Here is a 57360-nt window from a genome sequence, read left to right as displayed (position 1 = left end):
AATATTAAATTGAATTTAACGGATCGACTGCTATATATTTAACAAAATTTCTCTAAACTACTGCGCTATATAAACCCTAACCGGGATCGCATGGGGGGGATGGAATATGGTTTAATCGATTTATATATAATCCTAATCTCTCGGGTCTGTTTACTTCTTTACGAACCTGATAATCTACTTTATAATTTGCCGATTTATTTATCTATTTTATGATCTACTGGTTGCTTTATTGCCTAAAATATTGATACTAATCTATTATATGGTCTATTTTTCGCTCTATCTACCCACCTGCTAATGGCCTGCTGTATGGCCTGCTGTATGGCCTGCTGTATAATTTTGCCTGTTTACCTGCTAACCGGTCTGCTGATCTGCTAATCCACCTGTTTAACTGGCCTGCCTATCTACTTGTTACCTGCCTATTTGTCTATCTGCTAACTGCTCTATTTTATGGTCTGTTCCCCGGTCTGCATGTCTATCTACCTGTTACTGGCCTGTCTGTCTATCTGTCTGTCTATCTGTCTGTCTACCTGTCTGTCTATCTGTCTGTCTATCTGTCTGTCTACCTGTCTGTCTATTTGTCTATCTGTCTGTTTACGTGTCTACCTGTCTACCTGTTTACCTGTCTACCTGTCTACCTGTTTACCTGTCTACCTGTCTACCTGTCTACCTGTCTACCTGTCTATCTGTCTATTCATTTACTCCCTAATTTTCTCTCTACTAACTAATCTGTTCTATGGTCTGTTTCCCGTTTTACCTGTTTATCTGCTAACGCACCTGTTTTGTGGCATTATGCGGGACCTGTTTCTTCTATGGTCTGCTCCCGGGCCTACCTACCTATCTACCTGTCTACCCTTCTACTTTCGAACTGGTTTGCCTGCCTATCTGCCTGCCTATCTGCTTGCCGATCTGCCTGCTAACTGCCCTGTCTGCTTATCTACTAACTAATCGGTTTGCTGCTTTGTCTCCGGTCTACTGGTTTATCTGCTAACGGGCCTGTTTGTGGCTCGTTCGGGACTTCTTTATGGCCTGTTTATAATTCTGCCGGTTTACCTGCTAACGGGTTGGCTCCTGGGCCCGTCTACTATCTACCTGCTAATCGGTTAACTTTATAGCTGTCTACCTACTGGCCCGTTTACCGGCCTACTGATTTACTTACTATCGGTTTTATAATTCGCCTATCTATCTGTTAACTGATCTATTCCTGGGTTTACTTACTTGTTTGCCGGTTAACTGGCCTGTCTGTTTATCTGCCTATTTATTGACCCCCCTATTTGCCTTTTACTGATCTGTTTGATGATCTGTTTAATGATCTATTTCCCGCTCTATCTGTTTATCTGCTAATGCACCTGCTTTCTGGCGTTATTCGGGGCCTGTTTACTTTATGGCTGGCTTTCTTTATCGTTTGCCTCCTTGCTTCGTGGCCTGTCTTGTGCGCCTTGTTGTGGCCTGTTGGATGGCCTGCTTGGTAATTGACTTAATAATATATATATTGACCTGTGTACTGACCTGTTTTCTGATCCGCCTGCCTGCCTATCTGCTCATTCATCTGTTTTATGGCTTTGTCTACCTGTCTGCCTACCTGCTGATGGGCCTATGAACGGCTCTGCTTTGTGGCCTTGTTCGGGACCTATTTCTTCTATGGCCTGCTCCTGGGCCTACCTACCCACCTACCTATCTACTGATCTACTTTCGAACTGGCTTGCCTGCCTATCTGCCTGTCGATCTGCCTGTTAACTGGCCTGTCTGCCTATCTACTAACTAATCTGTTCGGTCTACCTGTTTATCTGCTAACGGGCCTGTTTTTTGGCTTCGTTCGGGGCCTAATTCTTTATGGCCTGTTTATGATTCTGCCTGCTTACCTGCTAACGGGCTTGCCCTGTGTGCCTCGTTTTGGCCTGTCAAATGGCTTATTTGATGGCCTGCTTGGGGGTTTACTTGGTAATCTACATATTCACCTGTATGCTCACGTGTGTGTTCACTGCGTATTGACCTGTTTCCTGATCTGCCTGCCTGCCTATCTACTAACTAATCTGTTGTGTGGTCTGTCTCCCGGTCTGCTGGCCTACCTGATGGTCTGCTTCGTAATCCGCCAATCTACCTGCGAACTGGCTTACTCCGGGGCCGGTCTACCTATCTATTCGCCAATCGGTCTGCTGGCCTGCCTACCTGCCTACCTGCCTACTTGCCTATCTATTGGCGCTCGACTGCTATCAAATTAATAAAATGACCTTACGTTACCGCGCCATATAAACCCTAAACGGGATCGCATTGGGGGAAATGGATTATCTATCAATGGATATACATATATACATACTGATATAATCATAACAATGTTATAATAATGATAATACTATAATCTCAACCGACCCTTTTACCGGTCCTGGATTCTCCGGTATATCTCCCGCACCCGGTAATATGTATTAAAAACGAGTTATAACGGGATTACCCTATCTCGCTGAAGCATATTGTTATCTGATTCGGATTACTATAATTGACTTACTGGCCTGCTTATTTGCCTATCTGCTTATTGATCGATTTTATGACCTTGTTTACCTATCTGTTTACCTGCTGACGGGCCTACGAACGTATCTGTTTTGTGTCCTTGTTCGGGGCCTGTTTCTTCTATGGCGGCCTGTATTATCATTCTGCTTACCTACCTGCTAACTGATCTGCTCCCGGGCCTACCTACCTACCTACCTATTTACTGATCTACTTTCGAACTGGCCTGTCTGCCGATCTGCCTGTTGATTTACTTCCCTATTTGTCTCTCTACTAACTAACCGGTTTGATGGTCTGTCTCCCGGTCTACTTGTTTATGGTCTACTTATGATTCTGCTTGCCTACCTGCTAACGCGCCTGCTCCTGGGCCTGTCTACCTATCTACTTGCTAATCGGTTAATTTTATGGCTATTTACTTACCGGCCCGTTTACCGGCCTACTGATTTACTTGTTGTCCTGCTTTATAATGCGCCTGTCTATCTGCTAACTGGTCTATTCCTGAATCTACATATCTATCTGCCGGTAAACTGGCCTGTCTGTTTATCTGCCTGTTGATTTACCTTTCCATTTGTCTCTCTACTAATTAATCTGTGGGATGGTCTGTTTCCCGGTCTATCTGTGTACTGATCTGTTTACGGACCAGTTTTATGGCCCTTACCTACCTTATCCCTAATGTAACGGGCTATGTAACCCTAATGTGGCCTTATTCGGGATCTGTTTCCTCTGTGGCCTATTTTATGATTCTGCTTATCTACCTGCTAACTAGCCTGTTCCCGGGCCTACCTACCTACCTCCCTACTTACCCACTTACCTATCTACTTATCTACTTTCGAACTGGCTTGCCTGCCTATCTGCCTCTCTATCTGCCTATCTGCTAACTGCTCTGTTTTATGGTCTGTTCCCCGGTCTGCCTGCCTATCTACCTGTTACTGGCCTGTCTGCTAATCTGCCTGTTATTTGCCAGCTTATTTGCCTATCTACTAACTAATCGGTTCGGTCTACCTATTTATCTGCTAACGGGCCTGTTTTATGGCTTTCTTTATAGCTCGTCTCCCTGCCTTGTGGGCCTTGTTATGGCCTGTTAAATGGCATATTTGATGGCCTGCTTGGGGGTTTACTTGGTAATCTACATATTGACCTGCGTGTTGACCTGCGTGCTGACCGGTGTACTAATCTGTTTCCTAACCTATCTGCCTGTCTATCTGCTAACTGAGCTGTTCTATGGTCTGTCCCTGCCAATCAGTTAATTTTATGGCCGTGAACCTACCTGCCCGCCTACCCGCCTAGCTGATGGCTTGCTTCGCGATCCGCCTATCTATATGCGAACTGGCCTACTCCCGGGCCGGTTTACCTATCTATCTGCCAACCGGTCTGCCCGCCTGCCAACCTATCTATCTATCTACTTGCTGCGAACCTATCTGCTAACTGACCTGCTTCATGACCCCGTTCGGGATCTACTTCGTTTATGGCTTGCTTTATGGTCTTGCTTTCCTGCCTACCTACCTGCCTACCTGCCTACCTATTGGATTATGAATATGAAGCCCGATTTCATCGCTCGACTGCTATCAATTGAATAAAATAACCTTAAGCTACCGCACCATATAAACCTTAAACGGGATCGGATTGGGGGGAATGGATTATCGATCAATGGATATATTTATATATATCCTGAAAAAATATCGATATCTTATTCGGATTGGATACTGGATTGATTTGCCTGTTTAGCTGCCTGTCTACTAACTGATCTATTTTATGGTCGGTTTTCTGGTCTGCTTACTTACCTGTTGACGGGCCTACGAACGGATCTGTTTTGTGGCCTTGTTCGGAGCCGGTTTCTTCTACGGTCTGCTTCATTATTCCGTCTATCTACCTGCTGACGGGCCTACCAACCGGTCTCCTTTGTGGCCTTGTTCGGGGTCTGTTTCTTCTATGGCCTGTTTTATTATTCCGCCTATCTGCCTGCCTATCTACTTATCTACTTTCGAATTGGCTTGCCTGCCTATCTGCCTGTCGATCTACCTATTTACTGGCCTGTCTGCCTATTAACTGGCCTGTCTGCCTATCTACTAACTAATCTGTTTGATGGCCTGTCTTCCGGCCTACTTGTTTATCTGCTAACGGGCCTGTTTTGTGGCCTCGTTGGGACCTACTTCTTTATGGCCTGTTTATGATTCTGCCTGCCTACCTGCTAACGGGTTTGCTTCTGGGCCTGTTTACCTATCTACCTGCTAGTCAGTTAACTTTATGGCTGTCTACTTACCGGCCCGTTATCGGCCTACCGATTTACTTACTATCTGTTTTATAATTCGCCTGTCTATTCAAGTAAACTGTAACCCTAATGTAAATATGCAACTCTGATATAAATCTGTAATTCTCATATAAATTTGCAACCTTTATAATCTCTAATCCGGATTAAACTAATGATAAACGTTTATATAAACCCTGACCGTCTGGAATCTGATCTTGGGATGATCGATCCTAAATACTATACTCTACAATCTTAATCTTGCAAAATTGGAATTATCTTTTCTGCATCAATGAAATATATAAATATGCCGGAATTACGTTGCTAAACCCGAATCTGATCTAACTATTCCGGCTGGCAACCGTATTATCTCTTGGTAAATCGCTTGGGATGTCAACCAGTATACCTCAAAATATTATTTAATGATATATAATGCTATACATCCCGCAAAACGTTAATTATGTAAATAACCCTATTATACTATATTATGCCCGACCAAGTTACGTAAATTCGATTATTTGCCTAAAAAATCAAATATAACCTTAATGTAAATAATTAAAACTAACTTTATTTATTTAATTATACATTTTACTAACTCTATCTATTCTACTAATTCTATTTTTTTTACTAACCCTATTTATTTTATAAATCTGACTTATCCTACTAACCTACTAATCCTACCTATTGTCACGGACTGTGACCTGCCTCCGAGGACCTTCCTCGCGATACCCTATAACCTAACTCCCCGATAGGGACTAGCGTCAGAGCTGTCACACATATTGCAGCCAGCTCCTAAATAGCTTCATAGCTTAGCTTAGTTTCCTCGTCAAATACATACCCTACATTCTCACGATTCCCTATCGTTAGTGTAGCCATTCGTTATATCAAACTAAGCTCGTCTTTTATTTCATCCTTTTTACTTCTAGCGATAACGTTGTATTGAGAAATTGCTGGCACACGTTAGCGTGTATACTCACTTAATTCTTCTAACGGAATCGCTCCACCTACCGAATCACGATAACAAGAACGACGATCACGGATCGCGGATTACAAATTATGGTACTAGCTACCCCCCAGAAGAAGACCAAAGCCACTGCAGCCCAGAGAGGACCCAGTAACAAAGATTACGGAAAAAGACAGAATGTCCCTGGCCGCTTCTCTGATAATAGCGAGTTTGAACGCGAATCTGACAATCTTGACCTCCCGAAAACGGAAATGGAAGAGGTAGTATCAGAATCTGCAAAATCTGCCAAAGATAAAGTAGCTCGTTAGGCTCGCAAGGCTTGCCGCCTTGAAGAGTAACGTCAGACCGAAGAAGATCTCGAGCTCAACGACCTAGCTAATTCGATAGGTATAGATGATAACTTGGATATCTTACAGCTCGCCGCAGGGGCTGGGCCCGAAGGCGAACTTACTGAGCAATATCGCAAAATGTTTTACAGCAAGTTTTACAATCATCTGGAAACAGCAGTTAACGAAACCTAAATACTCATTCAAGAGCTTGTCCCGTTTAAAGTTCGAGCCGCGGGAATTATACGGGAGAAGAAACAGGCTGAAAAGGTTACTACTGAAATAATCTGGACAGCTAATACCAAGGATATCGAGATTGAGTAACTTATGAAGGAAAAACAGAGCTACATGAGCCGGATTGTCGAACTTGACGCAAAGGTTGCTGCCATAGAAAGGGCTTAGGCCAGAGATTGCAACCAGCCAGCCGCAGGCACTAGGGACCAGCGTAACGAGACTTCCCTCTCCGGTACTGGCAGTATTAGTTGCCGTTCGGCAAAGATGCCCGATTTCCCTCTCTTTGATGACGGCAAAAAGGTCCGCTTCGATAATTGACAAATCCGAATCTACGATAAACTAAACGCGAACGCTGATTACTTTAAAACTACTAAAACGGAAATGACCTACGTGAAAAGTCGCCTGGAAGGACGAGCAGCGGAACATATTATTGTACGTTCCCGTCGGAACTCGCTGAACCCTTACAAGAACGTTAAAGATATTATGGATTATTTCCGCTCTATCTACGAAAACTTATACCGCAAGACTAACGTTTAGAGCAAGCTACGTCAGTTAACTATAAAAGTCAGCGACAGATTTACAGAGTTCATTTCAACTTTTACCCTTATTGTCTCTGAGGCAGAGCTTGCAAAAGAAGAATAGAAAGAGAATCTTTACTAACGTTTACTATCCCGTTTGCAGACTCAGTTAGATGACCTAAGCAGCGATCCTAATGTCGATTATAAAAATTTCTGCCTGATTATTACGCGCCTTGATAATCGCCAGAATTAACGCTTTTCTCTCAAGGCTAATTAGCGTACTACGGTCTTAGCCCCTTCAGGTAGATCGACCGGCAAACCAACGACTATAGATGCGTCTCCAGCGGCTGCAGCATTAACTTAACTCTCTGCAAAATCGACTAGCCCGGGCTATCTTGCTCTAAGTGTAGAGAAGAAAAAGCTCTCGGACGAAGGCCGTTACTTCTACTGCAAGAAGGTAGGATACGTTTTTCGCGTATACCCTAAGAAAGCAGTAACAAATGCTATTAGTAAAATTGAAAATCTAGCCAGGGAGCAAGAGAAGGAAAACACTTAACCGGCGGAAAACTAAACGCCCTGGAACATGTTTCCATCCCAGGGTTAGATGGATCGATCAGTGCAATCGACATGAGAGAGATAACCGGAAGGCATAGCTTTAAAGTATCAGTTATGATCTCATTCAATGGACTCTCTACTAAACAGTATGCACTGGCCGATTCTGGAGCAACCAGATACTTGTATATCGATACTGCAACAGCGCTAGACTTGGTTAAACGATTAAACATTCCGATCAAAACACTATCACAAGCGATCCCAACTGTTAGATACAATGGTAAGGCAGACAGGCCACTGCAACATTACATCCAGCCATACCTGTAGATAAATGGACAACGATTCCTGAGTGAGCCGATGTTAATCACTCCACTCGGGAACCACGAAATGATTATCGGCAAAACATGGTTGGCTAAACGAGACGTCTGATTAGATTGTACTGAAAACAAGTTGCGATAGCCAGAAGAGCGATCAATTAAAGAGACAATCCAGGCCCGTAGCCATATATTTCTCCCCCGGCAGATCCTTAAGCGACCACCCCCTGACCTATCCCATCAAGCGGACATGGAGCGTCGGGAACGAGCATTTAATGCTCCAATCCCGCGAGAAACGCAAACCCGTCGTAACAATTTAGTTAAGATGAATAGAGCGCTACACGGCCAGCAATTATCTCGATCGAATGATATTCAGCCTATATCTGTTTCGGTTTAACGAAAGGCAGCGTGCCATCTAGCAATCATAAAGATCGCGGTAATCGGAGCTGCAGGATTCAACCGGCACACCCGCAAAGGGAAAAACGAGATCTGCGTAGTAACCCTTCAGCAGATTAAAGAGGTCATCGATAATTGCCTCGCGATACTTGACCCCCAAGAAGCTGTTAACTTACGGGGGAAGATCCCCAAGGAGTACCATGATTACCTCGACGTTTTCTCCAAAAAGGCTTCTGATCAGCTCCTACCGCTGCGTGAAAAGAACTACCGGCTGACTCTGGACCCGGAAACGTTACCGGGCGAGACTATTGGCAATGGACCTCTCTATAAGATGTCTATCGAAGAGCTGGAAGCAGCTAGACAGTACATTATAGAGAATCTTGACAAAGGGTTTATCGTCCCTAGTGGAGTACCGTTCGCGTCTCCAATCCTGATGGCCAAGAAACCGGATGGGGGCCTACGGTTCTGCGTGGACTACCGTCGATTGAATAGTATTACGCAGAAGGACCGTTACCCGCTCCCGTTAATCGGTAAGTTCATAGAACGCTTGACCGATACTAGAATCTTTATCAAGATTGACATCCGACAGGGGTTCTACCGTATCCGCATGAAACCGGGACAGGAAGACCTTACTACGTTCAAGACGCGATACGGGAATTACAAATATCAGGTTATGCCCTTCGGACTGACGAACGGCCCAGCCACGTTCCAGAGATATATGAATAGTTTGTTTATGAATATGCTCGACCGCTATATAACAGTTTTCATAGATAACATCCTGATTTTCAGCAAAAACGAAGCCGAACACCGGAAACATATAAAAGCAGTATTAGAACGCCTTCGTGCAGCAGGCCTCCAAGCCGCGATTCACAAGTGCGAATTTCACCAAGCAGAAATACGATTCCTGGGCTTTATTGTATCTGGAAAGGGAATAAGGGTAGACCCTGCTAAGGTTACAGTAGTAAACAAGTAGCGCCCTCCTTCTACGGTAAAAGGGGTCCAGTCTTTTCTGGGTTTCTGTAACTTTTACAGGATATTTGTCCGAAACTATAGTTAGATAGCCCGACCATTGAACGCATTAACCAAACGATCTGTTCCCTTTATTTGGGATGACGCCTGCCAGGAATCTTTCGAAGAGTTACGGGTACGATTGATATCGGTACCGCTTCTATAGCATTACGATCCAGGCCTGCCTAGTCAGCTAGAAACAGATGCTTCAGACGAGACTATTGCAGGTGTTCTCTCTTAGGAGTTCAAGGGATTTTGGCACCCGGTTGCCTACTACTCTAAGTCTATGTCAGGTCCCGAGCGCAATTACGATATTCATGATAAAGAAATGCTGGCAATCATTTACGCTCTAGAAGAATGGCGTCCGGAGCTAGAGGGACTGCAACGAACTGACCGGTTTAGTATATAGACGGATTACCGGGCGCTAGAATACTTTATGACCAAGAGAAAGCTCAGCCGACGGCAAGCGCGCTAGTCCGAATATCTGTCTCGTTTTTATTTCCTAATTCGATTCTGCCCCGGAAAGGGTAATGTAATTGCAGATATCCTTTTACGGAAGGACTACTGCGGAGGGACTGCTGATAGCTACAATATCCAACAGATGATACCGGATGAGGCCCTGGAGGAAGCCATCCGTGACGAACGTGCGCTAACCACGCAGCTCTGCGTTCTCGAGAACCTAAAGGGGATCAAGATCGTTGACCAAGTGCTAGCCGCTAACCGATCTGCCCCCTCACTAGAGAGCCAGCGTGCCCAGGCACAGGAGCCAAGTGATAACTAGTCGTTGCAGGATGGATTACTCCTGCACCGAGGACGTCTGGTAGTTCCGGAAAAAGATCTAGAGCTGCGCACCCGATTTCTAGAGGAAATATACAGCCAGCGCTCGACCGCTCACCCAGAACGCATGAAGACCCGTCGCCTTTTTCAGCAAAGATTTTACTGGCCGGGATGGGGTCGAGATATAGACCGCTACATCCGAAACTGTCAGTATCAAGCAGATAAGGTCCCTAGGGACAAGACCCCCGGCCTGCTTCAATCGTTATCGGTTTCCGTTCGGCCATGGCAGCACATCTCTATAGATTTTAAAGAGTTCCCAAAGGACAAGAGCGGATTCGATATGGCCTTCGTGGTAGTATGCCGATTAAACAAGCAACCAGTGTCAGTTCCCTGTCATAAAAAGATCAGAGCACGGGGTATAGTACGCCTTTTTATTGAATATATTTACCGACACTATGGGGTACCGGATTCTGTTGTCTCTGACCGGGGACCGCAGTTTATCTCTGAATTTTGGCACGAATTCTACCGAATCCTGGGTATAGAACTGCGGTTCAGCACAGCTAGACATCCGCAGACAGATGGTCAGACTGAGGCAATTAACTAGCATATTGGGATGCGTTTACGACCATTCGTAAATCACTATCAGGATAATTGGGGGGAGCTACTGCTAATGTTGGATTATACTACTGCTATTCTGGTCCAAGAGTCAATACAGATGACGCCCTTCGAGGTAGTGCTAAGGTACCAGCCCCGGACCTCGTTTGATTGAGATCGACCTGTTGATGAAGCTCCGGTCCCGGCCCGAATTCGCTTGGAACGGAAAGACGCACTCAAACATGTTCAGATACTGCACGAGGGATGGGACCTTGCCCGCCAGCAGATGGTAATAACTCAGAAGAAACAAGCTGTTCAAGCTAATAAATTCCGCTGGGAGCCAGATTTCGGAGTTAATAATAAGGTCTGGCTATCTATGGAGGGATTGAGCACAAGTCGACCAAGCAGGAAACTGGATCACCAGAGGCGTGGACCTTATAAGATTACGGTACAGAAAGGATACGCATTTAAGCTGGATCTGCCTCCGGAAATGAGGATCCATAATAATTTCGCACCGGATCGTTTCAGATTAGCTGCAGATGACCCATTGCCCGGCCAGCGACCCCCAGTGACGGAACCGGTAGAGATACACAGTAAAAATAAATGGGAAGTTAACGAGATCGTGGCAAGCCGACTCTACTACAAAAAGCTGCAGTATCAGGCCAAATGGAACAACGCAGATGATAACCCGACCTGGTATCCGGCGAGCAACTTTATCGGCTGTCCACATTTGGTACAGGAATATCATCAGCAGTATCCGGACAAGCCGGGACCCCCGAGACGTCTAGGCGCCTGGTTAGAGGCATACAATGGGGAAAAAGAATTCGAGATTACGCGAGAGGATGAACTGCTGGTTTGACAACAGCGATCGAGGGCGATCGCGAGCCTAGAAAGGGGAGTAATGTCACGGACTGTAACCTGCCTCCGAGGACCTTCCTCGCGATACCCTATAACCTAATTCCCCGATAGGGACTAGCGTCAGAGCTGTCACACATATCGCAGCCAGCTCCTGAATAGCTTCATAGCTTAGCTTAGTTTCCTCGTCAAATACATACCCTACATTCTCACGATTCCCTATCGTCAGTGTAGCCGTTCGTTACACCTATTTAATGATCTACCAAATCTACTAATCCTATTTTTTCTACTTTCTCTACCCGTTTTACTATCTTTATTAATTTTACAAATCCTAACTATCGTACAATCCTTTCTATCCGACAATCCTTTCTATCCGACAATCCTACAAATCCTACAAATCCTACAAATCCTACAAATCCTACGTATCCTACAATCATATCTACCCGACAATCCTACAAATCCTATAAATCCTACAAATCCTACAAATCCTATGTATCCTATGTATCCTATGTATCCTAAATCCTATATGTCCTACAATCCTACAACCCTATCTATCTGACAATCCTACAAATCCTACATATCTTACGTATCCTACATTCCTATCTATCCTACCTCCTACAAATCCTACAAATCCTACAAATCCTACAAATCCTACAAATCCTACAAATACTGCTTACCTATCGGCCTGTCGGCCTGCTTACCTATCTACCGGCCTACCTGTCCGCCTGCCTACCTACTAACTGATCTGTTCTATGTCTGCTTTCCGGTCTGCCTGCCTATCTGCTAATCGGTTAGCTTTATAGCTGTCTACCTACCTGCTTGATATTCCGCCTGCCTACCTAACTGATCTGTTCTATGGGCTGTTCCCAGTCTCCCAGTCTATCTGCTAACTGGCCTCCCTGTCTGCCTGCCTATCTACCTCCCTATCCGCCTGTCCACCTATCTGCTAACTGATCTGTTCTGTGGTCTGTTCCCGGTCTACCTGCCAACCGGCCTGCTTCGGGCCTGCGTACCTATCTACCGGCCTGCCTATCTGCTGACCGGTTGCCTGCCTATCTTCTGACCGGTTACCTTTATGGCCGTCTACCTACCGGCCCGTTTACCGTCCTACCTATTGACTTGGTGGTCTGTTCCACGGTCTACCTGTCTATCTACCTGTCTATCTATCTGCCTATTTGCCGATCTACTGACCAATCTGTTTTGATCTGTCTCCCGCTCTACCTACTTATCGGCTAACGGGCCTGCTTGGTAACATTATTCGGGACCTGCTCCGTGTATGGCTTTATTTATAGTTTCTCCCTGTTTCGTGGCCTCGTTCGGGCCTGCTTCTACGGCCTGCTGCAATCGTTGCTGCCATAAGCCCTGGATTCCCTGTGGCTGGGGCCAAATACTATGCTCGCTATCATGGGATCAAAATCAATATCCATATGGCATTATCAAATGTATTCACTAACTGATAAACTGCCGGATCCCGGGTGTACAGTGGATGCCCTCCAATTCCTTGCAAATCTGCCACAACCAACAAAATGTATGGAACAACTGACTGTGTTGCCCCCGGGCTCCGTCGGTGGCCTGCCCGAAAAACCGCACTACTTGCCCGATATTTTCGCTGTCTATCTCGTGTTGTTGCAGCCGCCGTTGCCATAACGGCTGGATCTGATCGTGCCACGGTCCGAACAACATCATTACCGTTATGGGAACCAATATATCTTTATACACGCAATCTCCCCGCCGGGGTACGCTCTGGTCCCACTGGCGGCAAATGGTCTGCGGTATCCCACAGCGGAAACACGCCGAATACGGGACATATCGGATTCGCTGGCTGCGGACGGCCTGCATCCACGCCTGGGCCCGTGTGGCCTCCGGATTGCGGCAAAAATACAGCTCGTGTTCGTACCGATCGTGCCCTCCTAGCGTACATATGTAATACCGCCGCTGCCACGGGAGTACCTCCCGCTCGATGATCTCCTCATCCAGCCACTGCTCCTGGATGGCCCGGATGGCCGGGGCCTGGATCCCCCGCAGTGCGGCCGTCTCCTGGCCTATATCGGCAATATGCAGCCGGTAACGCCGCATTACCTAGTTTTCTTCGGCCTCGACCTCCCACGGGGACCGTGTCCGCTGGCCACGGACTTCGGCGGACGGTATAACAGCGGATGCAAATGCTAAAAATCGGTACCAATCCGTACTGGACAAGCGAAATATCTGCTGCCGGTAAGCTGTAGGACCGGCTTGCTCCATAATCTCTCGCGCATATACGGTACCGGTTAAGTGGGACGAGTGTGCTGCCTGCAGATTCGCGATATGGTCCATCTATTGCTCTAGATCCATTCCGTCTTCCGCGTCCGGGTTAAGTGCCTGTACCGCGACCTCCTGCTCCTCCTGGCAGTTATGTACAAACGCGCTGGATAGCCGCATAAACCGCCGGCTGATCCCGATAGCGAGCTCCCGGTATGCCTGGATATTGATCGGGTGACGTAGTGCCATTTTCGTTTCGCGTTTAAATGTCTTACGCAGTCGCTCGGATAACCATTAATGCCGCGTCCCGGGATCGGGTCCCCAGATGAACGCATTCTCCCGGCTGGGAGGAGCCCGGTTGGCTGTAGACGGTAACTCGTGCTATATCTGTTATGCCTCGAGTTGTTGGACGAATGGCAGCGCTAACCACAAATACCATACCACGAGCTCTCCGACCTCCCGCGGTAAATACCGGTAGATCACTTTGATGTCATTGCTGGCATAAAATCTCTTGTGGTATACACTGACTACTGCTACTAGCCCGTCCTCGATAAATATATTGCGCTACCGGTTAATCGTAATATGTACATGTTAAATGCTTAACAGTTCGGGAGCCCGAGCCGGCTGCCCGGTAACTACCTGTACTAGGACAGCTAGCTTCTCCTTGAACTGTACTACCTGCTGGAAGTATTGCGCCACGGTCGGGGGGTGCAGCTGTTGCCGCCGCTGCCGGACGGTAAATCGGGCCTGTATGGCCGGTTCGGCCCGCAGCCGGTCCCGGACCCACTGCGGCCCCTGTACCGGCCATTGCGTTCGCCTGTCCTTCAAAAAGCTCTATCCAACCGTCCGCTGGGTGGGATCGTCGTACATAGCATGCTATGGGATGGCCGGCAGCTCGTGGGTCTGGCTGACGCCGAGAACATCACATAATCTCTGCCGGGTTACCCCGATCAACCCATGCACGAAGCCGCGGAAATCGCCCATGGTAAACTGGATGTGCTAGTATCCGATCTCCTCGTTGCTGTGCCAGGTAATATGTCCCGCGGCGGTAGTATTGTAGTAGATTTTCAGCCCGTATGTCCGCCAGTCTAGCAGCGTCTGCATGGGCCCGGCTGTGCCTCGTACCATAAATGCCTGTACTATCGATGCTAACTGCTCCTGGAACGACTTGCCCGTGCGGCAGGTCCGGGGGGTAGCAACTAGCGGCTGTAGCTCCTGGCTGCCGGCTCGCACGGACAATGTAGGGGGGGATAACGGAGAAAGGAATCCGGGGAGATATCGGGGCCGGTCTGCCTCGGCCTCGCTGGAATATCTGCTATCGGGCTCGATATCTTCCAGCGTATTATCGGCACTGGCTAATGCCTACTGGGTACAGTCTGCCTTTTGCAGCCATATCTGGATAATAGTTTCCGGGTCCGGATCCAGCTACAGTGCCTTTTGTACTACCATAAACCGAGCTACCTTGATTACGCGAAACAAGATCGGCGGGTAACTCTCGGCATTTCGCCAGCGATCGTAATTCCAGCCCTAAACGGCTATAGCGCAGACCAGCACGCTCTCATACTCGTATCCCTGCTGCTTCTGGTTTAGCAGCTTAATGCAAAATTCCAAGTATCGCTGCTCCAGTGGGTTTATCTGTTACGCGGCTATTTCATCTGCTTCATCAGCCTCGATACCTTCATTGCTGTTGTCGTGCGATAGCTGTACGGCTAGTACCCACAGCTGGTGCCACCGTTTGCGCTGCCGGGGGGTCATCCTGTACGGCGGGCTGGTCCACTCGTGGGGAGCCTGTGTGCGGGCAATAAACGCGAGGATCCGCTGCTACGGCTGGACATGTTTAGCAATACTTTCTGCGTTCATGTATGCCTGCAGCGGCCGATACGGCAGGGTAGCTCTAGCGTCTGATTGTACCGCGGTAAACCGGATGGCGGAACCACTGTACCGGACCGTTCGCTGGCATTTACGGACTAGCTGTTCTATTGTAGTCTACAGCCGGCGGACTCCCTATTCGACCGAATTCTCGGGCTCAGTCGGATCTTTCTCGGGCGAAACAATTACCCGAGTTAAATCGTGGGAAGCGATAGCTTCCAGGTATTCAGACCAGCCGGTCATACGCAGCCACGGGTTCGCGTCGGTAATCTCGCACGCCTGAATAGTTTCCTGTATCTGCGCTGCCTGCGCCTCGGTTTACGCAGTTTCGACCTCTTGCAACGCCTGATCAATCGTGTCGGGGATACTGAATGGAACATTCTCCTCGCTAATAATAGGAATGTTCTGAGATTCCTGCCGGGTAGGAAATATGCGCTGATACGAAACCGAAATGTATGATCAAGCTAACTGACAATTGGCTTTTTCCTGCTGTAGACGACAAACGCGATCGCAGCCAGAATACTGGGACCATTGATGTACCTTACGCCAGTGTTCCCGCATGGTCTTCAGATTCCGGGTCACATATCGGCACTCGGGGTCCCGCTAGCATAATAAACTATTGGTATGGATCAGTAATCCAAAAATAGGCTGCTCCAGTTGTTTAGGCCAGTCGATTTCGGTAGGCTCGTGTACCAGATTGGGCCACTGTCGGACGGCTTCGCTGATCTGGACGGTTTCCTGATAGGAAACCAGCAGGTGGGCTCCGTTTTTCAAATAACGTTGGACTTCTCGTGGCCATACCGCGTGCTGGCATGTTCTGCAAATGATAATGGGCAAGGTCGCTAGCTGGCTGAAAATCTGATCTTCCATGATAGCTGAATAACTGGCCTGATAGCAAGAATTGATGATAAACCTGGTGAGCTAGTAATGTAACCCCAATGATGGAGCCAATTATAGCTGGGTAAACGGGTATCGGGTGCGGATAGGATAGGAGATACCAGATAATTGATATTGTAACGAACGGTTACGCTAGCGATAAGAAATCGCGAAAATGTAGGATATGCATTTAACGAAGAAACTAAGCTAGGTTGTGAAGCTATTCAGGAGCTGGTCACAATATGTGTGGGCCAGCTCTGAAGCTAGTCCCGATCGGGTAGTTAGGTCATAGGGTATCGCGAAGGAAGGTCTTCGGAGGCAGGTCACAGTCCGTGACAGATAACTGTTTAGTCAGAGAGCTTACATCTTTGAAAACGGGAGAACTCTGCGATACCTTTAGCTATACCCAATCGGGATTCATTACATTTTAATCTAAACCTGAAAATCAAGACTTATTTCCAATATTCTTTCAGCGTTAAAGTAAAAAATACGATCCTAGAGGGTAGTTAAAGTCGTCAATAGTTATACCTGTAATGTCTTATCTGATATCATTCCGTTATCTTCTTCGCCTTATTGACCGGAAGGAGATCCCTTTTGCCCGTATATATTAACTGTCTTTTCAAGGGCCTGTCTCGCTATATTTTTAAGGATGGCGCGTTAATCTTCCTCTTCCTGAGTGTTCTAGAAGATATAGTCGTAGATTACTGGGCTTGTTTGACCGATCTTGCGGATGCGGCCAAAGGCTTACGTGTAATTCGTACTGCGCCAGTCTACCTCCATAAGGATTAGGCTTGCGGCACGAGTAAAAGTCAGCCTACAGGAAAAAGTATTAATTGTAGCTACGAAAATATCGGGACTGCAGGCAGGCTCGTTTTTGTAGGTAAAAGTAGCTCCTGTCGGTAGCTCCTAAAACTTATTTATCTAGAACGACCGGTCTGTAGCGTTCCTCAGGCCGAGATATAGATGGTAAACGGAATAGTATTTGCAGATTGCCTAATAGCGTTAAAGCAATTGCTGATACAGAAATAGAGAGTTCGGGACAACTGACGAGATATACGATTACTGCTACAGTTGGGTATTGCAACAGAATTACAATCTTGCGCGGTTGGCCGATATCGGATTCGATATCTAGGCTGTCAATAATCCGCTGAATCGCGACCCAGCGGGACGAACCACGGAGTACCGTATCAATCTAGAAAGCCAACTAACTGTTTTCCGGGTGTGGTAAAATGTCTTCTGCCTCTATGCGTTTTACCGTAATAGGAATGTCCGTAATGGCCTTTCCTTGCTATTTAACATAGTAGAGTAAACCGGGAAAAGCCGCGCAGATACAGATGGCTTGCGTTATATTGTTTAGCTTTACCTTTAAGGTACCGCGGTTCACCGTGTGCATGGCATTATAGATATTGCCGAGACGGGTATTACGTAGCTGCTTAATATTCTCGCAGTCAGTAATATCCAGAGGACAGTTGATAGGATATACAATCTGTTCAGAAAAATCCAGGTAGGTGCGGCCGAACCAGACAGATTCCTGCGTCCGTTTTAGAAAGTTAATCGCACGGAAGAAGATGCCGAGGCAATCCAGTATAACGTTAATCTGGGTTACATTTTCCTTGGCGAAAACGGTATTAAACTGCTTTTCAAGCTGCTGGAATAACTGATAGTTATTTTTGCGCGTACAGGGATTAGCCCGCCACTGTTGGGTTTCAGTAAGACACATAAATGCTGCCAGATTTGCCGGAGACGACGTGCAGGGTGTCGCGGACAGAAACCAGTATACAAGAATCTAATATTCTACTAATGCCGTTAGTTTAAGAACGATAGAGATAATCTTATTATACGTAATATAACACTTGTCGCGAAACGTCCGGCTGACTGTAATACGATAGCTGATCTTCTATACCGGAACCTTCCTTGTAAGATCCGGAGAAAGTTTCCGAGTCCAACTCACGAAATTGGCGAAACGGCTGTCATAACTCTGGGAGATCGTCAGCAAGATAAACCGGCTGCAATAATTGCATTTGAGGTTCTCTTTGATCTGGCGCCAAGTCTCCCGATCCTTTGGGCTCATGGTCCCGAGGCGGTAGTGACTTACGATCGTCTTATAGAGGAAATCTTTCCATTTTGTTAGGTCCTTTAGAAAGAACTGATCGGTCCCGTTATTATACGACTACTGTTTTTACGTTAAGAGATTTCGGTAGGAATTCCGGTATTCTAAAACGAAAACTATATTGCGGATATAAGTGTCTCTTGTATCAACAATTAACTTCCACTCATTGTACCAGGTTGCAATGAGGCTGGCGTCGACAAAGATGTAGTTCGCGCCCTTGCGGATCTGAGAGAGAACATAGTTTTTCGCAGACAGTTAATAGAGATACCGAATAAGGAGATCGTAATCATGTCCGCAGGCTTGATAGTCTGGCTGGAAGGATGGCTAATTGCGGGCTCGTTACAGTATAATTTTAATCTATCTTGCCGTCAGAATTACCAGATAGGTCACAAGAGTCTGCCCGGAAGAAGTGATTAGTGGGCAAATATAGAGTTTCGCAGAAAAGAAGGGACTAACCTTGCTAAACCCGATATCGTCCGCAAGAAAATTCCTGTTCTGCAGGCTATTTCCTTCTTAATGCAGTATTTATACCGCACCGTACATTTGATAGGGGTAAAGGCGTCGCCAGAAACAGATTCCCGGAATAGAGATTCTGGCTGCTGCATCCTTTTTTACTTCTGGCAGAATTCTATACGTATAACACGCGATATTCTATATCTCCAAGTCGAAGTTATCGCAACGTAACGTGTCATTAAACATTAAGATCTTGGTCCTCCATTAGTTCGTGCTATTTCCTGAATTCCTAAGAGTTTAACCTACTTTTTCTCGCCGTCTAGGTCGTCAATAATGTTTGCGATATCTTTATCGCTCTCGTGATCGGGCTCGCTGCCCCTGTCACTGGCGGTTATAATTACATTATAAGATTCTAGAGAGAGACAATGCGTAATTAGAAAACAGGTAGAAAACGAAAAGATAGTATAAATACTAACAAAAAAGAAACAATACTGTCTGTTCGTGCAAGATTTGCAGTTGGAAGCGTCGGTTCTACGCGATTTAAGGACAGTACGGGCCTAACCTTGGGAACTGTTGTAATCTCTAGGACGGGAGTCTGCGGATGCAGGTTAAAGGCAGGTTCGTCAGGCACTTCTTTAGTTGACTCTTTAACAGTGGCGCGCGGAGGCTGCTCATCAAACAGCAGTTCGGGTTCGGCAACAGAGAATTCCTTACTTGTATCTTGATAAGTACCCTCGTTAGTATCTTTGTCGATCACTTGGTTAGAACCTTGGTCGGAACCTCTAACAGAAAGACTAGAGGCCCAAAACGTCAGAAACCGGCTGTCATTTAACTACCGGCGAGTGGTGTCCCTGTGTTTCCGCGATTTACCGGTAAATATACTAGCCTGCCTATCAGAGCAAGGAGGTAGGGAAAGAGAATCTTTTCCGCAGTACCCGGTATTCGAATTAGAACGGGGTAGGGAATCGTCTGATCTAGAGGCAGAGGGGTCTATCCGTAGCAAAGAGTTTTCGAGAGGGTCTAGGGAGGTCTTGGGCCGGATCTCGAAGACCTGGACGGCCCCCGTAGCCTTCAGAAACACAAACTGCAGGCGATAGAGAGAAGAGACTGGTCTTATCGGGCTCTCATTCGGGTCCAGTAGCCAAATCTCCTCATATTCCGGGCGGAAATGACATTCGTCCTGAAGGAACTGCAACTATCGCTCGTATGCGACGTGGATAGGCCGAATCGACTGACTGAATGCGAGCTGAATGTTATCGCGGAATAAAAGAATAGGTACCGTCTCCCCGATAATGATAGGGTTCCCTTTACGGCAGACGTAAATGTCGATAGACGGGATGTACGATCCGGTAGAAGTATAAAGTAGGACAGCGGAAAAGGGTACAGTACGGGCCAAAGAGGATTAGCGAGGTGTTTCAGCTAATCCGCCCATAGAGATATCGCTATCGGAATGCACGCAACGATTATAGTCGGTAAGATCGGATATTAGACTCTAGCCGTTAGGGCTAATGGCGCGCCTTTCTTAGTTGCGGCAGGTGCGGTAGCGCCGGGAACGCTTGCACCTGTCAGATATTGGAGATCAAGATCTTTTGTTACTGCTTGATAACTTGTTACCGTTAGACTCTGACTCGTGGCGACATTGCTTCCGTCCAGAGCGGTAGCGTTTTGGGTAATAGACTGAGAATCCAGCCGCTGCTACCAAAGAATCCTGTTTCTTCAGCTAAATGTTCCGTCCCTTAATAAAGACCTGATATAGAAGCCCGATGGCTCTGTCCGCGTCGGCAGCGAAGCTGGTACGAATAAATAACGGGAACTCCTCGATACGGTCCCTCAGGTATCTTTCGATCGACGATTTAGCGCGATATTTCCTAGGGTTGCGTATCGGGACAAACTCTTTGCTAAAACGCTCTAGCATGTTGTAAACTTGCTCCTGCTCTCGAGAGTCGGTCATCCTCAGCGCTTCTAGGTGCCATCTCTTACCTTTCGAGGTATTCGGCTGGCGATCTGCCGGGAAAGCTAATAACGGGGGCATAATTTAGATGATAAAACGCGAGATAATAGATTGAAACAATCAATGAAAGGCTTAGGAATGGTAGGATAGATAGAGGGTAAAAACAGAAAAGGGACGAGAAAGAGGTTAGGAAGAATAAAAAAGAAAAAGTCTGACTGGAAAGAGTAAAATAGTTGGTCCGTTTGTTATAAATTTCAGTTTCTGCGGTAGAAGAGTGAATGATCCCGCTAGCGCGCGTTTGCCTTAGTTTCAAACAATGTTTCTCACTTTTTTCCCAGGACGGTTTCCGATTGCCAGGGGAAAGTGAGAAGGGAGAGCTCTTTGAGATTCTATAATAGGATAGATTCAATTATTAAAAGACGATTGAATCAGATAACGCGCCAGAGCTCCTATTGCCAAAAAGTCAGACAAAGAAACGCTACACGCCCTAATGATAGTCTCGTCCGGTTAAGAGGCAATATAACTATCGATAACGAGCGTATTTACTGCAGAGATATTCTATTTCGGTTCTAGCCACTCTAGCAGGTTAGGTTATAGCTATTCGTCTTTCATGGGTTAAGGGTCAGTCTCTCCCGTCTCCCTATCTTGGTCGGTTTTGTCTATTGTCGCGGTAAGAGGTGCGTCAGAGAGCGCATCTAAAGGCTTGTTTACAAGGCCAGTAACCTATTTAGTCGCGTCTGGAGCTTTCTCGCGAGCCTGGGCGTCACTGTGATCTCCGGAAGTCAGGGGACTTCCTGATGCGGAAGAACGTTCTGGTTGGTTAGTATAGGATCTAGGGACCCTCCGGTAGGCATCCAGGAACCTTCCTGGATGCTCTGCGGGCATTCCTGCCTGAGGCGAAACCCCGGGCAGTATATGAAGGCTCTAGATCCTCCCTTCTAGATAGCCTTTCTTCCCGCGGGATAGGGAAAGCGGAGGTTACGGGGCTCAACAGTAGGATTTCAGTTAGATAATCAGTATCAGAGGTAATGTTAGGAGGGCTGATTCGCTCGCGCGGCAATAGATAGGTAGGCTCTTTCTATCCTATCGTAACTAACTATACTATAGGTCCTATAGATTCTATCGGACGAATATACCTAGACTCCTGTAATAAGGTCAAGGGTGCCGGCCTTAAGGCGGAGTGCAGCTTGTAGGAAGAAACTGGCCATGCTAGTAACTAGGCCAAAAGATAACCATTATGCTAACAGACTTTGTCTTGGATTTTAAAGGGGATCCTTAGGGTACGATAGATACTAAAGGATCTATAGGATCTATAGGATCTATAGTAACTTACACAACAGACTGGTATTTTTTTGCGGGAATAAAGTACCGATCTTAGCATAAATGAGTAAAGTACTATAGCCACTAAAGGATATATAAGATCTATAAGGTTTATAATATTTTAAACGTACGGTTTGCCTTTTTCGGCAAAAGCATAATTGCGATCGTAGAATAGATGCTGAAGGTACTGTAGTTATCGAAGGATATATAGGATCTGAAGGATATTTAGGGTCTAGAGTATCTTTCCTTGAGATATACTTATCTGTAACAGAAATATATGGGTCTTCCTAGAAGCGATTATTCAATCAAGGAATATAATCGTTTTCAACGGAATGAAAATCTTAATTCTTTCTAATTACACGATAAAGAAGCCGATCTTTATACAATTCCAGGAGCTTCAGGATCGTCATAAATCATACGGCTTATATTAATCGGTTACATGATCGGTCTGGTCAGGCAAAGCAATAATATTAGCGATTTAGTTATCTTCCGCAGCTACATTATCGATTCTAAGCGTCACGTGATATAGCCTGCGAGATCATTCCCTAGGGTTCGAAATACAATCAGATCCGGATCTAGAAATATTGCAGTCTTTTCCGATTCTCTTTCTTATCTCTCTCTACCTCAGCTGGAGTCCGAAATAATTGTAAAACCGAAAAGTTATAGCTAGGCAGTTGGCATAACCGAAAGGCATAATTCTTAATAATCCCGTTATCTAGATAAGGTTTATTTAATTGCTGATGATTTTGAGAAATTAGTTTATATAGCCGCTTTTCGATCCGCTGAATATATTTTTCGGCCCAGATTTTCTGGGGCTTAATGCCTTCTTCATTAAACGTTTGCTTGTCGATATCTGCCGGCCCCTCGGGCTCGGTATCAGAGAAATAATCCGGAAATGTAATATGATGGTGACGGCGCTAGAAACACTAGCGACAGTACTGAAAAATTTCCCATTTGTATAGTGCTAATTCAAACATCCAGTTATACGCTGATACCGACTAGTTTTCTACCGGACCTGTAATTGAGCTGAATGTATTCTCAATCTGCTCCTAAATCTTAAATACTATACGAGATAACGGGCGGTCCGACCGAGGTAATATCTGAACAACAGAATTCTATTAAGTCCGTAAATCGGTTAATTACTGATACAGCTCACTATCGGAAAGATAAAAAAGCCGTTACTTCGGTTAAATGGTATAGTCGAGATAGGACAGGCAGGGTTGAGAGAGACCCCAGTAGCTTACGGGATGATACTTGATATAGGAAGCCGGAAAAGGCCGATCGAAAAAACGTAGCTCTTGATAGTATAGATCGAGGCCTCGGTATACGCTGGACTATCACATAACCTAATCATTCTCTTTGGATTTTCGCATGAAGCTGTTGTTTTGGGGATAAAGCAGTATCCAATGGCTTTAAATAAAGGAATCTTTTAGACCCTGTTTTTACTGACGAGCGGCATCCTTTCCCTGGATTAAAGTAATTATTTCGAAGCTTTTCTGATATAAGAGGCGGTAGGATTTGTAATCCTAACTTTTCTGCTCAAATCGTCTGTTACGCCACTTCTAGAGCCAAGTAAAGAGAACGTTGATATGCTTTACAGCCATCCGATTTCCGGAAACAATGTGTGACAGCCAGAATCGGGTCTGCAGCGCCTTTGCAAAACTAAACTAACAGAGTGAGATCTTTCCGGCCAGGGCAGCGATCGCAAATTCTGGTTTCAACAGAACCTTAATCTGCGCAAAGATATCTTTCCGGAAGGCGCGTAAACAGAGCTGCCGAAGATATTTCTGCAGATAATCTTAACAGGTCGGAATGCCACTAAAATCGGTTATCTACTGGTAAATCTGGCTGATCTGGATGAAGTCCACTCGGATATCCCGCACTTGGGAGTAGCGGGCGTGATACGCAGCCTGCAGCGAAAGGTTATTAAATTGAATATATTGCGTGGCAAGCTGTCGGAATACTATCATTTCCCAATCAATCTTATCCAGAAACCAGCCGTACCCGGATTGCTGCATATTCCGCTGGAATCCCAGCCTCTCGTACCGCCGAAGGCCGTCTGGCTGGGTCGGATCCGGGCGAAACCAGATATCGCGCTAGCAGCCCGAGACCCGCTCGAGCAGACCCCCCGAGTAAGAAAATGGGAGACAGCGGAAAAACATTAACATTATCCGGGTATATTTTTAGGTTACAAAATGCCGGTCATTCAGGCTGTAGACCATCTCAAATCCAACGCAGAATTTGTTGATATTCTATCGGAACCATCGAAGGAGTGTAAAGGTAAAAAAAACATAATAATATTCGATACTATCTGTTCCGCCCGGAAATGGGGTTATCAACTGTTCCCGGTCCTAAAATTCACGTACAATTTGGTAGAACAGCGCGTGAGATACGCGGTATTCTTCCCACAGGCCAAAGACCTTTTGGATCGATCCCTGCAGGGCAGCATGGTACCGTTGTTTCGTCGTGAGATATGCGCGATTGAGCGCGATCGGATTGTAACTGAAACCCTCGCCAACCGTCTGCTAGGTTTTCCGAAGCTGCGGATTAAGCCCTAAAGTCTCCATTCCGGTATTCGTAAAAGGATATGTATTCCCGGCGGCAAAGATTTCCTTCACGCTCGCGTAAAATTGACTGTATAAGAGACTTGCCTGCCTCTGCGGCGACGATCGCCGGGTCTCTAACGTCAGGCTGCCGGTATCTTGAAGCATACTAATTGGATAAAAATGCTATAGGGCACGAGGCGCATCTGCTGGCTGCTTGCTATAGATTTACTGGCTGTAGGCATCCAGGCAGTATCGCCGCTAGAGTAAGGTCTGCGACTGGCCCTGCAGCGGCTCGCGTACTGCCGTCAAGCAGGTTTCCTTTCCTAAATCGTAGAAAAACGGTTCGGCCAGGTAGCTCTCGTTGATAGTATTTTATCAGTGTTATTAAAAGCCCTCGATCAGCTCGCCTAATGTATTCGCTTTAGTCAATGTTTTAAGATTCTTTCCCTCGATTAGAATCCTGATATCCTGAAACTGATGGCATCCGGGGCGTTTCGTTACCTCCAGAATCCGTTCCCAGATAGTAAGGAGCGTTTCTAGAAGTAAAAAGTAGACAAGCAACTGCTCACGAGCGACTGAATCCACTCGCTGTAACCGCATTTCTACGCCCCGGGCGGTCGCGTTCAGCCGGCTATAGTCAAAGCTAGAGAGATAGTGTTAAATAAGATTGCCGGAATAATAGCAATTGATGATCGGGAGAAGAATCTCGTTTATCCACTGCCTAAAATCCTGGTTTAACAGACGGCTGGATTGCTGACCTTCCCGGTAGAGTCAGAAAAAGAGCAGATACAGAGATATATCTTCGAATCCAATCAGGCAACTAAAGGTATAATGCGGGACTTGATAGACAGGCCGGCATATACTATGGGCCTGCCCAGTTGAATCGAAAAACTGGACCGAAATCGGATCTAAATGAAGGCTTAACTGAAGGTCAGAAACTGCTATCTGCGTAAGATGCTATCGGATCCCCCGACGGGTCACGGTCAAACTACTTGTAAATCTTCTTACACTATCGATATCAACGGTAATACCCAATGAAGGGTTTGGGCGATAGTCAGCGGCCACACAGAGATATATTGAAAATCGATCGGGATCTCGAGAATCCGTTCTGCAGTAGATCTGTTGTTTCCGTGCCTTAGGAACTTGCTGGGCAAGATTGGACTCGCGGACCGCGATTGTCGTCGAGTTTAGTACATCCGGAAAGTTTCTGTCAATATTAATCTGGTCTACGTAGTTCCCAAGCCCAGTATGAACCGAATGCGTCTCTTGGTACGCCGTATGTGCCTGCTTATGGCATTTATAACAACAGCCGTGATACTGATATAGCTGATCGGCAAGTGCGCGTGCCAGCGTACAAATATTCTCGCGAGGCTCGGAAATCGGTAGGATAGGAGCTGGAATCTCTAAATTCGACTGATTATCATAGGGTCGCTCACTGCGCGTCGGTAGGGATGGTCGGACTAAAGGCTTAGACTCGGGCTCGGGACTAGCGACAGGCTCAAAACTGTTAAGCTCTAGAGGCTCGTCAATCGGTATATAGCTATTTTCAAGCTCGAGAGGAGCTGGACCGGGACTCAACGGCGGGAGCAACTCTTCCAATTTATAGGTTACCGACGGCGCCCCTATGCCAGTAACATGAGCGATAGAGGGATTAGAGATTGTAAATGGCCTAGCAGAGCAGAATTCGGTAGAAAACGCGTTATGTCCAGTAGCCCGCGCGGTCTCTCGCCGGCTTTGTTACCGTTCAAGCTTTGCAGTCTCTTGTTCCTCTGATGAGGCGTATTTTAGTGGACGATCACGTTTTCGGGTAGTAAATATAATCGTATCTAGATACAAATTTGGCCGATGTTAAGAGAGATACTGACAGCATGGCTGACGATAAAATTGGTAGAATGCTTGATCGATTCTATGTAGCGAGGCTGCAGACTAGCTAACTATCTACAATCGCTGTGTGGGTCATGTGGTACACTAAACTACATTCGGAAGGTCAAATATGCGAGGTACCGCCAACAGATACTGACTGATAAAACTGAATAGGCGAAAGGAACTGGTGCCCTAGAAACTGATGGACAAGGGGGAGGAACCTTGCTAGCTGGAAAGTTCCGTAATTGTCAGGGTCCCTATATAGTACGTTAACTGAATAACCTATTGGTCATTCAATGTGCCTTTTTGGCGTATAGTGCAGTGGTAAAGTCGACGGACCGGTACCTTACAGTTATGACGGTCTACAAAGTGTGACGAACTGACCAAGAACCACTATATAGAGCGATGCGCGTACCTTGTCGTCGACTTGGTATTCTGGTCTTTTTAGTAGTTCAGTCGGTAACCGTCCCACAGACCTACTAAACGGTCTTGGCGGGTAGAAACGTACCTACCCAATGTCAAGCCCGTGACACAAAGGAGCCTAGTAAAAGACTAGTTTGTTTATGACTCGTAGTCAAGGAATTTTCCCATGGAGAGGAAAGGCTATCTAGGAGCGAGGATCTAGGGCCTCTATGTACTAACTGAGGCTCTGCCTCAGGCAGGAATGCATTCAGGAAGGGTTTTCCGTACTGGAAAGTTCGTATCAGAAGTCCGTATCGGGAAGTCCTTGGCTCAGGAGATAATAACAGTAATAGAGGTTGTCAATCCGTTATATTAATTTATGTGACGAACTGACCAAGAACCACTATATGGAGCGATACGCGCACCCAATCGTTAACTTAGTATTCTGGTCTTTTTAGTAGCTCAGTTGGTAAAACGTCCAACAGACCTACTAAAACGGTTTTGGTGGGTAGAAGCGCACCTACCTACTACTAAGCCCGTAACAATTTATATATAGCTCTCTGATAGTATTATATCGGATATACTCGGGTAGATAACGCCGTGCGGCCTTTGGATCCGGGAGCCAAGTTTTATAGGACAGAGAGGAGATCTTTCTATCTATGCGTGCCGTACCGTACAAATAAGGAATATCTTAAGGAGTAGAAGGAGGTCAGATAGTATTACAGTACAGATCTAGGGTACCTGAAGCACTCCCTCGGCATGGCCCGGAACACTATATTATCCGTTCCGGGATCCGCATATCTCCCGCCTGCCTGAAGATCCTGTTGTATGTGACGAACTGACCAAGGCCTACTATATAGAGCGATGCGCATACCAAGTCTTCGACTTGGTATTCTGGTCTTTTTAGTAGCTCAGTTGGTAACTGTCCTACTAAACGGTTTTGGCGGGTAGAAGCGTATCTACTCACTGCCAAGCCCGTAACATTGTAGCTCTCCGAGCTACGTCTTGTCTATAAGCCTGTAGATAGCTTGACCCTGTAGCAATTCAGAGATATTGTAAACTATTAGCTTGCCTGCTCGCTTGCCTGCCATCAGCTCTACTACCCCGCCAGCCCGCACCTTAACAGATAGCCCGTCAGATATCAACAGATAGGGAAAAAGGTGATATAACAGCAGAATAAACTGAAAGGGTTAGCGGTGAGGCAAAAAATCCAAAAGGAGTAAGCGGTATGCAATGTGGTCGCCTCGGGCCACAGCAATCGGTTGCGGCTGCAGTCAGGTAGAACTCGGTAAACCTGCAGCCATTTCCTGCCAAGAATCACGTCATTCTGGCCGAGGTCTACGATTAAGAAAGGCAACTTCTGCGTTCTTTGATCGATAATCAGGGTCAGTATAATTGCATGAGTGATATCACCTCCTTTACGGCCATTGTAGCCCTTAATTGGCACGCTGTTTGGCAGGGGGATGGTATGTAAGTCGAATCGTTTAGCGAGTAAAATAGCGAGATCGTAATTTAGAAAACTGAGTCCGTTGGCTCCAGTATCGATCAATGCGTGCGTAGCAACTGAATATCCATTAATAGCTAATTGAATTGGAACTAGAAAACTATCGTCTTTGCGCCCGAGTAGGTCTTCCGCTGAGATATTCATTTCACACAGAGATTGATACATTAAACCTAGGTAGGAGTCTTGACCTAGGCTTCCTCGTTTTTTGACTCAGCAGAGGGCTGCTCGGGAGCCTTTTTTAAAGCCTTCAGCTCTCGTTTGGGTACCTGAGAGGAGTGAGAACCTTTCTGGAAACAGTCGGTAGCGAGGTGACCGAACTGCCTGCAGATAAAGTACTTTCTTTCTCTCATTAACTGGTCTTTCTCTTCGCCTTTAATATAGTGAGCAGGACGCGGGCTGGCTCCCTTATTCGAGGTCAAAGACTTAGAACTGTCTCGGGCTGCATTCTTGTTATTTCTGCACTTCTTTAGGTCAGCCCAGAGGTCAGCCACCTTGGCACATTCGTGGGTAAAGTCCTCAAAGGTTCGGTTATCATCATTGAAAACGTAAACTACCATCCGCTGTATTTCATCAGGAAGGGCAAAGAAGAAGCTTTCCTTCCAAGTGTCACGATCGATCTGTCTTTCAACCGCGAGATTTTGGAACTCTGAGGCAAAGGTATAGTAGTCCTTAAAAGCAGCCATCTTAATGGAATTAAACTTTCGGCGGGCATTACGGGCCTTATTTGGATCCACGAAGATGCTTTTCAGGTGGCTCAGGATCTCACCGAAATCACGGTAGTTCTGGGTCAAGAGACGAGGAGATATATGCTGACGCGCATCCCTTTCGCAGCGGCTAGTTACATAGGCGATACGAAGCTCAGTAGTAGGATAGTGGTCAGCGTTAGCAGTCATTTTCTGGTAGATTGCTAACTGCCAATTCTCAAAGGTCGGGTCTTCGCCGTTACTCAGCATCGGCGGATCAGGGATTTTGGTAGATCGGTGACTACCAAAGGTGCCAGTTCGGTCCCTAGAGAGGGCCCATTTCATAGCAAAAGTGTCTCGTTCAGCAGTTAGGGCTTCATTCTCTTTCTTGAGTGTCCGGATGGCCTTCTGGGCACGGTTCGTTTCCTTGATTTCAAGCTCGTGAAAGGCAGTCATAACTTTATAGACCACATTTGGGTCTTTCTTAATCTCTTTTATGAACCTTTCTTTTGTTATAGGGGCTCGATCGATATCAATATCGTCCATTATCTGCTCTGAATCATGGAACAGTTCTTCTTCATCAGGCAATCCTTCTTCGGGTTCTTCTATTGGTTGAATTTCAGAGAGCTGATCTTCTTGAAGGTCCTGGGGGTCTTTCTCGGGCTCGCCCTGACGCGCAAATGCATGAAGGGGAGTTGTCGGATTCATTCTGGTCTTGGTGCAACCGGGTTGTCGTGTAGTTGCCTCACGGGTAAAGGTTTCAAACGGATTACAAAGCTTTATACCTACTGATTGCTCAGTGATATGCCTTTAGTGTGTCTGCTTGAAGTAAAAGAAAAAAGATGATAGGAAAATTATGTGACGGTCTACAAAGGAGCTTGATATAAGACAAGTTTGTTTATGACTCGTAGTCAAGGAATTTTCCCATGGGGAAGAAAGGCTATCTAGAAGGGAGGATGTAGGGGCTCTATATACTGCCCGAGGCTCTGCCTCAGGCAGGAAGGCCTGCAGAGCATCCAGGAAGGTTCCTGGATGCCTACCGGAGGGTCCATAGATCCTATACCAACTACCCGGAATGTTCCTCTGGAACGTTCCTCCACACCGGGAAGTTCCCTAACTTCAGGAGGTCACACCTGGCGACCTTTTTGCTATTGGAACAATGCTTGCGCCGCAAAACAAGCTCCAGTTCTTTTCAGGGAAAGATTGGGACGACGAGTGGCGTGATCGATATCGCCAGAGCTTCGTAAATTATTTCGAGCCTTATAAGCAGTATCTATTACAAAACCAGACATTATCAGAGGCTTATATATCCATGACGCAGACTTTAGAGTTTGATCTTGAGCGGATGCTCAAAGAGTCTAAATCTCAGCAAGCAAACCTAGCCGAGCGGGACGAGCTTACGAGATATCTTGACTCTAATCAGTATTATCCTAGCCATTTATATGCCTTATTAATGAATATTTAGGTACTATTAGCGGAGTAACCATTCGGGCATTCTGAAAAGACCATTAACGTGAATTTCCTGCACTCGCAAGCCTCGCACGCGATATTCTCATAATTCCTGCTACAGGTGCAGGCGTTGAACGTCTCTTTAACTCTGCTCGAGATATCTGTTACTACCGTCGAGGCTCACTGAGGTCCGAAACGATCCAGGAGCTCATAATGTATAGGTTTACAACACAATTCGAGGTTAAAGATGAAAATCTTGCTCTCAAGAAGGATTACCTTACAAGCGGAGAAATCGAGACAGAGAAGAAAGAGAAAAATCCTCAGTTACTACAGGATATTGATCCTATTAGTGACGACGAAGAGGAGGACACAGAGACTACGCAAGAACAGGATATTACTCAGGGCCCTTCTCATGAAGCTTCATTATCCGACGATGAAGCTACAAATCCCCTCCCAGAGACTCAACAGCGGATTTCAGGTAGAAATCGGAAGCGAAGACGGGATGATGATCAGTTTATTGAGTATTAGCTATAGAATTAATCCTGTTTTAGCTCATTTAATACCCGAGAAATCTTGAGTCTTGACTAGTTAGTAGTTATATATAAAATACTTAAAATTACAGCTCGAATATGCACAAAATATGCAAGTCACGGGTTTCCACCTGTTTGCATTGTTTAACTACCCGCGGGTACCCAAAAACTACCCACGGGTATTACCCAGCTACACGCGGGTAGGCGAACCCTACCCATTACCCGCCAAGAAACGGGTAATGGGTACCCCGTTTGGGTAGACCCGCGGGTCGTGGCGAGGTCTAGGTCTAAAGTTGACTTTATTGCGAATGCAATATCTGAACTGTGAACCATGGCATAAAGTTTTGATGCTAAAACACTGCGGGTGACACGTTTGCATTTAATAGAACTCCAATGAACAATGTTGGCATTCGGGGCGGTAGTGTTACTGGCATTTCTTTTGTCGGCTAGTACGATAACATAGCCAATTTGGGAAAAGAGATCCTTATTGTTGGCGAATAATGCGTCTGTAAAAACTAGCAGTTAAAGAGATTCCAGGTCCAGTTTGACATATTTAAGGCCTCTGGCGGCATTCTCTAGCTGCCAGTTAAGTCGTTTGTTGAGGAATTCAGCATCTTCCTTGCTTGGGTTGATCACTTGGGCAGCGAATAATAAGTCGAATAAAGCCTCTAGCTGGCAGACAGAAACAATATAGGTATCTCTTGCGCGTTCTGCAATATATCGATCCTTTAGGGTGCCTGGTGCCTGAGCGGTTGTCTTGTCAATAGATAATAGTTTGATACATTGAGTCTTCTGGGTAAGAGTAATCCTATCAGGTTCTAGCTTAACTATGCTGCCATTGAACTTTAAAGGTTTTTCAATAGTTAACTTCTCGTGGTCTTTAGCCAGAAATTGAGCCTTCTGTAACTTAATCTCTTCAGATTTAGCGAACGTGGCATCTGCGAGAATGAGGGTATCGTCAGTCTAAAGTCCAACGATGCCGAAACCAGTAGATTCTCCTGAATTAGAGCTATCTATAGTGTAGAGTAAGCATGGGTCGAATGTTAATTGGCTCATCCGGAGATATTTCAAGTGATAAAAATAGTAGGTTCTGAATCAATAGTTTTCTGCTTCAGGGATTTTATAGAGAGGTTTGATAACTTTCATAACAGTATTACTGGTAAGTCCAAGTTAATCAATAAGTTCCTTCGGCGGGCGCGTATAGAGTTCTCGGTTGAATTTAGTTGTTAATGGCACGTACACTTGCGAAATGTCGCGGAGATATAGCTGAGAATCTGCTATACTTGAAACAATGCAAAGAATAAGGCGCTAGCTGATTCGCTGGATCGTCAGAGATTGCGTAAGAATTAGATCTTTTCCCTGGTCATTATAGGCTTGTATAACCAGTCGCGATTTCTCGAATGCTCTCTCTGTTCCTTTATTCTTGATCTCGTTAACAAAGCGTAAGTTGAAGAGTCTGGTCTCTAGTAGAATGTCTTCAGATTTAAGGAACTCAAATACCCCTTTTTTAAGCAGGCTATTGACCTCCTTTTGCCTTGAAACATGATATAGTTGGATACCGGGATCGCTCCCAGTTTGCAAGAAGACATTTGTGGGCAAAGGATGCTTGCGTAGGCGGCCTGGACCTCGTTTTTGTGATTGTACAGGTTGTAGAGGTATAGGGGCGGGTTTGCAGTCTGTGTTAGGCAATCGAGTTCGTCCGGAGCGCCTAAGGATAGGTCCTGGGTATACTTCTGAAGGTTCTGCAGGATCTGAGCGTAATTCTTTATCAATACTGTATTCTGTTTGATCAATTTGATCTGATTCTAGAGCTTTTGAGTAATATGGTTTGACCACTGTCAATCGGAATTCTGTTGGGCCACTAGGTAACTTGACTGTACAGGTTTCCCCTTCAATTGTTAAAAGAGTAAATGGGCCAATTTAGCTGCCTGTTTTTCTTCCGTTCCCTTCTCGCCAAACAAGGACGGGCAAGCTTGGTAGCAAGTCATGTACAGCCGTAGTACATAGACCGTTTCTCATATTTAATGTATCAGCCAGTTAGCGCTCTGCTTTGAGCTTCTTAATCTCTGCTATAGCTTTTCTGATAGCTGCAGCCCGCTGTAAAGTTAATAGCGAAGATACATCTGAATTAATTATGCGAGGATATGCGCCGAATACCAGTAGGGTAGGAACCAAACCTCCAGGTCCCGCGGAATCGTTAATAGCTTTAAAAGCCATTTGGAGGGCAATCTCTTTGTCAATATTAGGGATCTCAGCAATAATAATCTGGTATGCTCGGCGCAGTGGACCATGGTATCTTTCAATTATGCCTATCGAGTTGTGCGTTTTAATGGGGATACTTCTTGTGCTAATATTTATTGTTCTTGCATAGGTCTTGAATTCCTTGCTTACAAAGTTCTTCCCGGCGTCATGTGTAATTAAGTCTGGAGAGCCTAGATAGGTATCAATCCAGCACATTCGTAGCATATCTCAGGTATATTTAGCACTGATATCTTTTAACCATCGGCCGGATTGGAAACGAGTTACTTCGTTAATAACGTAAAAGAGAGGCATATTATCAATATATATAATATTGACAATAATGTTGAAGTTAAAATGTACCTCATCTTTGAGATTGAATCGGAATCGACCGGAAGATTTGCCAAACTTCTAACAATAGTAACAGAATTTAGTAAGATATTCTAACGCTGCTGTATTTAGCTCATAGCCAGCATTTCTTAGAAGTGTCTGAAATCTATCAACAAATAAATGTCCGAAACGGCAATATAATTTCCGTAACTCAATATCTGTCAGAAAGCAAGGATTCATATCAAATGAAGAAGTGAGATATAAGGATAGAGCAGAATTCTATAACAGAAATAGATGGCTAAATCGACGAATAACAGAGATCTCAACAAATGATTTAATAGCAGATCTGGAGGCAGGCTTCGGGGCCACAATAACATTTTTGAGATTGTTATAGTATATTCCGAAACTGTCTATATCCGCTAGGCATAGCAGAAATGGGATATTAGCGTTTATAACATAGAATTAGATATTACCAATTGGAGTTGAAACTTTTGCAGAACCGATTGAAGAAGTTGTTCTAATGCCGAATTGAACATTTACCTGACCAGCTGTCGAGGTATCTAATGTAATGTTTTCTGTGTTCTGAAGTGCTTAGAATTGGCTATATCCAGCTGTAGACTTTTCAGAGATACCGGTATCGATCATTATTCCTATAAAGATTTCAGAGTTGTATCGGGTCGCGCTCGCGGAAATAGTATTGGCGTTATAGCTGAATGGATCGGTATCAACTATTAAGTTCAAGGGTTTTCGATCATTGATACAATGGGTAAAGGATCGATTTGCAAGTTCAGAGGTTGTAATCATTGCTTGTTGAGCAGTAATTGAGCCGAATGAAATAAAGAATGTATCAGTAAGATTATATTCTTTTTTATCAAGGTCCGTTATTTCAGCTTCAGGTACAATAGTTTAAACATCAAGTATAAATGTTTCAAAAGCTTCTACTTTCTCTTTCTTATCATTCCTTTCGCAATATATTATATACTGCCTGTATTGCCTGTTGAAGTTACCATTCTTTTCTCTGTTATTGTTGAAACGCTACTGATATTTTTCCTTAGATTGCCTCTGTTCTTCCTCAGTGTGTCTCCAAAAGCGGCAAATTGGTTTCTAGCAGACGTAGCATTTGCCCGGTAGACCTCTTTTGCTTTAATTGTAGTTTCTGTTTTGATTGTGATACCTTCTATCAGTATAGAAGGTCTCTTCTCGGGGACTTATGTGAGAGATTCCATGTTGTAGATTCTCCTTTTCCCACGTGGTGATTGAGGATTGCAGTTTATTGATCAATACTGCGAGATCTTTAGGCGGGTCGGCAATAGCCATGCAGCATGCTGGTACTCCCTAACAAGCTGTAATAAGCTTGTTAATCAGATTTATGTTGGTTCAGAGCTCAGGGTGGAGGCCGTAACGTTGTTTTAGGAGGTTACTGAATAAGAGTTGAAAGCCTTGATAGATTGATTTCTTATAGTTATAATTTATGATCTTTTGGAGCGATATAGCATTCCACTTGATTAAGTTTTGCCGGTAGAACTCGAGTCCTTCAAAGAATTGGCATAAGTGGTAATATGCTTCTTGAAATGTCCTTAATAATAGGCTACTGCTGTAATAGTGGTTTTCGGCAACACCTTTAAGCATTGTTAGCAATGCAGCCTTGTATTCATGTAATGATAGATTAGCTCTAAAGCAAATATCATAAAAGATGTTCAGTTTGAAATTAAGGCTGCTATTGTCCGTACCGCTATATTTCTGGTCTTCCGTGTAGATCTTTATGACTGAGGCGATTTCCTTAGAAAGGTCATTCTTGGGCCTCATAGAGAGTGCATGATTGCTTTCTTGAGCAAGGCGGTTAGTCTCAAGGGTAAGATAATCAGTTTCAGAAACGTGGTTAGTTCCTGGGATAGAAAGATTGGTTTTGGGAGTAGCGAAACGGTCTTCTAGAGAGACTGAAAGATCTGGATAGTTTCGTCTCACTTGCGGGTTAGTTTTAAGAGAAGCTAAATAGTTTGGATAACCTTCTGCAGCTTGTATATTCTCTCTTAAGCTATCGCGTGTTGGATTCAAGCGTTTTCGGAGCATAGCAGTAATTATTGGTAAGTTAAGTTCTTCTAGAGCAGCTTTAAGCTCTTTATCAGTCTATTTATAGAACTTATCTTGTTAGACAACTTCGGAAAGTATATCATAGAAGGAATTTCTCGTGTTATGACGGCGGACGAATACTCCTCGCTGAAATAAGTTATTTCGGAGGTTCGCTCTTGTATACGGGCTGAGTTATTTAAAATGTTCAGGTTTCTAACCTTCGAATTGTTTTCGGAATGTTATCTACAGGTTATAATCAAGAATAGTATTTATAAATTGTATATTTATCGCATAAGTATTGAGATCCTGTTTTGTGGCTGTACCCAAATCAATTTTTTAATTTTCGTCTCCACTTGATGAGGACTGTAGTAGTTAAGACATAGTAGTGCAAATGTAAAAAAGTGTAACAAGGTATAAAGGATAGGTAGAAAGGGACAAAAGGCAAAGGACAGTATAGAATAATCACTGAAATAAAAGTAGAAATGATCCTCTGAGATAGTAATTGATAGAAAAAGGGAAAAAAGTGCTAAAATTAGTAGCTGATTGTTTTTCTGATACGTCACATCTACAGGGGTCCTTCGGTTAACTTCTAAAAATAGATAGTCAAATATACAAAAGAGGGGTAGAAGGGAAAAAGTAAGAAATAAGAAAATAAGAGAAAAATAGGGAAAATGCGGAAAATGGGGAAAATAAGAGATAGTAGTCAAGAATTGAGATTTTTGATGTTTTTGGACGTATTTATAGACTTTCGGGCTCTATAAATGATGATTAGCAAGAGAGTGCACTTTTAGGCGATAATTATTCAACAGTTTTTGGAGCTGTTAAATGTCTGTTCAAGCTTCGAATTGTTACAATCTTCTCCTTCAACTGATATAGGGCAATAGCTAGGCAATCATAGAAAACAGCTTCTTAGGGCTGTTAACTCAGTTTCAAGCTTCGCAGTTGCGTATATCCTGATCTGTACATCTACTGATCAGTGTCGGTTGACTTGGTCATTACCCTAAACAGATATCCTATCGATTCAACTGAATATAGGTATGTGCTCAGTGGGTAAAAGTGAAGTGTTATTCTAAACTACTCGCTTCGTTGAAGATATATCAGCTGCCTATGCCAAGGAGTCACATGACTTAGGCATATCAGCTGAATAATGGTTCCAACAATAAGATTGCCGATACTCTAAATAAGGTAAACTTAAAATTTCTATTTACAAATTATAATCTAATAACGCTAACTATCCTTACAGGTCCGCGATTTTGCAGTTTATATCAACGGAAGCCCTTAACGGAAAAAAGTTTTCTTGAATCTTCAATCTAATTAGGCTGCGGCATATCCGCCGACTTGGATATCACTTCCATATCCAAGTCCGCAAATTGCGGATGTTGGATATCGGTCAGATATCCAAGTCCAACTTGCGGATATCCAATAGATATCCAATGGATAATTGGATATCCAACAAATATCCGCACTTGCATAAGTCTCGCTAAATTATCCTATTATAGACTACTATATGATTCTTATGTCGCTGACACACACTTGTTTTAATGTTAGTATACATATGTTCTGGTTATACAAGTACTCTCTAGGAGATTCTCCTACTTCCCTTATGAAATAATAAGAAATATGCCTGTATTAAGAAATATGTAATATCCATTTGCCTTGTTAAACCTAAGATATTAGACTAATACGTTATAGTTGCTGTTAATCTTAAGTTCATCACTTTATCTATGGTATTGTTGCGGAAATATATATTCTACACAGAATGAAGTCAGTCTATTTTCTATCAAACACTCATAAAATAATATAACTCTGTAGAAAATGCACTAATCCTTTCGGATATAATATTAGGAGATAGAGAGACGCCTGATTAATATAATTATTTTATTTAATTACTATTATATTATATAAATTTATAGAGAAATTTGGATTTCTTTTTCCATTTGACGGACTTTGAAGTTTTCGATTATTATGGGTATGCGGATATTGTTTGGATATCGTACGATATCCAACACTTCTCTACAATACTGAGTATCTATCCAATTAGCACATAGTATCGCCTTTTAACACGTTGAAATCGTGTTTGCGACACTATTTATCTCTACCCCTATTATTTTTTTTACCTTCGCTCTCTCTGTAAGTCTTTTGCTTGACATTTATAGATAACTTGTTATCATGTCTCAATCTCAAGTCTCTAACAGTCAATATAAAGTATTTCAATTTGCTGAATCCTTTATTGACCCTGACCTCCTTCAATCAAACGATTTCCTCGAACTCTCAAGTAGTGAAATAACACGACCTTCAATTAGTATTTCAGACATCTATCCTTCCTCTCGAGAGAAAAAGCCTCACGCCCCTGCTTCGTTTGAGCGTATTGGTAAGCCCTTCCAGCGATTTTATATCTGCTACCCTAGCAACGAACAAGATACACAAATGGAGGCATCGCGAAAGCAATTCGTGCATTGGTAGTTAGATACTGAATATGGCCTAAAGCCAGAACTCCGCAAGAGTATCAGATGGGCTAGTAAGCTTAAAAAGTCTGATACTTGATTGTCCTTTGATCAGGTTGCACATGAGAGGACCGGCGAGCCAAAGGTAATGTGTAAACGCTGCCAGAATGTTATTGTTCATCCAAGGCACCGTCGTGCAGGTCTCTCTCCGATGCGGGCACATCTTAGCAGTAGTGTTTGCACTAACCCGCGGCCTCTTAAGAAACAAGGTATAGATCAATTAATTCGGAATTCGGTTAGTACTAAGCTTTCTCTACTGTCATCCTATTTCTACTTAATCGCTAATTCTAGATATTATTTAGCCATAACGACCGAGATCTTAGGGTTTCAGCCAAGAGCTCCTCCTTAGGAGACTTCTTCAGTTTATCACAACCGCCCGCCTCCCATTTCGCATTGTTGAACATTCAGAGTTCAAGGAGCTAGTAAAGATTATACAACGATCAGAAGATCCGATTGATATACTTTCATCACGCACTATACGACGTCTCTTAGATACCACAATCCACGAACAACAACAAGGTGTGCTTAGCAAGCTTCCAGAGGGAAGCCGACTGTCAATCGCACTTGATTGCTAGACGTCACCTTTTCGCCAGGCATTTATAGCTATTACAGGCTATTTTTTTGACCAGGACTGGAATTACTGTGAAGTACTTCTTGGATTTGAGCCCCTTCATGGCTCGCATACGGGTGAAAACCTAAGCAGGACTGTCATACAGCTCCTTCAAGACCATAATATCGCTGATCGTGTGCTATCTATTACTACTGATAATGCAACAAGTAATGATAGCATAGTAGAAAGTATCCAGGAGGTAATTCAGTCACGGGTCCTTACCGATACCTCAATTTTTCGGATCCCATGTATTTCCCATGTAATTTAGCTTTGTCTGAATGATCTACTTGGGAAATTAAAAGCAACGCCGGTTAATAAAGAGGCTGAGTCTGAGTGATCTAACGAACGAACTCAGTCGCTGCAATCGAAACGTCCTATAACGCATATTGTGGATACCCTGAAAAAGGTATATCATCTTAATATTTTAGAAAATAAGCACTAATCTTGAGCACTTTAAGATTCGAGAGCTTGCTGTCTTTATTAATGCAAGCCCGCAGCGCCAGGAAGCCTTTTTAGCTCTCCAAACCGAGGAGTCTCGACTTATCCCTATTCAGGACGTTCGTACACGCTGGAATTCGACCTTTTTGATGCTTAATCGTGCCAAAAAGTTGTAACCAGTCTTTGACAAGTACTGTATAACTCATCAATATCTCCATTTCAAACTGGATCAGGAAGAGTGGCGCCAGATTGAGTATCTTCTCTTACTTACAAAACCTTTTTTTGATTTTACTAACGTCTTATCGAAGACTAGAGATATTACAGTTCATCATGTTTTCAGTATCTATAACCGCCTCTTTAATTACCTTGATGACGCTGAAAAGAAACTGAAACGAAAGGGTACCTCTTGGAAAAAGAGAATGCTCCAGGCTCTCGCTGTAGCGAAGAAAAAGCTAAATAAATACTATTCCGCGACCGACAATGAGCCATATGGTATAGTATATGCGATTGTAACTATCCTCTGTCTATCAAAGAAGCTACGCTACTTTAATAACAAGGATTGGAGGGGAGAAAATGAGAAGGGGGAAAATGTTGATTTTATGAAAATCTACCGGGATGCCCTACAAAAAGAGTTTGAGCGGTATCGACAGAACGTTTTTGAATTAGTAGAACCTACAGATGCACAGGTGTCTAAAGAGACGGCTGAAGAAGAAGAGCTTGCGATATTATGTGATTTACAGACTCCTCTATTACCCGATGTGGACCAGCCAGATAATGAGATTACGCGATATCTTGCAAAGGGTTAGTTTACCAATTTCTTTATACTCCTCTAGAACTACCTGTACACTAACCTACATTATAGGGCTCGCGAAAGGCAACCCTCGGTTATACTGGAAAGAGCATAAACATGAGTTCCCAGTTCTAGCGAGGATAGCGAAAGATATTTTCTCTATTCCTGCTAACGGTACTGGTATCGAGCGACTCTTTAACTGTACTCGTGATATCTGTTACTATCGCCGTGGGCACCTTAAACCAGATACAATCAAAGGCCTGATGCTTCATCTTTTCTCCTCGAAGTTTGAGCTAGAACATAGCTAACTGGAAATGGTAAAGGAGTATCTTTCTGCTGGAGAGACTGCTATATTTGATCAGGCGAGGGTACCTCTTCCGCCCCTACAGAACCTCGATCCGATCAGTAATGATGAAGAAGAGAGCTGCGAACAAGAGGATAAGTCTGATAATGATACGGAAGATAATACAGAGGATAGGGTAAAAGATACGTTTCTTCCGATGTATACTCTAATCCAAAACAAGCAAGCTAAACGGAAACGCCCTCAACCAAGGCCCTCTGAAGTTCTAGATGATGCAGAACTGCCAATTGAAGAGAGTACACAGGTACGGTCAGAGCGGATTCGGAAGAAACCGAGATTACCAGATGGATTTGAGATTGATAAGCTGTAATATTAGTTTTTTAGATAAAGAAAGGCTACTATAATTAAGATAGAGACGTACCTGTCTTTCTAAGAATTTTTGTAAAAAATTACACGTGCATACTCCAAAAAAAAAACAGAAAAACTGCATAATCTATGCAGTCACGCGGATGTCACGAGGCTTGGCATATTTGATATATTTATTATCCAATAGATATCCGTTGGATATCCAACAATTTGATTTCAATATCCAAGTCCGCAATTTGCGGATAGTTGGATATCAATTTGACGTCCAAGTCCGCAAATTGCGGATACGATATGCGGATATCCAACATACCGTTGGATATTGCCGCAGCCTAAATCTAATCGCGTTAGAATAAGGCTTCTCTTGATCCAGAATGTCCGTACACGATAGAATTCGACATTTCTGATGCTCCAGCGGGCGAAAAGACTTCGTGACACATTTGACAAGTACTGCAAGGACTATACCCAAACCCATTTTGCATTGAATATCGAGGGGTGGCAACAGATTGACTATCTACTTTGTATTTTCCAGCCCTTTTTTACGTTTACTACGCTAGTTTGTTGTACTAAATACTCGAGTATCTACCTTATCTTTAGAATTTATAATAATCTTTTTGATCATCTTAAAAGACCAATACGTCAGTTTCGTCGAAAGAAAGTTTACTGGAAACAGTTGATGCTTTCATCTCTTGAGACTGCGAAAGAGAAACTGAATAAATACTACAGCAAAACATATAATATCGAAGGTAATCTCTATGCAATTGGGACGATCCTAGTGCCGTCGAGCAAGATGGAGTTCTTTTCAACAAGTGATTGGGACCTAGATCCTGAGATAGGAAAGGACTATAGAAAGGAATACCGCGAGAGTCTTTAGTCTCTTTTCAAGAGATATAGCCAACGTGTACCATCCGCTTTGATACAGCCTAATAGCCAGTTATTAATAACTGAATCGGAGCTAGAGAGGGCTCTTGACGGCAATTCTTTATTACGATCTATTGTTCCGCAGTACTGTTACCTCCTGAAATCAGGGAACTTTCCGGATTGTCACTTCCTGAGCCAAGGAACTTCCCGGTATGGATGAACCTTCCTGGAGGCATTCCTGCCTGAGGCGGAGCCTCAGGCAATACATAGAGGCCCTAGATCCTCGCTCCTAGATAGCTTTTTCTCTCCATGGGAAAATTCTTTGACTACGAGTCAGAAACAAATTTGTCTTATATTAAGCTCCTTTGTAGACCGTCACAACTATAGGCTCCATTTAATCAAAACTTGTGTAATAGTAATGTGGAAGTTACAATATTGCTTCAATTCATTGTGTAATAGCTAGAAGTAACTCCCTTGGCTCAACAAAGTACCATTACCCCTGGAGCTTGTGCTTAAAGAAATTATCCAATGTTTCAGTGGAAAGGGCACGGTTCATACCAGTGAACCGTCCTGTCCTGTCCAATCAATAGTGAGCACGCGACATCTCCCAGTCTTTCAAGGCCCGGTAATATACTCGATTGGAGACGGCGTCGGTAATATCGGTGATACGTACCACTGCCCGAAGGACGGAGGTAATGAATTCCCCGAGCGCTCATAATGGTCGGCCTTTACCGGTCGGCATTTTCAACCGACGCTCTGGCCGAAAGACACGTCTGATTCGCCGGAGATTGGCTTATAGTTGCGCGTACACACTGCTATAAACGTAAATTTTAAGACCGTCATCAGTGCAAATACAAAAGATGCCCACACGCTAATGTTATCTGATCAACATTATCTGATCCTCCTGCATTCGGTCAATTTACGCCATTCAAACCTATATTCTACCTTTATCTGCCTACAAGACTTTACGGCGCTCACAGGCCACTTGTTCAACCAGAGCTCTCAACATGTTCGGAAAGGTGACCCTGTTTGTAAAAGCTCTGGCGTGCATATTTCCCCTAATATGGCTTCAGCTTAGGCACGAGATGACAGCTGCCTTGGTACGTCGGCGCGCAGCATGGTTCGGCTCGACACCAGCTGCTGAACGACACCGCACCATCGTCATCGTAGGTGCGTCATTTGCAGGGTATTATGCCGCTCGTTTTCTCGCGTTGGGTCTTTCGCCGTATAGTCGTTACCGTGTCGTCATCATCGAGCCAAACAGCCACTTCCAGTTCTCGTGGGTTTTACCGCGCTATTGCGTTGCTAGTGGCCATGAACACAAGGCGTTTATCCCTTATGGTGGTCATATTCGTGGAGCACCGCAGGGGTCGGTTCAATGGGTACGCGACCGTGTCATTGAGGCGACCAAGGCTAGTGTCAAGCTTGAAGAGAGTGGGGAAATGCCCTACGACTATCTCGTTATCGCGACCGGTTCGGGTGTCCAGCATGGCCTTCCCTCACGAGTAAACGACACGGAGAAACTTAGCGGCATGAAGCAACTTCAAGCCATGCAGACACGTATAAAAGATGCGAACCGAATCGTTATTGCCGGTGGGGGAGCGGCTGGCGTTGAACTTGCGGCCGATGCGAAAGACCTGTACCCGGAGAAGAAGGTTGTCCTCGTGCACTCCAGAAGTACGCTGATGCACCGATTTGGTGAATGTCTACAGGATGAGGCGTTGAAGTCAGTGAAAGCATTGGGCGTTGAGATCATCTTTAACGACCGTGTGGTGTACGAGGACACCGACACGTGTACCGTCTCGCTAGAAAGTGGGAGAGTCATGAAGTGTGATTTCTTTGTAGGTTTCATACCAACATGTTTGCCTTTAGATGGAGACATTGCTGACAATGGCGCTTTACAGATCAATTGCACTGGTCAGAAACCATCATCTGATGCCTTCTTAGGGCTCTCGCCTTCAATATTAACGCCGAGCGGTCACATCAAAATCAAGCCAACACTACAGATCGCGGATGATAGCCTACCAAACGTATATGTTTGTGGCGACGTTGCTGACACAAAAGCACCAAACACAAATGCGTTCATAGCAACCTGTCAAGGTGGCATCGTTGCCGACAACATCCTGCTAGCAGTAGAGGGTAAAGCGCCCCGACACAAGTACGAGCACATGTGGTTAGATAATTCTATTAAATTGACACTGGGATTGGTTTGTCTGCTCTCTCTATTGATGCAACGTCGATTACTGATTTCACTGGCAGCATCGTTCGGTAATGCATTTCGGCGTGGGGTTGTCGGCGCTAAACTTCGAGTTAAAGGTAAAAGAGGAGCTCATGGCGGCTGAATGTTGGACACATCTCGGAGAAAGGCCATATAAAGATGCCAGTATGGACAACAGTGCAAAGGAAACCGAGAATGCATAGAATGGAACCTTTAGTACTAGCAATGACTATACACGCCAAACCACTTTTCTTGGCCCCATAGTTAACTCGTTAATGGAACACACGATGTCGATGACGAAGATATATAAGGTTTTCGTAGGAAAGGCGCTACATTTAAGTTTTGTAGCAACCATTGTGGTTGTGCGCGTATTCCTTTTGAGTTTTCTCAGCTATAGAACTGTCTCTTAATATACAATTCTTTGGTAGTTTCTAAATCCTCTACTCCCTTGCTAGAAAACCTCTGAGGATCCGAATGCTCCTGGTTAGAGGTAAACTGAGTTATTATATCGGTATTGATTTCAGTATCCCTAGATTCAATCTGTAGATCTTTCTCCTTACTATCATTACTGATAGGCCCAAGGTTTCCTTGGATATTTTGGGTATCTTTCTTTTTGCCTGCTGTCTCTCTGAGCCATAATGCTCTACCGGGAGGCAGGGCTCCCTCCGACTTCTCTCGATTCCTATTGGTCCACTTCATTTATTCCAGCCCCACCACCCGCTGGAGCTCCACTCCACCAACCATTTCCTAGAATTGCTATACGCGCCCACGCGACGACGCGTTCACCAGTCTAAATAAAAGTGCCACGGCAATTTACCTTTTTTAACGATACCTATCGTTATTAACTGCCTTTTTTTCGCGTGTCGTACTTCAATCCGACAGGAAGGCTGCAAGGAAGCATTTTCCTTACCTCCCTGAATATCGAGTACTGATATGCAGGCCTTGCGGTCGTGCTATTCCAGCTGCGTACCTTCAGAGTCATCTACAAGGCTATCGCAAAGAATGGCCAGGCCTTGGTTCCGTTACGGCAAGATCTCAGCTTAAGCAACAGCTTCAAGAATATGATTTAGCCGATCTCTCTCAGAAACAGGTTCCGATTCTATCTCCCTCTGCATCCGCCTTCCCAGACGGTTAGGTCATAGGGTATCACGAAGGAAGGTCTTCGGAGGCTGGTCAAGGTCCGTGACATTTGTTTCGAGAAATTCAGTTCGATCTATCACGGGGGGTTAAGCGGTTTTGATCACGGAGATACTGAGCACTTGATTTGCGGTTCGGTTGACGGCCGCGAGCTATTAAAGCTTAGCCAGAGGTATTGTTACCTGCGGAAGAGGTATCTTTGATATTGGCAAGAAAGTAAGTAACGGTTTTAATAAAGAGCAAATTTAACTGCTTAACTGCTTGGCCTTCTGTCTTATAGCAGTCAGGAAGTTAATTCACAAGGATATAGACTGCTATATCTCGATGGATTTTGTAAGGAGTGTTCTCGAGAGATAGCTCAACACGCCATTCCGCTAAGGAGCGAACAATGGCTAGCATTTCCTTATCGTGGATGTCATAGTTGCATTCCGCGCCGTTCATAGTCTTCGAGAACTATGCCACCGGGTGCCAGAGGTCCTCACGAAGTTGCTGGAGTATCCCGGCTATTACGCCCTTCGAGGCATCAGTCTCTATCCTAGTAGGCAAACGGGGGTCATAGTGCCTGAGCATTGGGGTAGATGTTAGGGCCTCCTTTAGCTTGTTAAAGGCTTCGCGGCACTCGCTCGTCCATTCAAATGGCACGTCTCTCCTGGTTAACCGATTTAGAGCACGGGCAATACGGCTGTACCCTCGTATGAAACGCCGGTAGAAATTGTAGAATCCTAAGAAGGACTGTACCCCTTTCACTGTAGTAGGGGTAGCCCAGTTCACGATAGCGGCAATCTTAGCCGAATCGACCTCGATTCCTTCAGTGGAGATAATGAAGCCCAAATACTTTGTTCGGGTAACGTGAAATTTACATTTGTAAATGGCTACCTGTAGTCCAGCTTGTTGAAGTCGTTCTAACACTATGCGGACGTGTAGTTCATGTTCTTGCTCGTTCTCGCTATATATCAGTAAATTATCTATAAATGCGGTATCAAATTTGTCCAGACAGTCCAATAGAATAGAATTCACGTAGCGTTGGAAGATGGCCGGCCCGTTGGAGATACCAAATTACTTGACTTTGTACTTATAACTTCCAAATCGAGAACGAAACGTGGTCAACTCTTCTGACTCCGGGTCCATTCGTAGACGATGGAAACCCTGCCGAATGTCTAGCTTCGTGAATATTTTCGCACGGGATACGCGCTCTAATACCTCATCGATCATCGGGATAGGATAACGGTCCTTTCGTGTGATAGCATTTAGCTTGCGGTAATCTATACAGAAACGTAAGCCCCCATCTGGCTTCTCAGCCATCAAGATGGGGGATGCTAATGGGGCGTTACTGGGCTGAATAAAGCCTTTTGCCAGGTTGTCCACAATGTACTGTTTTACAGCCTCTAGCTCCGCTGTAGACATCTTATAGAGTGGTCCGTAGTTAATATTGTTGGGCTCGGTACGTTCAATCTTCGCGTCGTGCCCTTCTCGGTATGGGGGCAGCTCGTCTGAATTCATTTTCAGGAACACATCCACTAGGTCATGGTGCTGCGGTAGCAGCGTTTTCTTAATTCCTTCGGTCTCTGAACCTGGTGTATCGCCAGCTGGAACTGGTAGGTAATAACGGTCCTCTAAGATAGTATCTAGTTCATTTAGGGAAGTCACGAAGATAGTGCTCCCCTTCTTAGATATAGCTCGGTGGAAACCTGGAGCTCCAATCATAGCAATATCTACTACAGTAAGCTTCTTGATGACTCTCGGCTGCTCCTTCGAGGGTTTAGAGAGTTCAGGATCGAGGTATAAAACCTTAATTGCACGGTCTATCTTGACCAAAGAATCTTTTCGGTCTAGAAGCATTATCTGCGGCACCCGATAGCGCGTTTCCTGACTTTCCATGAGTCTGTCCCGGCGGGCCACGTCTTGTTGATGTTTCCGGTTGATTGTAGGCTTCACGAGTTCAAATTCAGGGATTGGAAGACCTATTTTTGCAGATACCTCTTAATGCAGTGTAACCATCTCTGGCCAGAGCAGGCGTTTCCTATAGCAGTCAGGCATAATTCGGTATTTCTTGAGCCATAACTGACCTAGGATCATGTCGTGTCTGCCTAAATTCAGGATAAGAAAGGGGATCTTGCGCATTTTTCGATCATCTACTATCAAGTCCAGCAGTATCGCGTGAGTTAGAGAAACATCCTCTTTTCCGCTAAATCCAGTAACTCTATAGTTACCCACTATTCGTTCCGTTGGAATGTCGAAACGTTAGACAAGTTTCATTGCATATTCTGCATCTATACAAGCAAAGACATTGGCTCCAGTGTCAATTAAAGTGTTCGCTGCTATGGTCATTCCTTGGTGAAAAACAAGTGTTTTGATTGTAAAACTATCTTCTTTTTTTACCTAAGAGTTCCCGGAAGTCCAGTGTACACAAATCGACCTTTTGATCGCTTAAGAGAGAGACTTGTCCTAAACACTGTCTTTTTTTGCTTTCAAATCCTGTTCAGCTCCGGCTTCCTCGTTCTCAGGGCGTTCCAAGGCCTTTAGCGCAGCAGGTTGAGCGCGGGTGGTTTTCTTCGGGCAATCAGGTGTCATGTATCCTTTCTCGCGGCAGTAAAAGCAAAGACCTTCTATGCGGCAACGTAAGCGTTCTTCAGGAGTTATAGACAGATATCTTCCAGTAGAAACGGGTGAGCGAGGAACAGATGTTCCGGTAACAGTAACTGCAGTAGCAGTGGGAATAGTTCGAGTTCTGGTTATAGTCCCTTTCGGAGCTCGATCTGCCTTTTCTAGCTGGTAGCTAGTCTCGATTCCCTGCAAGGAATCTGCCATCAAATGACAGTTCTGGACAAAGGTATTGTAATCGGGAGATTGATGATAGTACATGATAATCAGCTTCTTGAAACTTGCTGAGAGGGACTCATACAAGTCGGATTTTATCTTATCTCGCCGAACACCAGCGGCCTGAGCCAGGGCTTCAAATTTTGCCACGTAATCCTTAAAGAGCTGTCCCGGCTTTATTTTCAATACCTTGTATTCGCGTTTGGCTTGCTGCTTGCGGTTCGGATCAGCAAAGGTCGAGCTAAAGTGATTGTAAACATCTTAGACAGTTTTGTAGGGGTCATCAGCGTCTTCCTTAACGCGGGGATACATAATATCGTAAGCCAGTCCCTTATATCGACCCAGTACGTACGAGATCTTCGATTCTTTAGTTGGAAAGCGATTCGCATTTCCGCTCAGCTTGCGTTTAATCATGAGAATCCAGGGTTCGAACTTCGGACCGGTATATCCATCCTCGAATTGGTCAGGATCAGCAATTTTCTCTTACTTTGATCTTCCTCCAGTGGAGATCACTGAGGAAGCTCGAGCTCCCGGTTCATTTGCTCGAGCAATAAGGAATGCATATACATTGCGTTCATTAATGGTTTCTGCTAGTTTCTTACGGTGAGCAGCTTCTATTTCGTTAGATTCTAGCTCTCGTTAAAGTTCGTCAAGTTGATTCTGGAGTTCGCGATTTTCGTAAAAGAGCTTTCGGGTGAATTTGCACAGGCGTTGCAGGTTATCCCTGGAGGATCCTTCTCCAGGAGCGAGTTCTTGCTGGCTGTATTCATGGATTCCCAGTTCCTCATCCAGGGCTTGGGGACGGTCGAGATGCGAACGCGACGGCGTTGCGGGCCAGGCTGTATTTCAGACGGCTTTGCCATTTCAGGTAATTTCAAGGCTTAATCAAGGAGTTCTGGTGGGTCGAGAGGGTCAAAAATTCGGGTTCCAACCGTTTGAAACGTCGTTGGGAACGCGGTGGGCCAACCAGTGGGTCTAAAGTCTCTGTCTGCAGTAGATTTGACTTCGTAGAACCGTAGTTGGTTAAAAGAAAGAAGTAAGAGTATTGGTGATGCTTAGATTTAAGAAGGCAGGCCTAAACAGACATTCATTGAAGTATCTGGCGCTATGTTTCGGAAATCTAAGCATGGGAAGGAAAACTATTGACAGGATCGTGGTTCGTAGTGTTGTGGGATAACCTCACCAGACGCTAGTCCGCATCTGGCAGGCGGTCAACACTGCGGCAGTAACCCCGTGATCACCCGGTCCCCGGGTTAATTCTAAGGGAGAAGTTTTATTGGGGTTGCCTCACGTTGCCCACGTGATATCTACACCGACTTTTCGGAGGAGGGCTTCTTCCCTCCTAGGGGCTTCTTCCCTCCTACAACTGCCTCACAAGAGTCAGTTATTTGCCTCTGGTGGTAGCTCGTCATCTCTCACGCAGTCAAGACTCGATTTTGTCCCTCCCACCTTCCCTCTGTATATAGAAATTACTGCAATACAGACACATTGCCTCCCTACAAGGGAGCGCGGATGGGCTTTCTCTGACGCTACAGTCTAATGCGTTTACGCATAAGACTACGCATTAGACTGTAGCGTCAGGTGACCCATTACGGCCAAACTGTACACGTTCCTGTTCCTACCTTGACTGCGAGAGGTCACCAATAAAGATAGAGTTTAAAGGATAATTTCGCGGCTGGTATCGCGAGGCGAGTCAGTCGCCGCGTCTGGCCGTCTAGGGCTGGTGTTGGAAGGTTAATCTCCTTAGGCACCGGAAAGACTAAAGCCCCAGCCCTCCGGTCGCTGTATTTCCGTCATGTGTTCAGCGATAGCTTCCTCTGTAAGGGATTTTATGCCCTGATTTTTAATGTTGACACTCAGCCGAAATGAGTATTCTACATGATGGTTACATCGGCGCATGTACCAAGACGGAGGAAGGCGGACGATACTTTATTGAGTTGCTGGTACGGCCAACGGCGAAACCCGAACAGTAGCTGGATTATGTTTAGCCTAGTACTTACAGGTCATCCCTGCAATCTAGATCATTGGCTGACTAGTTCTCTCTCGGTCCGTCAGTCGATCATTTAATCACATGCATCACGCCTGTCGTACTTTTGGAACGTTATCCACGTTCAATTTGACTAAAATTAAAGCGGGATCAGCAACAGCACGAAGATCACCCGGTGTCCCCCGGATTGCCATTGGTGAAAAGGCTAGATCCTGGGGTACTCTGCTAATCCTAATTAGGATATCACTCTGGGTCTGATTGCAGGGGACTACTGTAAGCCCCTGATCACATCTCAGCCGTTGTAGGTCTTTCATATGGGCACATACAACCCCATTGCGATCACTCGCACTAGCCTAACATGGGTGAAGCATCAATATGTGGCGATGTTACAACCCCCACGGGCGCTATCCACTACTATATGCTCACATGTATAGGTTCCTACACGTATGTAACTCTTGACAGCTGTAAGAAATGCAAAGCTCGCCTTACCAGATAACCGCTGCAGAAGAAGAATATTTCTATGATTTTACAATATAATTATTTAAAGGAAAATCAACAACTACAGATACTGGGTTAGATGGCATATATGCTTTACAGTTATGACAGGATATACTTCTTGGCAATTGTTGAGACTATCGATACTACTCGCTTTCCTTGGCACAGCTCAGAGAGGATGCAGCGCAGCTGAAGGCTTACGGGCTATGGCTACACTGGTCCACTTTCACAAGATTCATCGCAAAGATATACCCCCATTCCGGGTCAAGCCGACACACGGACCCCCCCACCCCCACTTCCCCGCCGCGTGAAAATCGCCTTGAATCATCTTGATTGAACGAAGGGTACTACTCATAGGGGTCGGTACGAATACATATTCGTAACATTTCGAGCTATTCGCATTCGCATTCGTAATCCACAGATCTCCACGAATATTCGTATTCGCAGGCCCAATATTCGTACGAATATTGCTCTACTCCCAATATGAATTACCACCCAATAAGAGAAGGCGTATCACGTGCGTTTGTTTATTTAAGACGCGTCCGAATCTGACCTGTTCATTTCAAATTTCCGTTTTCTATGACAGTTTTGGACCTCAGAATGTCTGATGCTGAATTGCAGGTTTCAACCAATGATGTTTCCGGTAGCTCATCTATCGAATATCTATCATGCCCTCAACAGTCCCAGAGAATAGATTATTACCTCTTGAATGGCGGAAGTGATAAAAACGATATTAAAGATCATATTAGAAAGAAATCCCGACAGGACCTGCCACTGGATCGTTTAGGATCAATTGATCCAGAAGATTCTGTCAGTCAGTTGCATCTCAATCTACCTACTTTTTCGGAATCTGTTCCACTAGGGGGCTCTAGAAGCCTTACAGACGCGATACGGCCATACAAATCGTACAGCAAATCTCGCATCAAGCCACTAAATCAATGGCTTTAGAATCAATTTCGAGTCAGTCCTCTTCCAGGCAAGCTATGGCGATCTAGGCGAAGCCAGCAACTGCTTGAGGATCGAAAGATTCAATGTATTCATTGTAGTTAGAAAACTACAGATTCGGCGAGGGCAACGTCGATAAACAACATGAAGACTCACCTAGCCAAATACAACAATTTTGAGAAGTACAATCCAGAGGAGCCATGTGAGGGTTCCAGTGAGACGAAACAGCTTTCAATTGTATCAATATTTTAGTCTCGAGTCGAGCGTGATACCAGAGCTCTATTGGAACAGAACATACTTCGATATATTATAACAGATAATATAGTATTTACAGCAATTGAGTTCTCTGCGTTCTAACAGATATTTAAGGACTTACCGGATGTTTCTGTTGGAACGATATTGTCAACCAGACTAGGGAGGTGGAGGATCCTGGCCTAACCTACATACCATACAGCACCTTGCTTGGCCTAGGCTTGGCCTATCATTCCAAATGGCATACCAAGGGATCAGGAATGCATAGGTGTAAACAAAGGGAACTATAAATAGCTAGGCAGATTGTAGTTTAGAATGACACTTCACTTTTACCCACCGAGCATATACCTATATTCAGTTGAATCGATAGGATATCTGCTTAGGGCAATGACCAAGTCAACCGACACTGATCAGTAGACGTACAGATCAGGATATACGCAACTGCGAAGCTCGAAACTGAGTCAACAGCCCTAAGAAGCTGTTTTCCATGATCGCCTAGCTATTGCCCTATATCAGTTGAAGGAGAAGATTGTGACAATTCGAAGCTCGAACGGACATTCAACAGCCTCAAAACTATTGAATAACTATCGCCTAGAAGCGCACTCTCTTGCTAATCATCATTTATAGAGCCCGAAAGTCTATAAATACGTCCAAAAACACCAAAAACCTCAATCTTTGACTACTGTCTCTTACTTTTCTTATTTTCTCTTATTTTTCTCACTTCTTATCTGTTTTCCTCTTGTTTCCACTATTTTAGCACTTTCCCCTTCTTACTAATCCCTATACTGCTCCTTTTTCTATCCTCTATACCTTGTTACACTCCCCTACACTTGCACTATCATGTCTCAACCACCACTGTCCTCATCAAGTGGAGATAAGGATTAGAAAATTGATCTGAATACAGCTACAAAGCAGGACCTCAATACCTATGCGATAAATATACAATTCACAAATACCATTCTTGATCATAACCTGTAGATAACATTCCGAGAACAATTCGAAGGCTGGAAATTTGAATATTTTAAACAACTCAGCTCTTACACAAGAGTGAACTTCCGAAATAACTTATTTTAGCGAGGAGTATTCGTCTGCCGTTATAACACGAGAAATTCCCTCTATAATATACTCTCTGAAGTGGTCCAGCAAGATGAATTCTATGAGTAGACTAATGAAAAGCTCAAAACTGCTCTAAAAGAACTTGATTTACCAATGATCACTGCTATGCTCCGAAAACGTTTGAATCTAACACGCGATAGCCTAAGAAAACATATACAAGCTGTAGAGGGTTATCCAAACCCTTCAGCGTCCCTCAAAAGCAATCTGCAAGCGAGAAGAGACTATCTAGATCTTTCAGTCTCTTCAGAGGACTGTTTCGCTACTCCCAAAGCCAATCCCTCTAATTCTTCTACCCCAGAAATCAGTCACGTTCCTGAAGCTAACTATCTTGCTCTCGAGACTAACCACGTTGCCCAAGAGAACAATCATCTACTCTCCATGAGGCCCAAAAACGACCTTTCCAAGGAAATTGCCTCAGTTACAAAGATCTATACAGAAGACCAGAAATATAACGGTACGGACAATAGCAGCCTTAACTTCAAACTCAACATCTTTTATGACATTTGCTCTAGAGCTGGCCTACTACTACATGGCTACAAAGCTGCATTGCCAACAATGCTCAAGAGAGTTGCTGAAAACCACTATTACAGCAGTAAATTATTATTAAAGACATTTCAAGAAGCATGCTATCACTTACGCCAGTTCTTTGAAAGACCTGAGTTCTACCAGCAGAACTTGACCAAGTGAAACGCTATCTTACTGCAGAAGGTCATAAATGATAACTCTGAAAGATCAATCTTAATCTACTAAGGCTTTTAGCTTCTACTTAGTAACCTTCTAAAACAACGTTACGGCCTCCACCCTGAACTCCGAAGCAACATGAATCTGATTAACAAGCTTATTACAGCTTGCTAAGGAGTACCAGTCTGCCGCATAGCCATTACTGATCTACCTGAAGACCTAGCAGTACTAATCAACAAACTGCAATCCTCAATCAGCACTTGAGAGAAGGAGAACTTATAAAGATACGGAATTTCTCATACAGATACCCGAGAAGAAATCTTTTACACTGATAGAAAATACTATAATTAGAACAGGAACTATAACTAAAGCAAAAGAGACCTAGCGGGCAAGTGTTATGTCTGCTAAAAATTAACCTGCCGCTCCTGGAGACACACTGAGGAAGAACAAAGGCAATCTAAAGAGAAATATTGATAACGTTTTAACAATAGCAAAGGAATGAATGGCAACTTCAGCAGGCGATACAGGCAGTATATAATATATTATAAAGGAAATACCAATGAAGAGGAAACAGAGGCTTTTGAAACATTCGTAACTGATATCTGAACCTTTGATCCCGGAACCGAAACAGACTTTAATGAAAAAGAATACAACCTTATTGATACATTTATTACTTCATTCGGCTCAATTACTACTGAACAAGCAATGATTACAACTTCTGAACTTGCCAATCGATCCTTTACCCATTGTATCAACGATCAAAAGTTTTCGAACCCGATAGTTGATACCGACCTATTCAGCTATAACGCCACTACCACTTCCGCGAGCGATACCCGGTACAACTCTAAGATCTTTATAAGAATAATGATTGATACTGGTACCTCCAGCAAGTCTATAGCTGGATATGGCCAATTCCAGGCACTTCAAAACACAGAAAATATCACATTAGATACCTCTACGGCTGGCCAGGTAAACGTCTAATTTGGCATTGAAATAATCTTATCAATTGGCTCCGCAAAAGTTTTAACCCCAATTGGCAATATCTAATTCTATATTGTTAACGCTGATACCCCATTTCTGCTATACTTAGCAGATATAGACAATCTCGGAATATATTACAATAACCTCAAAAACGTTATCGTGATTCCGAAATCTGTAACGCCTTTTAACTCCGCTACTAAATCATTGGTTAAGATCCCTGTTATTCGCCGATTCGGTTACCTATTTCTGCTATAGAATTCTGCTCTGTTTTCATACCTTACCTCTTCATTCGATATGAATCCTTGTTTCCTGACAGACGTTGAGCTACGGAAATTATATTGCCGTTTCAGATATCTATCTGTTGATAGACTTCAGACGCTTTTAAGAAGTGCTAGTTATAAGTCAAATACAGCTGCATTAGAATATCTCACTAAGTTCTGTCACTATTGTCAGAAGTTTGGTAAATCCCCTAGTCGATTCCGATTTAACCTTAAGGATAAAGCACATTTTAACTTTAACATTATTGTTAATATCATGTATATTGACAATATATCTCTCCTTTACGTTGTTAATAAAGTAATTCGTTTCCAATCCGACAGATGGTTAAAAGACATTAGCGCTAAACATACCTGGGATATACTGCGAATGTGCTAGATTGATACCTACCTAGGCCCTCTAGACTTGATCATACATGACGCCGGAAAAAACTTTGTAAGCAAAGAATTCAAAACCTATGCAAGGACTATAAATATTAGCACAAGAAGCATCTCTATTGAAGTATATAATTCGATAGGTATAATTGAAAGATACTATGGCCTACTGCACCGAGCCTACCAGATTATCACTGCTGAAATCCCTGATATCGACAAAGAGATCGCCCTTCAAATGGCTTTTAAAGCTATAAACGATTCAGCGGGACCTGGAGGTTTAGTCCCTACCCTACTGGTATTTGGCGCATATCCTCGCATGGTTGATTCAGATGCACCTTCGCCATCAACTTCCCAGCGGGCTGCAGCTATCAGAAAAGCTATAACAGAAATCAAGAAGCTTAAAGCAGAGCACTAACTGGCTGATACATTGAATATAAGAAATGGCTTACACACTACTGCCGTATACGATCTGCTACCAAACTCTCCTGTTCTTGTCTGGCAAGAAGGGAACGGAGGAAAAACAGGCAGCTGAACTGATCTATTTATCCTTTTAACAACCGAAGGGGAGACCTGTACAGTTAAGTTACCCAATAATCTAACAGCGTTTCGATCAACAGTAATCAAGCCATATTATACTAAAGATCCAGAACTGCACTTGAAAGCTCCAGAACCGGACCAGATCAACCAAACTGAACCTGAAATTGACAAAGGACAACCTTCGAAAGCCTCAGAACTTACCCTTAGACGCTCCGGACGAATCCGATTGCTCAATTCAGGTTATAAACCTGCCTTGATGCCCCTACAACCTGTACAATCACAAAAACGAGGCCTAGGCCGTCTACGAAAGCTCCCTTTGCCTATAAATGTCTTCTTGCAAACTGAGAGAAATCCCGGTATCCAACAATATTACGATTCAAGGCAAAAGGAAGTCAATGGTTTACTCGAACAAGGAGTATTCGAGTTCCTCAAAATTGAAGATATCTTACCAGGGGTCAGACTCTTCAATTTACGATTTATTAATAAGATTAAGAATAAAAGAACAGAAGGAGCATTTGAGAAATCACGACTGGTTATACAAGCCTATAATGACCAGGGAAAGGATCTAATCTTTACACAATCTTTTACAATCCAGCGAGTCAGTTAACGCCTTATTCTCTGCATTGCTTCAAGTATAATAGATTCTCAGCTATATTTTTGCGATATTTCGCAAGCGTACGTACAATTAATAACCAAACTTAACCGAGAACTCTACGCGCGTTTACCGAAGGAACTTATTGATTAACTTGGGCTCACCAGCAATACTGTCATGAAGGTTATCAAATCTCTCTATGGAATCCCTGAAGCAGGGAACTATTGATTCAGAACCTATCACTCCTATCACCTGAAACACCTCCGGATGAGCCAATCAACATTCGACCCATGCCTACTCTATACCATGGATAGCCTTAATTCAAGAGAATCTACTGGTTTCGGCATTGTTGGACTTCAGACTGATGATACCCTCATTCTCGCAGATGCCACGTTCGCTGAATCTGAAGAGATTGAGTTACAGAAGGTTCAATTTCTGGCTAAAGACCGCGAGAGATTAACTATTGAAAAGCCCTTGAAGTTCAATGGCAGCATGGTCAAGCTAGAACCTGATAGAATTACTCTTACTCAGGAAATCTAGTGCATCAAACTGTCACTTATTGACAAGACAATCACTCAGGCACCAAGCACCCTGAAAGATCGATATATTGCAGAACGCGCAAAAGGTACCTATATTGCCTCTGTCTGCCAGCCAAAAGTTTCATTCGACTTATCATTTGCTGCCCAAGTGATTAATCCAAGCAAGGAAGATACCGAATCACTTAACAAGCGACTTAACTGGCAGCTAGAGAATGCCGCAAAAGGCCTTAAATATGTCAAACTGGACCTAAAATCTCTTTAACTGCTAGTTTTTACAGACGCATCATTCGCCAATAATAAGGACCTTTCTTCTCAAATTGGTTACGTTATCGTACTAGCTGACAAAAGAAATGCCAGTAACACTACTGCTGCAAATGCCAATATCGTCCATTGGAGTTCTATCAAATGCAAATGTGTTACCCGCAGTATTTTAGCATCAGAGCTTTACGCTATGGTTTACGGTTTAGATATTGCATTTGCAATAAAGTTAACGCTGGATCAAATGCTGCAAGTTAACATTCCAATTGTACTCTGTACTGACTCGAAGTCATTGTATAATTGCTTTGTACGACTCGGATCTACCCAAGAGAAACGCTTGATGATTGATATTATATGCCTCCGACAAGCCTATGAATGCCACCAAATCACGGATATCAAGTGGATCGATGGAGATTCTAATTCTGCCGATGCAATGACAAAAAGCAAGCCCTGCAACGCCTTAAGACAACTTATAGATACGAACTGCATCGATTTGCAAGCTATTGGTTGGGTTGAACGCTCGAATTGAGCAACACCTGAGTATCGGAGAATGGGATAAAAATTCGGATTCTGG

At 44.3% G+C, this 57360-nt stretch overlaps 9 protein-coding genes across 9 annotated transcripts; 5 read left to right on the top strand and 4 right to left on the bottom strand.

Moving 5' to 3' along the window:
• Positions 1-7455: 7455 nt before the first annotated feature.
• KD926_003224 (reverse transcriptase family protein) lies at positions 7456-9837 on the top strand (the record flags this gene model as incomplete). The annotated part of the gene is made up of 3 exons (XM_053094687.1): positions 7456-7618; positions 8072-8921; positions 9642-9837. 3 exons carry the CDS (start codon positions 7456-7458, stop codon positions 9835-9837), a joined length of 1209 nt encoding a protein of 402 aa, XP_052950576.1.
• Positions 9838-10713: 876 nt separating this feature from the next.
• Positions 10714-11286, top strand: KD926_003223 (chromo domain-containing protein; the record flags this gene model as incomplete). Its single annotated transcript, XM_053094686.1, has 1 exon — positions 10714-11286. One exon carries the CDS (start codon positions 10714-10716, stop codon positions 11284-11286), a length of 573 nt encoding a protein of 190 aa, XP_052950575.1.
• A 2309-nt stretch (positions 11287-13595) lies between these two features.
• Positions 13596-15480, bottom strand: KD926_003222 (uncharacterized protein; the record flags this gene model as incomplete). The annotated part of the gene is made up of 7 exons (XM_053094685.1): positions 13596-13739; positions 13796-13901; positions 13957-14084; positions 14160-14315; positions 14646-14882; positions 15241-15347; positions 15432-15480. 7 exons carry the CDS (start codon positions 15478-15480, stop codon positions 13596-13598), a joined length of 927 nt encoding a protein of 308 aa, XP_052950574.1.
• Positions 15481-28602: 13122 nt separating this feature from the next.
• On the bottom strand, positions 28603-29805 carry KD926_003221 (uncharacterized protein; the record flags this gene model as incomplete). The annotated part of the gene is made up of 1 exon (XM_053094684.1): positions 28603-29805. The coding sequence occupies one exon, from the start codon at positions 29803-29805 to the stop codon at positions 28603-28605; it is 1203 nt and encodes a 400-aa protein (XP_052950573.1).
• A 451-nt stretch (positions 29806-30256) lies between these two features.
• KD926_003220 (uncharacterized protein) lies at positions 30257-31074 on the top strand (the record flags this gene model as incomplete). The annotated part of the gene is made up of 2 exons (XM_053094683.1): positions 30257-30519; positions 30768-31074. The coding sequence occupies 2 exons, from the start codon at positions 30257-30259 to the stop codon at positions 31072-31074; spliced, it is 570 nt and encodes a 189-aa protein (XP_052950572.1).
• Positions 31075-39685: 8611 nt separating this feature from the next.
• Positions 39686-40364, top strand: KD926_003219 (uncharacterized protein; the record flags this gene model as incomplete). Its single annotated transcript, XM_053094682.1, has 2 exons — positions 39686-40067; positions 40129-40364. 2 exons carry the CDS (start codon positions 39686-39688, stop codon positions 40362-40364), a joined length of 618 nt encoding a protein of 205 aa, XP_052950571.1.
• A 2224-nt stretch (positions 40365-42588) lies between these two features.
• On the top strand, positions 42589-44002 carry KD926_003218 (NAD(P)/FAD-dependent oxidoreductase; the record flags this gene model as incomplete). The annotated part of the gene is made up of 4 exons (XM_053094681.1): positions 42589-42608; positions 42660-43422; positions 43486-43788; positions 43841-44002. The coding sequence occupies 4 exons, from the start codon at positions 42589-42591 to the stop codon at positions 44000-44002; spliced, it is 1248 nt and encodes a 415-aa protein (XP_052950570.1).
• Positions 44003-45389: 1387 nt separating this feature from the next.
• Positions 45390-46775, bottom strand: KD926_003217 (reverse transcriptase family protein; the record flags this gene model as incomplete). The annotated part of the gene is made up of 2 exons (XM_053094680.1): positions 45390-45882; positions 45997-46775. The coding sequence occupies 2 exons, from the start codon at positions 46773-46775 to the stop codon at positions 45390-45392; spliced, it is 1272 nt and encodes a 423-aa protein (XP_052950569.1).
• Positions 46776-47381: 606 nt separating this feature from the next.
• KD926_003216 (uncharacterized protein) lies at positions 47382-48167 on the bottom strand (the record flags this gene model as incomplete). The annotated part of the gene is made up of 2 exons (XM_053094679.1): positions 47382-47994; positions 48106-48167. 2 exons carry the CDS (start codon positions 48165-48167, stop codon positions 47382-47384), a joined length of 675 nt encoding a protein of 224 aa, XP_052950568.1.
• Positions 48168-57360: the final 9193 nt, after the last annotated feature.

Source organism: Aspergillus affinis (assembly GCF_023601865.1).
Source record: "Aspergillus affinis strain CMG 70 chromosome Unknown NODE_176_length_57360_cov_116_875079, whole genome shotgun sequence".
Lineage (NCBI taxonomy): Eukaryota > Fungi > Ascomycota > Eurotiomycetes > Eurotiales > Aspergillaceae > Aspergillus > Aspergillus affinis.
This window is presented reverse-complemented; position numbering and strand designations above follow the sequence as displayed.